Source organism: Glycine soja, chromosome 4, assembly GCF_004193775.1.
Source record: "Glycine soja cultivar W05 chromosome 4, ASM419377v2, whole genome shotgun sequence".
NCBI lineage: Eukaryota > Viridiplantae > Streptophyta > Magnoliopsida > Fabales > Fabaceae > Glycine > Glycine soja.
In genome coordinates this window covers 9,388,254-9,460,342 of record NC_041005.1, presented here as the reverse complement: position 1 = coordinate 9,460,342, position 72,089 = coordinate 9,388,254, and the positions used below count along the sequence as shown (strand labels likewise).

The window sequence follows — 72,089 nt, the reverse complement described above, 5'->3', positions numbered from 1 at the left end:
CCGCTAGAATTAAAGTTTAGTTTATCAGTACACAAATATTTAATAAAATTTGACCGTTTTGTTATATTATCTCATTCATTAATATATTGAAGATATTTTACTTTTAGTATATTTGTTTAGTTTATCAGTACACAAATATTTCTACGACAAATTAAATGCTTTTGGGACTGTAAAATAGTTTTTAGAATTTGTTTAAACTTTAAAAAATAATTTTAAAATAATCATTTTTTATGTAAGTATTTTTCTAAAAAATAAATAGGATTTGTTTCTTAAAATAAGTAAAAATTTATTTCTTAAGTAAAATTAATTTAGACAAATTTACTTAAAAAATTACTTATTTTATTAAAATAAACATTTATTTTAATAAATAAGTTTAAACAAACTCTTTCAACCTAAAAAGCAAGAAGAAGAAGGATAAAAAGAAAATAAAAAAGATAAAAGAGTATTAAATAGATGCAATTAATTGATGTGATGTAAGAAAATCAGAGAGAAAGAAAAGATGTTAAAGTGAAAATGAGATTAAAAAAAAAAGATCATGCTAATATTAAAGAATTTTAAAAAAAATATTTATTGTAAAAATTATAAAAAAAATGATGAAAACATAATTTTTTATCTTTTAAAAAAATTACTATTACTTAACTAATACCTTCAAAGCATTTCTTAGCATTTGCAAGAAAAAAAAAAAAAGTAAGCGGATGATTAAAAGTTTTTTTCTTTCATTTTTTTTACATCACGCCCAAGACGTTAAGTACAAGCCTGAAGCTGTGCATTTATTGAGAAGCCAGTAAGCACGTTTACATAAGCAACGTCCTTCTATTTCGATCTTCAAATTTAGATTTTCCTTTGCGGTTATAACTCAGAAGTCCAAGGGAAGCTCATCCTATATAAAGACCTCAGTCTCGTATTAGATTCGATCACAAAGAAACAGCAAAAGGTTTTGAGGGTGAAACCACTCTTAATTTGAAGCCATGGTCTCGTTTCACAAGGCGCTGGCCGAGAGTACTCCAAAGCCAGAAATTCATGCAGAATTCGAAGCATCATCAAAGAAAAGAAAGTGGGAAGAGCCATTAACCGAAGGTTTCTTCAAGGATCAAATAGAGAAAAGGAAATCCGTCTTTGATATAGAGCTTCACCCTGAGACCCCTTTTTCTTCAGATAAATGGCGTCAATACCTCACTATTCAGGTATCTTTGTATTGGAAATTAAAGCCACAACCATGGCATGATCTTCATGTTAATTAATCTTTGATCCTTTTTTTTTCTGTGTAGTCAGGGCAGATACAGTTGTGTAACACAAGAACAACAACAGAGAACCCCAAAAAAAGCTCCGAAGAACCACCTTCTTCTCATCACATGAGTTTAAACCTTGAGCTAAATTTGACGTGTGAATCACCGAGGAAAAAAGAAGAAGGTTATGGTTATGAAATGAATGAGAAAAAGAGTTCTGGTTCTTCCCCTGGGGGTTTGAGTGAACGTGAGGATCTGTGTAAAAAAGATTCAGATGGTAAAATTCTTTCTCCCTCGTGGTTGTCATCATCTGAAGATGATTACAAAGAGATGGTTGCAACAGTTTGCATGCGCTGCCACATGTTGGTCATGCTATGCAAGTCATCTCCTTCATGTCCTAACTGCAAATTCATGCACCCACCAGATCAGAACCCTTCAAAATTCTTAAAGAGAAGATGCAGTCTCTTCTGCTAGTTTAATTTAATTATTGGGAACGTCGATCAAATACTACATAAGTTTTCACCTTTCACCATCTTTCTACTTTTCCCTCTGAATAGCCTAAGTTCTTCAAATATAGCTCAAGTGTATGTTCAAAACGGTGGGGTGATGATTAATCTTGCTCTAAGTAATATGGTACTTAATTTCATTGTTAGAACAAATGCGAATAAGTGAGTACCGTAGAAGCTAACCTGGAATATATCATCATCATATATTTATGTGTATATAGTATTCTCGATCATCCAAAATCTATCCATGTTGCCAGAGCAGAATTTCGGCACATACTTTCAGGATTTGAAAACAAGCCATCCATCCCATTGTTTTGGATGGTGATGGCTCTTAATATTTAACGGTTTTCTTCTCATTGCAACAAATGTTCAATTTGATCGCTGTTGTTATTTTCATTTTCAATTAATAACGATCACTGGGTATCCCTTAAGAGGGATAACTTTCGACATGTAACCAGTCTTCAAACAAGACTAATCTCGGTTGTGTGTAACATAGTTTGTTAATCTCATCTCATGGTATAGTCTTCATGCGTCTTATAGAACAGTTAGTTAATGGGGGGTTTTTCAAAATAAATAAATAAGATGTGATCTCATTCTTTTTGCTCCCTCCAAAAGCCAAAAATCTACGATATGTGAGTAATAACAAATAAGTGAAATTAATAATCACATTCACGAAATGAGAGCTTCTGCAAGAAAATTTCTCAAGAAAATACATAACGCAAAATTGAGTTCCCTAAAATTAATCTATATGAATCTACAGACTACAAAGAAAACGGATGAAGATCTGTCAATTCTACAATGATGGCTAATAGTAGGTTTGAAAAAGAAATATAACATACAGCCAGAAGTCGGTGGTATCATTATTAACTTCTAGATATATAAGTAGTCCCCGGCCGGAGCTATAGCTTATCTAACATTCACATTTCATTCAATCCGTAATTTAGTCAAATTATCTAGTATAGCGTGGCTGTGTTCTTTTTAAACTACCCGAAACCTGAATTACCTAGTATCCAAAGTAAATAGATTATGTCCATAGTGCATTCTATATATCCGCTTTGCATGGGATTTGCATTCTCTAAGGTGAGAAAATGTATAAAGTAAATAAAGATGCATCAATATCTATCTCTAATTTAAAGTGAGCCAAGCTTCTTTAATTCAAATCAAGGGTAGATGCACTCTTAGGTTGAGGAACCAAATCCCATTGAATGCACATTAACGTTCCAGTGTAGCCTCATGCTCATTTACGTTCTATGCTCCATAAATGCAAAGGAAAAGGGACGGAGAGATAGGTACATACATAATTAATCCTTACATAATCCACATGAAGAAAACATATTTCTATGATATACAATTCACAAACTCCTGGATGCTGGAACTACCATGTCAGCTGCATTTATGAAATGTTTCATCGTAAGAGGCGATCTGCGAAGAGTAGAGATAAGTTTTTTTGGATGTGAAGTTAGGATATTCCTTTGACATAAGGTAATTCGACACAAAAGTGGCTTGGAACGAATGGTGGGATACGTGGCTGCAGCTAATGCTATTCCTACTAGTACTTGGATATTTATGTGTCAGTTATAACATATCTCTTACTTTAGGGACAGTTCTTATAATATCAATTTATTAGGTCTGTGCATGTTTTCAAACGATGTTATCCATTAGAATGGGTTTGATGACATAACTATGGTGCGGAACTGGTTATTTTTCTTTTTCAAATGTTGTCTATGTAGTTTTCTTTCTCATTTAATCTCTCTTTTATAAATTTTCTGTTTGATTCCTATGAATATTACAAGAACGCATTTGATCTTCCTAAATAGTATTACGAATGTCTCATTTAATGTTTTTTTTTAAAAGAAATCAAAATATCAAATTATAAACTCATAATATTTGGTGGAATTAAATAAAAAATGAAAAATAAACTAGAAAGAATAATTTGATGACAAAATATTTTATGGAAGACTTTTTTTAAAAAGCTATATATTAAAGTATCAAACAACAAAATTACAAATTTATAAGAGATAAAAAAAACTTAGTCATACCTTTTTTTGGGGTTCATAATATGTTGCAAATTAAATCATACGATGACTGACGTTTATAGGAATTTCTTCATGTACGTATTGACCATAATACTAGGTTACAAACTCTATTAACTTTATAATTCTACTTTTACCAATAAATCGTTGAAGATAGTCGTTGGAAGACGATATTATATTGAAATGTCTTCCTCTGATCTGAAACTCAGAAAGTTTGATTCTGTGTCCTTTTTAAGTTTTAACTGGTAGGTGCGCATTACAATCAAAAAGAGACATTTCAATTCTGAACAATTCGACATGACCAAAACAAGATTAAAAACAAGCCATGCTTCCCAGATACTCGAAAAGGAATATTAATCTAAAAAAGCAATATCCAACCAAGACTTTAAAAAATCTGAAGTTTTCTTATCCTAATAACTTGTTGCGCAGAACACATGATAATGCCTGTACTTGTTAAAAAAAATGTACATACAAATACCCATTGTTCCTATTTTCATGTCGTCAAGCACAGATCTCCCATATCAGCATCTCTTATAATTATAAAAATATTTCCAAAATACTCTAAAAAGCAATCATAATCATCAAGAGTTTGTTTCCTCAAAACAAAATCACTGCTTAGCTCATACTATTATCTCCTTGAGCATACTATTTGGAGTCTCCCCGGGGAAGGATTGCATTGAAGAATATGAGAGCCAAAAGCAATTCTAGCCAAAAAATTAGGTAGAACAATAGTTTTCTTGCTGGGGCTGAGAATGCTATAAAAGGAGACCGCAACAATGATTTTCACTCAATAAAACAAACAAGAAGAGTCCTAGCAACACACACTAACACACTTTTTTAACACATACTCTTCTATTAATTAAAATTTATGAAAAACTATGAAATTTAAGAGAGAGATTCATTATATATATAGGACATGAAATTACAAAAGTTTATTTTCGATAAATTTTGACAAATAGGAAGAAGTATCTATGATCAAAAGAATTTGTTAAATAACATGTGTTCCTAACATTTTTCTACACACAATTAGTTGTCCAATAAATTCCCAATATCATAGATGGAGGATAAATGGCAATGGCCTAACACCACATGCTCTATTTTTTAGTACTTATATACAAACCAAGATAAAAATTAAAGAAAACAGACACAATTTGTTTAACGTGAAAAATCTCTCAATGTAAGAGTAAAAATTACAAGTCGTACAGATTAAAGAAATAATTTCACTATAATCAATTAAGATACAAGAAAACTTCCAACAAATGTACTAAAACGTGCTACAAACAGTCAAATCAAAACAAAATCTCAATTGGTACAAGAGAGACAAGAAGATAAAACCTCAAAATATAGAACAGATAATACAAAACACTTATCTCTTTCTTCAGATATCTTTTTTCCGATCCAACCAAACAATTTGAAGTATCACGCGCGTAGAACCTGCTGTCAAAAAATTAACCCGATCCAATGGTGAACGAATTCGGAATTGCAATATGAAAAACGCTCTTTAGTGAGTATGCAAAAATCACAATGATTTTCTCTCTCATTCTTTCTCTCTCAATGATTTGTAACTATTTTTTCCCTCTCAAATGAATCTCTCTCACTGTATCTCACTCTCTAATCTAATCTCTCTCCACTTAAATAAGTGAGATTTACGAGCATTCTCATTTGGGTCTTTACTCCACATAGGAAGGGAGTCCAAAAAATCCAACAAAAACCTCCTTCACCGAAGAAACTTGTTTATCGTTCAAATCCATACTCATTTGCCTTCAACAGAAACACTCTCAATCTGAGAGTGTGACACTTGGGTTTGTGGTGGAGCGATGCGATATCAAGGTGGAGAATTACTTTGACAACAAAACAATGGTGCGACAACCACGAAGGAAATGCCAACAATCTGCGACTGTCATGCTTGGGTTTGACAGAGAGGGGCGAGGTCACATAGAACATATGTTGTGGAGGGAAGGGACCGATTCATACACCAATTGCTAGAGGGGGTGGGGTTTTGGGTGTGCAATGATGGAAAAAAAATGTCGCCATCGAAAATCACCTTTGGTGCCAATAAATAGTGATTGCTAGGAAGGGGTGGGGGATTTGGTGTGAGATGGTTGGCAATAAAAAGATTAATTTAATGGTTAGAATCATGGTCCATAATAGACCACCTATCAAGGTGGTCCACCTTAGAATTGGCCGTCAATCTATATTTATTTAGCAATTCATGAAATAGCCCTTTGAGTTGGAGCTAGGGTTATGAAATAGAGTATTGCAAACAAGAAGCAAAAGTAAAATGCAAAAGAACCAATAATGTTAATTTGATAGGTTCCTACTCCTAAGCTAATTAGCTCAAATTCCTTTCTCAAACTAAAATGAACATGACATACACACCGACATGTCTCAAGGAAGACAAAGAAGTATACGAACTTACGGGTTAGGCATGAACATGATAAAGCATCGAGTGTGGTAAAGTTGCCAATAGAAAAATTGTGAAGTGATTGGCTAACAAGTTTTAAAATAAACTTATAAGTAAATAATCAATTTAATCTTTAAAAGTGTCTTCAATTTCACTTTAAAATTTTAAATTTAATGAAATTAAAAAAAATCTTCAAAATTGATTTTAATTTTGTCACTTAATGTAGGTCAACCATTAAGTGACATTTGTTTTTTGAAGTGCTTACATGGATATTAAGTGTCATGTGACACACCTATATGACATATGACACACACATGGATAACACTCGGTGACACATGCTATATGAATCTCTGAAATTATAATGTAATGTTACTTTAGTTCCTGAAATTATAACAAGATGTTACTTTTGTCTTTGAAATTATAAAATGATATCACTATAGTCCCTGAAATTGCTACTCAATGTCATGTGGTCTCTAAATTTAACAAAATTAAAGAAAAAAATCACTAATAACTTTCACTCTCTTCTCTTCAAACTAAAATTGAGTCTCATGGGCATGTAAACATTGACCTAGCTTCCTTTTACTGCCAATAATTACCCAATTTCTCACATTCCTTCTCAATTTCGATTATGCTCTTATTTCAACCAAAGAAGCATACAAAATTTATGAGCTTACTAGATCATGAGATATCGGGTTTGGAGAAGAAAAATAAATTTATCCATTTCAAGATCTTATATAGAATTAGCACATGTGATTTTGGACATAGTGAACAAGTTGTTTTCAATATGCATATACATGACCTAATAATGGGTGTAGCTCAGTTGAAAACACAGAGTTTATAGGAAAGAATCTGAGTTTGACTTCTACAAAATACATCCTTAAGGAAGGTTGATGATGAACTTTAAGTATAATTAAGTTTCAAACTAAAAATTAGTCTCATAGTTAATCTAAAGGATTGAAGCTTTCTTTCCAATGACATCACATCTCCTCTCAAATTACAAAAGAGAAGGCTTAAGAAGTAAAAATATAGGTTAAAGATTATTACATTGATTAAAAAATAAAAAATAAACTCTTTTATACAAAAATATACTCCCTTCGTCCTGTATAAATAAAAGAATCTTCTAAAAATAAGAAAGAATCATTAAATGATAAACATGACCCATCAAATTTTTTAGATAAATTTTGATGAATTATAAATAAAGTGTTAAAAAAGAAAGAGTATAACTTACAATTTTTTTTAAGATGCTCCCAAATTCCCTTTTTTTTTTCCTAGTTTGCCGCATCTGGCAGCTGCTACTGCATACAAAGACCACAAGAATGGTACAACAACGATAAGCTCTCAGTGAAAAACTCTTGAATGGTGCAAACAAATTTTGCGCGGGACGACAACGTGTAGAGCCACGCATTTGGAGCTTGATGAAGTAAAAGAGGCAGGATGGAGTGCATTCTAATTAAATTCAATTCTTTAAATCTGTTTTAAGTTGTGAAACATTTTCACAAAGTATCTATATGTATTAGTCCACTTCATGTACTCTTATGTATTTCGTACAAGGAACATTATAAAGAATGATTACAAAATATTCTTAGATAATTGTAAGATTATGAAACTTTTTATAACACAATCGTTTACAAATTATCTTTAAGAAATTTAAATAATAATTAAATATATTTATAATAATATAAGAGTCTTATTGTTAATAATTTAATCAAGATTCTTTTGTATATTAAACACTTCCTCAACCGTTTCATTATTTCGATATTTTCATCATCCCTTGTCAAAACTAATGGAACAAAGAGTGATTGATATATTTTTCTTAAGCAAGATTTTTAATCTTTGTCTGCAGGAAAAAAAATTACCGAAAGAACTAATATCACCATATTATGGATTTTTTTTATATTTTAAATAAAATTCCTTTAATAAAAACCACTTGTATTTGAAGAAACAAAAACAATAGAAGAAGTCGAGTGTGGAAGAAGGAGGAGATAAAGGGATAACGTAAATATTCTTTTATTTGTTTGTCCTAAAAAACAAAGAAAGAACTAAACAAATAAAGGATTAATTGTGCCACAGAAAGAATCAATTGTGGATGCAAGTGATTCGATAATTGATATTTGTTAATTCAATTTTCAGCTGAAATATGAAGTGATTATTAAAAATATTGTTTAATCTAAAAAATAGGTGGATCTGATGGAAAATTAAACTTGAAAAAAAAATCAGATTATTTGAAACTTAAACGAAAGAAAGGTCCGATTAATTGTTATTTGCTGGCGAAATAGAATTGATAAATTATTTTCTCTCTCTTTTATATTTAATTTTTGGCAAGAAAGTGGCAACATCGTAAGCTGTCATTAATTTAGGATTCCTGGGAAAATAATAATGTAAGAGTGTAAAGTGTAAAACGTTGGTTTTCTCTGAGAATGGCAATGCAGGCAGGGGAACTCTGTCAGCACCAAAGTCCACATTGCCCTCTCATTTTCTTCAACCCGATTCCCGATTTTGGTTCCTTCAGCGGAGGGTTGTTTCTCGAGCCCAAAATCCCCGATTCCTTCGTTCGTTCCATTTCGCTGAAGATCCACTCCACTCCCTTTTCAGAATCCAATCCTCGCCGCCACCGGAGAAGGGTTCCGGCAGCGTGCTTTCTATCGGTGAGCTTGCCGAGTGCAAATCTCGTTACCGAACCCAAACTGCAAAATGGCGAACACGTGTCAGACCAGGAGACAACCTCAAACGGTGTCGTTCTGCAAAGAAAGGTTAGGGTACGAGGAGGCAATGCCGTCAACACCACCAAACATCTCTGGGCCGGTGCTGTAGCCGCTATGGTCTCTAGGTATATTTAATTTCACCAATTCAGTTAATTTATTTGTGTGACATTTATTTATTTTGTTTTGTTTTGTTTTATCAGAACTTGTGTGGCTCCACTTGAAAGGCTTAAGTTGGAGTACATAGTCCGTGGTGAGAAGAGGAGCATATTCGAGCTTATTAGCAAAATTGCTTCTTCTCAAGGGTTGAGAGGATTTTGGAAAGGCAACCTTGTGAATATTCTGCGGACAGCTCCATTCAAAGCGGTTAATTTTTGTGCTTACGATACTTATAGAAAGCAGCTGCTTAGGTTTTCTGGGAATGAGGAAACTACCAATTTTGAGAGGTTTATTGCTGGTGCTGCTGCTGGGATTACTGCTACCATTATCTGCCTCCCTCTTGACACTGTATGTGGGATTTTCAGTTATTATGATTTTCTCTGTTGCATCCCCAATTGAACAAACTTGCATGCATGTGAAAAGTAAAGCAGAGACACTAATTTATGCACTAATGTTGATTGAGAGGTCTTTGAATTCATAGTTTTGTATGGGCTCAACCTCTACCTGTTAGCTTTCAAGTTTCAACTACTCCAATTAATATTATAGTGTTTAACTGTTTGTCATTTTCAGCTTTAGGAACTAAATAGCAACCTTTCTGTTACCTGTGTTACAGTCTCCTGGCCACAGTGTGAACATCTGTGTGTTTATGTGTTCAACCGAACATTTTAAGTTCTTAACTTTCTTTTTTACTTTTTTTTAGTGAATGAAACATTGGGACTGGTCGACTAGATATGTCATGATTACAAATGAATAATATGAAAGGGAAAAAAAAAGCTAGTAATTTTATTGCTTTGGTGATGTAAATCTTAACCCCCACCTATATATATATAGTCCTTCAGTAAAGCATCGTTGTTTCTTTCTTCGTGTCTAGCCAGCTGTGCTCCATTGTACCTGAATATTTTTCTTTGTTATGTGTAAAGTTAAATGAAAAAGAAAACTTTAATTGGTATAATTTGTTTTCATTTGGACATGGATCCTACCAGATTAGCTCCTAAGTCCTAACATGGTCATATCATTTTAGTATAGATGGAATGATAGATACAACAATAGGTCCCTGTCTAGGAAATACAAGGTCATGTTAGAAGCTGAATTGATAGTATCGAAATTCATTTTGTGTGCCCTTTCAAGTAATTTCTTAATGGCATATTTGTTCTATTTCTAAATCTGACTTGTTGGAAAATGGTGCAATATGAGGTAAATTAGTCTGTTTATGTTTTCTTCAATCAGTTTGAACACCTGAATCATATATAAAAGAAACTTAGGCTTTGGAGTTAATAAAAAGAGAAGCATAAACTTTTAGCTATTTCACAGTGTAATCACTTGGAAAAATTTACTATGTGGTTCCTTACAGATCCGAACCAAGTTGGTGGCACCTGGTGGAGAAGCTTTGGGCGGTGTAATTGGTGCTTTCAGATACATGATTCGAACTGAAGGATTCTTTTCTCTTTACAAGGGTTTAGTACCATCAATTATAAGTATGGCACCTTCTGGGGCAGTTTTTTATGGTGTATATGATATACTGAAGTCAGCTTATCTGCATTCACCAGAAGGAATGAAGAGAATCCAGAATATGCATAAACAGGGTCAGGAACTGAGTGCCTTTGACCAACTTGAGTTGGGACCGGTAAGGACATTGTTGAATGGGGCTATTGCTGGTGCTTGTGCAGAAGCTGCTACATACCCATTTGAAGTGGTGAGAAGGCAACTTCAATTGCAAGTCCAGGCTACAAAATTAAGTTCTTTTGCAACATTTGCCAAAATAGTTGAACAGGGAGGCATTCCAGCTCTCTATGCAGGACTTATTCCCAGCTTATTACAGGTATTTGAATTCTAAACTTCTTGGCATGCCCTACTTGTATTTTTATTGGGCTTACTGGAGTCCCCTCCCTAGAAATCAGGAGTCTTGTGTTCTGGTTTGCAATCTATTCATATCAGTGATTCGCTAAATTAGAACTGCTTAAAGTTTCTAATGTACAGAATATTGATATAGATTAAGGGACATAGAGGGTGATATTTCTATTTTCTCACATAATCTAAATTCATTTTTCGTTGTACTATGTGGTGATCACAAGTTGGCTTTGCTTGTATATCATCCTTCTCTAATTCTTTCAACAATGCAATGTCTTGTTTATAAAATGTTTTTACAATTTTTATTAGGAATATTTACCACTGTAATACTCCATGTCCATGATGTAGGTTGTATATTCCAAAACAGAAACCATTTATCTGTTTATTGTGGATGTGTAGATTAGGGATTGAACCATAACGAAAAATCTATGCTGCTTTAAGATTGCCTTCCTCAGTGTTAAATTTAGATATTTAATAGATATTTGCTTTCATTATTTTCATATAGCTTATAAATTATGATGACTCATCTGCCATTTTTTTCCTTTTTGATTTCCATACTGCTTAAGGTTGCTTTTTATTGATCAAATTTCATATATTAATTTCCTATGTTCAGGTGCTTCCTTCAGCTTCCATAAGTTTCTTTGTCTATGAGTTCATGAAGATTGTTCTGAAAGTGGAGTAGGCAATGAACAAATTCCCAGGTATATACCGCTAAGAAGCTGCACCATGATTTACGGGCAAGCTGCTAAAATAGTTACAGAATAGTAACATTCAATTTTAATTGGCAATCATATTTGATGTCTGCCTTTGAGGGTGAAAGGATAATTCAGGTCTGCTATCCCGTACAACTGATCACAGTATCAACAGAATTTTTGGATTGACTCTACACTCAATATACCCAGGCTTCAAGTCTGCAAAGTGAAAATAAATTTATTTTGTTACTCCCAGATCTTGAATCCTATTCTCATTAGGTTTACACAATTTTGTTAGTTTTTTTTTTTCCATCTGGCAGTAAGTCTTGATCATTATCATGGGGCGTACAAGCAAAGTCCAATTACTTTATAAGTTATAACCTGAAATGTAGCTTATAAATTATTCTTGTGCATCAGTGCATTGCTTGCATTACACCTAACTAGATCATCTACTTGTGACTGCACGTTATCTTGGGGGTTTTAATCAAAAAGGTTTAGCCAAATCAGGAAAAAGAGATCTCCCACAGCTTTGTGTGGGACATTGAAAACTTCTTCATATGTGTGGTTGATTGCAGTGTATATGCTCCAATCAAGAGAGTTAAAAAGTGCCGCTGTGAGGTGGTTTTCAGCTGGTTAGCTGCCATCAAAATGCACTGTTATGTACAGGAGAAGAAAGTTTTTAGAATTTAGATGCAAATATTTGACTTTCTCAATTATTGTTTTTAAGTGCCTCTTCCATGAGAAAGTGAAAACCACGGAGGATATAATGAATTTATTTGAGAAGAAAATTTCCCCTTGAGGTAGTGCATAAATGACACTAGAGAAAGGAGCATGCTGTTATACTGCCTGAAGAATTTGGAAACCACAGTGATTACAGATTTGAAGGCGTTTTTCAGTTGAGTAACTCTGGATATTCTTTAGCGAGGAGTACTTAACTAACAGGTTTTCGAACTCTCAATTACGTCAGCCTCAAGTCTCTTTGGGGAAGGGGAAGAGGTTGTGAGTACCAATTTCTCCATATGACATTTTTAATAAAACTAACAATTTTCATAATCTTGTGGGTGGTTGAGGTACACGTAAATCTTAGATCTCATTCATTTGTGGTTTCATCAAAGATGGGCTAAAGAGCTTTTCATTAAAAGGATCAAGAGAGCTTTTAGTCTCAATACTTTTTCAGCCTAAAATAATCAAAATCTCAAATACTTTTTTCAGCCTAAAATAATCAAAATTAATCGTGCACTTCAAAGAAAAACAAGATGAATATCATCCTTAAGGATTTGTTTGGCAGTCAATGATATGATACTATAAGATTTAGAAGTGTCAAAATAAGTCAACTCAATTTATTCTAGGTTGGCTCACCATAGATTATTCAAAAAGTGAGTCAACTTAATTTGGTTCACTTTTTTTTGAGGAAAAAAATACATTAGTCAATTTAATTCATTATGGGTTAGTGGATTAAGTGGAAAGACTCAAGACATGACTTACATAATTTTAAAAAAAGGTACAAAATTAGAAGAAAAAAAAGCATAATAAGCTTAAATAAACTTAGTCTATAATTTATTTGATTTTTTTAGTCCTTTTAATTTCTTTTTTAAATTCATTCTTGAAATTCCTTTGTTTCGTTAATCTTTGGCATTAAAAACGGTTGTTGACATCAACAAGTGTCGTGTCAATAAAAATGTCATGCCACAAGTGCCATATCAATAAAAAAAAATATCGCGTAAGTAAAAATGTCAAGTCATAAGGGAAATTAAAAACAAAACAATAAATTACAAGAAATAAAAACAATTTTTTTTAAAAAGAATCATTCCTAAAATTCATTTTTTTGTGTCGCTAAACCTTGTTGTCTGATGAGGCTAACAATTGCCGACATCAACAAGTGTTATGTCGATTAAAATATCATGCGACATGTGCCATATCAACAAAAAAAAAATATCATGTCAATAAAAATGTCAAGTCATAAGGAAAATTAAAAACAAAACAATAAATTGCAGGAAATAAAAACAAACACGATATAATTTACATGAACTAAAAATAAAAATATAATTTGAAGGAACTAAAAAAAGTAAATATTAATATAAAATAAACACTTAAATATGATTCATAATTTTAAAGTTGAGTCTAATCTACTTACATGTTACAAGCCAACTTTTAAAGTTTGATCTAATTTATTTGAAGGTCAAGCTAACTTAAAAGTCTATTTAAACTAATAATAGGTTGTTTGAAGTTAGGCTTTGAAGATGATCAGGTCAAGCCTAAAAAATAACTTATGATAGGTACTAGTCTGTCTTAGATTTTATATTTTTTAACAATACAAACTTATTTAAGCCAAGTGTGACTCAATGAAATGCAACATGATCTAGGCACCACGGGCTTTTTAGGTGATAGTCATACATTACAATGGTTGAAGGATGACACTAAGGATTAGATTTATACTGGGAAGATGGAGAAACAAAATCATGGTATCACCATCAAAAGCCTTTTAAACTGGTCAAGTCATGTAAGTAGATTTTTAAGTCAAGTTAGACGTTCAAAAATAATTTTTCCTTGCAACTATAAGTATGTCCTAACAGGCTTGTTCTATAAAACCAACACCTATTTATGTAAACCTTTTAAAATAAATTAGACTTGCAAATAGGACAAATCAGACCTATTTATGTATTTATAATTTTAAGAAACATAACTACTTATATTAAATAAATTTAAAAAGTTTAGTAAAGTTTGGTTATTTTAAATTTATGAATAATTTTGTGAAAAATAAAAAATAAAATTAAAAGTTACTTTTTAGAAAAAGTTTAATTTATAATATAATAAGGAGAGAGATTATCCTATGTTATTTTCTAACTTAGTTTTTTCTCAGAATAAAAGATATGATACACCAACAAGATAAACTGTAGAATAAGCTAAATTATATCCTATTGTTATACTTTATTCATTTCAGATTATATCAATACCAGATTTTAGAGAGAAAAAATATCTAACAAATATATTATTTTACAAAATTAATGTTGCATCAAATATTTTTTTTTAAATTATCCTTATTAATGAGACTAATGTATAAGAAAACTAAACAAGTTATTAATTAGAAAAGTAAAAAATATATTAAGAAATTATCTAATATTTTTTATGAAATCAATAAATTAATTATGTTTTTTAATATTTGTGTAAAAATCTTAAACTTAGTATAATTTGGAATGGAGGAATTACCGTACACTTTTTTTAACCTTCTATTTTATTCTATTGTATCTAATCATGAATAAAAAGAAAAGAACTTAAATGAGTTATAAGAGAAAACTTATGAATAAAATATAAAGCAGCACTATAAGTATACTGTAAACTCGAGCATGTTATTCATTTCAATTAACTATCTGGCTCATGTTTTGTAGGTCGATGAATTGGAAAAGCATTGAATGTAACTGCCCCTACCCCAAATGTTGGCATTAAGATAATGATAACTTAGTTAGTACTGTATCTGAAATTCTATGGCACTCGTGCCTGCTATTTTCTTCAATATTTATTAAGTGTTTTTTCTTATTAAATGCTTTGAATTTGTAAAAGTATAACAAACATTTTGATAATCACTAATAACGCCCAGCACGGTTACATAAATGCATTATCTAAGTAGTTGTCATATTTATTATGTATGGAAAAGAATTTGTCATCAGAATTTAATTTTTAAATTGAATTTCGATACTTTAATTTAAGGTTAATTTGTTTTGTCAAAAAAGGAAGATCAATTTGTAACTTTTGATTAAAAGATATATATTTTTGGTTCACCCAAAAGATAAATGCATTCTGTAAATATGAATTGGAAGATTTTTGTTTTCTTTCCTTTAACTACTTCACCAATTTCTTATCATTAAAATTACAAAATGTTCAATGTACATATCAATTTTTTATCTTCTCATACTAACTTTTTTATTTCCCTAACTCTCATATCCATTATCTTCATATTCACACAAAATACTCACTTGGACAAAACCCAATATTCCAACACACTAAAAGTTTTTTTCATTTTCACACATTCTCACTATCCCAACATGATAAAAAAAATTAAAAAAAGAAACTCTCATTCTCTCATTCTTGTACCTATAATATGATGATAAAAAAAAAGAACTTAGCTTTGATGTTAATAGTCATTCTATTCAACCCAAACACAATTACTTCCAATAAAAAATACATGTGATCTTAGATTAAAAAAAAAAATGAACTTACTTTTTTTCTTTGGTTATTTCTATCATATTATTTGTTTTATATTTTTCTCTTTTGTTTTCTTATCTCTCTTATATAAAAATTATAGTAAAATTTGTGATATAAAGAACATTGCTCGTGTTTCTACGGATGTTTATAATCCGTTATATTCCTTTAAGTTGGCTCGTTACAAAATTTTGACGAATTTATATTTTAGTAATTAAATCTAGTTTATTTAGTCCCACTACTCTGACTTAATCTCCTATATTTTTTCTTAATAATCATTTATTAATAATAATTTTTAAATTAATCAATAATATTTTATATAATATATATGATTATATTTATATTATTTTAAAACATATCAATACCTAAAATATTCCTAAATTTTGATTTTATATTGTATATTTCAATAAGATAATTTTAATATTGATATATTATGGAAATAATTTAAATTGACTTGGATTTTATTTTATATACTATCAAGTGTTAATTTGATCGAATTTAAATTTAAATAAATGGCCTATTTAAAATTTCAAAACTAATTAAAAAAATAAGCTCCTCTATTAGCAACCGATGTTCACAAGAAAACAGCATGCGGTAAGGCAATATTATCTAATATCTATGCCTCAGCAAGGGGCACTTTTGGGCACTTTTACACTTGTCGCATCCTCAATTTATGCTAAATAACTAAAAATATATAATCATCAAAATTTAGGAAAATGTTTTGTGATTATATTTTGATGTCATGACTCATGACATTTAATCGATTTTAAAGCACGTATTCGATAAGAAAAGTCGTATGTCTATACTCTAGAATTTTCAGCTGGTTGACAAAAACATGCCCTGCCTGAAGAAGAAGGCTCCGTCTAATCACGTTGGCTCGAGCTGAGTAGAATGCATCTTCATCTTTTATCACATGAAAATGTTTTACAAACATCAAAATAAGACTACAGAATATTGAAGCCAAATAAGAGTACAAAAAATTATCCTTGATTTTACGGCATATTTTTAAAATGTAATTTTTTTTTTTTACAAAATGTTAACAAGTGCCCTTAAAAAATTAAAAATATATAAATTTTTTAATTATGAGAGACAAAATTAGTTTTTTATGATTTTTTTTCATCCTCTTATAATTTACACATTAATTTTTTAATCAATTAATGTTCTTAGAATACCGATTAATAAGATCCATTGGCGACCTATATATAATTTAGAATATGTAAATACCGCTGAATTGGATAAGTGACATCTAAACGTCTTAAATTTATGTATTTTACCCTCTTAGTTTATTATATTTGAACTCATTACTCTCTAATTTCTCAGTCAGCGAGAAATAAACTTTTTTGTCCTCAATAACTCAGGGTTCTCAAGATCCTTATTTTTTAATGTTGAAAATATAGCGCTAGCTAGTTATGGAGGAATCCTTAGCATTACTAATCAATCATAAGACGCAAAAGGGGATGAACTCATTTCCGTCATCCCTTTTGATTTCCTACTCCGCAGAAAAAACGAAGCACCTCTTCAGCAATCACTGATGAGGTTTGTGGATTCCTCCAAACTTAAACAAATTAAATCAACAAAAAAATTAAGCTTACAGCTAAAAATTGGGATTCAGAGGAACCAACAGTTGCTGCTGCTGCTGCTGCTGCTAAACAATTAAAACTCGTTAATCATTCATTAGGTTGATACATACTCCCACCATTTGTACATAGCATATCCATAAACCACGCTATAAGCAATCACCCTCAGAGGAGAATTCGCAAACCTGTACCAAATTATTCAAGTAATTAATACTCCTAGGTCACCTCAGGTTAGACAAGTCTTAATTAATTTAATCACCCTCTCTACACCTATCCTATGGGCTATGGCTAACTAATCTTATGACCAAAAATAATAATACACCCAACATGATAGAGTAGATCCTTTCAAAACTGAAATAAATAAATAAATTGAATTCCTTTGCTGTTAAGTGATAAATCAAAATCATACCTAGGGGCAAAGATATATATATAGGATATTATATTACATGTATTGGTGAAAGAGTAAAGAGGGGGCACCTTAAAAAACCAGATCCTTGGGCATGAATAGAAGAATTGGCCCTTTCCTCAGCAGTGACAGGGTAAGGCCAACGAGAGAAATCTCGGTTGAAGTAATCCCAATCAGGAAGAAGCAGAGCAGCAATCCCAAGAACACCCAAGACATAGGTGGCCATCATCTTCTTGAAAGAGTGGGTGCATATTCCAACCACCAATATAACTGCTGCAAGCCAGAGCAGAGAGGTTCTCAGAGCAGCGTCGTTTGCCATGCCCGAGTCAGTGAGTGGTGAATGCCACCGCCAAAGTTAGATATAGTGATAGAGAGAGAGTCTTAAGTCTCTAACTAAGACTTGGTTTTGGAGAGAGTTGGGATTAGATTTTCATTCAAGTTGGTGATGTGATGATGGTAAATGGTTAAATGAAGGGAGGGTCCATACTATGCAATTTACAGCAACACTAGTGAGTGAGCTAATAATACTTGGTTAGGCGTATCAGCTTTAAATGCCATCCCAACGCTCCCTCTACTCTAAATGTTCTCTTTAATGTCCTTTCGTCACACCACTTGGACTTTGGCGGGTGCTAATAGTATTATTATATTGCTTCTTGCCAAATGCTCATGTCTGCACTTTCTCTGACACTGTTAATACCTGAGGAAATTCACAATTTCTGTCTTTGGGATTGTTATCGTTTAACAATTTCTTTGTTTTCCTATGAAAACTAATGTAATCAAGGATTCAAGGCTAACAATGAAGTGGTATTTAAGTAGTAGATATAACTACTTTTTAATTCATCTATTGATTTTAACAATAAACGCACTAATATTGACAATGCAAATATAGAACAAATATGTTTTTGGTGTTGAAGAACTAATATGATCTTCATGTTTAAGGTTGTTAGATATCGTGATAAGATTCTTGCATTTTTTTTTTATTGTGGAATGTGAAGTTTGCATTTTTTTTTAAGTTTGTTTTTTTAATTAGTATAATAAGTTATTTATGAAATCAATTATTTTACGATGGCTTTTTATGATATGTATCACTTAGGCTCATCTCTTAATTAAATAATTATACATAAGTAATTAATATGCTGAAGTTAAAATTAAATCGTTTAAGTAGTATTCGAATTAGATTTTTACCAAAAATAATTCTTATTCATATTTTATTTATTTCATAATTAAACTCCAAATTACCCAAATTCCTTTCCCTTTATGAAATAATCTTCTATTTGCATTTTATATTTTGTTTACAATATTATAAAACCAATCTTTAAGATGTAGTTCTGGCAATTTGGCTTAAGAGTGTTTTGATGTTAAACAAAAATTTTCACTTTCAAATGCTAAAGATGGATTGAAATTATGTTGGATGGAAAGGCCATCTAAAGTCTAAACACACAGTATGTAGGAAGACGAGAAAACAAATTAACTTTCACACTATCCTATAGGCAGAAAATGAAAAAGGGGAAACTATCCTTTGGTTGGGTGAAAGTTTGTTGACCTTGAGTTCAACTTTTTTACAAACACATTCTAAGTCTTTTTCGTTTATGTACAATGGTAATACCTTTAGACTCTTGCGTTGAAGCACTCGAGTCCCAATACATTATTGACCTTGTCACTTTAAATCATTTGGGTTAGAACTTTGGATGATAACAAAATGGGGCGGGTAAAGACAATAATCCTTTAGTATATTTTGTTGGATAAATATTATATTTACATATTTTTGTCAATATTTACAAGTATATATGGTATCCATAAATATTTATTAAAATCACATAATTGTGCTATGTGAAAACTTAATTGACTGAATTAGAACTTGAAAGACTAAAATTATACATTTGAGATATCTAAAAGATCCATTGGAGGACAATATTTTATTGTCCTTTTAAATGATAAATACCTGTTGTTCCCAATTTATGCAACTGGTTATGGTAGAAAGTAGAACACATTCAACAAAAGAACCAACTTGTACACCAATCCAAAGTCCTTTTCCTCTTAGTTTTGCCAAAAATGACAATAAGACTGCCATTGGAATCCCGCATAGGTAAAATGCTCCTATATTGACATAAACCCCTATGTGTTGCCATCAACAACCTCTAGCAACCCCTAAGCCAAAGAATTGTAAATCAAATTGAGAGAATAATTCTCTTCAATATAAAATGTAAATAGACAAGAAGGAAGTTTACCTGCGAGAACACCTTGTATGTTGTCAAGTATAACCCATATGCAAACCAAAGGAGCCATGAGAGTGACAGAATCTACAACTTCCTTCTCATTGCTAAAAATATAGCCAAAAACATGGCGACAAGCAAAGAGGGTTCCGCTAACTATAGTTGTCTCAACGACCGCAAAAGACATTGCAGCCCTCACAGAAACACGGGCACCACGTGGATTCCCCACTCCTAATTCATTTGAAATTCTTGTGCTACAATCAGAGAGGAAATGAATAACTAGTTTAGGTATATGTGCAAATTAAGGTGGCTATCTACATAGCTTAGGACATGTAAAATATTTAGAAAGAACATGTTTATGATGTCAGCTTGCTGCAGCACCAATTCCAAAAGGTATTGCATAGAGAGTTGAAGTGGTGTTAAGACTGTAGAAAAATGATGAAGAATTAGCAGGCCCACATTAATTACAAAATCTCATAAAATTGTTAGGTCGTTAGTTGCAGTTCAAGGAGGGCCAGAAAAATCTTACATGCTGAAAAGAAAGATTAAAAAAAAAAGAATGTAGCAAACATACCAAACGGATAAAACAGAAGTTTCAAGTTGTGGATTTAGTAACAGCCCAGACAACAAGATAATCAGCTCAAATGGCCACCATTCAAGGCTGCAATCATCAACATGAAAAAAATACATTATAGAATTTTTTTAGAAAAGGAAGCAATTTATAATTTCATAAACTGAATATATACAACTTCAAGTGGACAGAAGGATAAATCACCAAATCATTACTGCAGAAGGGATAGCAAAACGAAAGAACTCCCAAAGTCTTTGGAACAATTCCATAAAAATGGGTGCACCAGTTTTTGCACATGTAGGAGAATATCTCATGTATAATCCATGAAAAAACACATTTGACCATATTGAAATGCTCATTGCTAATGCTCCACCAACATTATTCTGTCTAGTCTTGAACACCAAAACCCAACAAAGGGGTATGCGGACACATAGAGTGACACAAGATGTTATAAGCATCGGAAGAAGCAAACTTTACACTTTAAAATATCGAACTAATGGTTGTAGAATTGCATATGCAAAAAGTGCTGGAATAAGCCAAATTATGAATTTTCCTGCTTCTTTTGCAATTAGAGGGTCCTGACCTGTGAAAACTAGTATCTTTTCCCTGTTGATCCAAAGGAAAGTGAAAGGAAGACAAACGAATGTGAGAGCGAATATAGCAGTGTATGTTTGCACTCCAATTTTTTTTATATTGTTGAGCTCCATAAGCTTGTCAAAAAATAGTTTCCAGTCCACTAGCCATTCCCATCTATTAACATGTGCAAATTAAGAATGCACCAAAGTTATTGGAGAGTAAAATAATGATGATTTTGAGCAAGCTAACATGTGAGAAATAATTGATGAAAAAGACGGACTTAATCGTACTGAGCTAAATAAAGAAGATAAATTGGGTTGTTTGGCCCATCAGACATAAGTGTGAAATGGCTATTAATCAAATAAAACCCTTTGGGCTGCAAATTTGTTGACCTGGACCAGCCTTGTGTAAGGCTAGCGGGCCAACAAGTCAAATCATTCCTAATTAAGAATAACCATAAAACATAAAATTAATCATACTTAATATACAAAATGCTAAGAAATGTATATAAATTAACAAAAAAAAAAAAAAACTAAAATGGTTAATTGAGTTGGGTCATAAAAGCCAGGTTTTTCAGGCTTAAATTTTATGAGTCTAGATTGGCTTGACCCACAACCTTTTCTTAAGCTAAATTTTAATTGCGCAACTCAATCTTAATTATAGGTTGTTTAGTTTGTCCCATCGTGCCGAACTTATATTGTTAGCTCTAATATCCTAGCCCTATTCGCCTCTTAAGTCACATCGTTTATTCTCAATTTTAAATTCAAATTAAATTCTAAATCTTAATACTTCTCATCAAAATGAAGATATTTTTCTTGCAATAAAACTATAATAAGATGAAATTTGATTTAAAATATTATTAAAAATATCATTAATGTTAAAATACCTCATTGATAAAATAATATTATTACATTGAAATGTAAAATAAATATTCAAATAAAATATTAGAGAAACAAAATTAGAGAAAATAGGTGATGCTATGATAATGTATATGAATTTTATATCATCATTCAATTACAAATCATCATGATAAATCTATTGACTTTTATAATAACTACACAAAAAACTCAATATATTTTTATGTTATATCAATATATGACCATCAAACTCATAAAATTATGAATTGTGAAAATATAAAAAATGTATTATTAATAAATATACTTCAAACATATATTCTTATATTATAAATTATAATACACAATTTGGAGAGAATGCGAGAGTCCCGGCTTTCAATTAAACATTCACAATATTCTCTATCTGATCTCTTTTATATTTGCATTCAATATATTACTCCACAATTAGCCTGGGAAGCAGCCGTCACAACCACCATAGGCCATTCTATGTCAATGATCCTCTTCATTTCCTCACCCAAACCTTCCCATGCAACTCTCTGCTTCCCACTAATTCGTTTTAGCAATACTAAAAGATTCTCCTCCATGCAACTTAACGGTTGATAACAAGTATTAGAATTCAATTATTCAATAGAATGTTACTTTTTACAAAAATATCAATATATAAAACCTAGTCACTAGGATCCATTTCCTCTAGTTATAACTTCATATAACAAATATTTATCTATCTCGTCAAAGAAATCTAACTTAATTAATTAAGTGTGTAAGTTATTATAAATATTTTGATATATTTTTTTTTATTTTCATCAATAAAATTTAATCATCTCCATCCACGAGAAAATTTAACACACGTGTTCATAATAAAACTCACCCAATCATGTATATTATGTCATTTATGGTGCTGGCTAAGGTGAAGATCTAAAAACGTGTCTAACATGTGGAAGGTTAAAAAATAACCTGAAGAAAAAAAAATTAAAATCATTAAAAAAGATAAATTTTAAAATAATAAATAATTACTAAAAGTTTTAATTTTTTTTTAATCTGAATCCTCTTTCTCTTTCATTTTCTCTGAATTTTTTACGGATCCACTTCGTCATCTTCCTTTCTCCAAGATCAGTGCAAGGATAAAATAAACAAAAATTGCACTTTAGATTTATCAACATTTTTTTTATTAATTTTTTAAAGCAAAAAGGTCATACGTGTTGACCAAAACACTCCACTATCACTATTTTCTTTAAAATAAAAAAAAAAGACTTTAAATTTTTACTTTAAATCTCACTTTGGACTTTGCCTCAACCTACCACAACCTCTTCTCCCTCGAAACCGTCACTGATGGGAGAATCACTACGGTGCTTAGTGTTGCCCTTTGCCTTGCTTTGATTTCACAATCCATTGCTTCCTCCTCTGCATGACGTAAATTAACCTTCGTCGTCAACTACAGTGAGTGGTTAATGTTCTCGTTTCCTTTTTTATTTATTTGTTGTACGTTTTCTGATATGGCAAATTGAAGAAATCAGTAGCACGATTTGTTTCATTTTTGTTTTGTGTTATTTGTTGGATTCTGGTTAGTTTGTTTAGTTGATCACAATCATGAAGTTGCTTGATTTTTTTGTTGATCTTTCTTCGGTTGCTCTCAATTGAGTTGGAGGATTTGAAATTTGGAATGAATTGGTTGTTTATTTTTTGTTGAGAAATATGTTAATTTTAAGATAATGATTTTAATTCTTAAATTTGAGGTTTTGAAATTATGAATAGAGATTTTGATTTGGTACTTGGAAAGAATTGAAGAAACCACCAACAGAAAATTAACGTGGCACGGATGAAATTAGAAACAAAAAAAAGGTAAAAAAAATATTATACATAAAAAAATAATTCAAATATATTAAAAAATACCAATTAAGCAAGTGTTCCTTCTTCTGAATATTTTATTAATATATCTAACGGTTGTTATTTACCGTCCACCTGATTTCGGATTCGAAATACCGTTTTTTTCTTTTAAAATAAATGAATTTAGGGACCAGCAGGTATCGAGAAAGGCTGCATAGACAAAAAGTATGATAATGAGCAATGAGTTGGTAAATGCTTATCTGATAGTAATAAAATATAATTTTAATTTCTATAAAATTGATTTTTATGTCTTTAATTTATTTATTTTTTGACATTTTGATTTTTTTTTCTTTTTAAAATGAATCTTGTGACTAAGCGGTATATTCGGCACTAGGTTCTTGAAGGGGCTCTTGTTGCAGTCCTTGAGTGTTGGGGCATGGGATGGTATATATATATATATATATATATGATAACATGATGTATGATGCTTAACATGATGTTATTTATTTTCATGTGGTATTCTTTTTTTGGCAAAATATTTTATTTACCATATAGTCTTAAGGAAATTAATTTAGACAAATATTATATATTCTGGTTTACAATCTTTATTGTGGAAATAACATTGTTTCATTTTGTAAACAAATTAATATTCGTGTATCATTTTTTAATTTTATTAGCTATTTGTTTCTTCCTTATAAGTTCATTATTGCTATTTTAAAAGTAAAAGTTATTGCAATTGCTATAAAATGTTTTTATTAATTAAGATTTCCTTTATATTAAATTCATAATAGCAATAATTAATTTGAGAATTAAAGATTTTTATTAACTTTGTGAATGGAGCAATAACATATACTACCAATAACTATTCTCTCTTCTTAACATTATTATTTGTGTATATATTTTATTTTTCTCTTCTCCTCTTTGTCATTATGACCATTGCTTGTGAGGTTCTAGCAAATTTCTTACCTTGATTACATGAGTTCAGATACATCATTGATGAAACAAATTAATGGTAGATAATATGTGTTATTGCTATAAAAAAGATAATTATTTTTTCAAGTCAAAGATAGTTAATCTAGCGAACACACAATTTATTTAGTCGATTTTAGAAAATAATTAATAAGGCATTTTTGTAAAAATTATGTTTAATATAGAAACTAATTTTTTCAAAAGTTTATAAAGAGTCTTGACTTATGAAATTAATGATTGACATTTGTAATTTTAAAAAATGTTTAATTCGTCATATGTATAAATATAATTAATTTTTTTTATTAATCTTTTGATATATTATTAGTTAATTAATATTTTAGAATTTATAACTACAAGTATGTTGTATAACATTTAATGGTATATATTTATTGAATGATTTATTTAAATTTTTATAATTGCCCCCCTGGTGTTTGTGTTTGCTAGGAGGAGGAGGAGGTGTACCTAAGTTAAGAAAACTCCAACATTCAGATTAGAATTCAATTCAATAGAGTAATATTCAGATATTTGGACAATGCGTACCAGGTTGATATTGTAAGCTAGGGGGGTACTAAAAAATAGCAGGTTAAGGAGGTCAATGAACTTTTCATGATCCATTAGAGCGAGTTCAAGGTGCAACAAATGCATGTGAAGTGTGTGAGCTTGACTAGACAATAAAGAGTACTTACTGGTGTGACTTGTGAGTGATAATGATCGAATTTAGTTAGGTGCTGGGTCTTTTTATTCTTTCATAACTAATCTTATCAGTATTAATTAAGTGAAACTATTAGTTTTGAATTTATTAATTCCATCATATATATATATCATATACTAAATGATATTACAAAAAATTATAAGATTACAAATTTAATCTATAAATAAAATATAATTGATTCAAAATGAAAAATGGAAGTGTCAACAGTATTCCCGTGGAAGTTAAAAAATTAAGAGAATTGAATACGCTAAAAAGAAGAGGAAAAAAAAAAATTGATCTACACGTTTCTTGTCTTACAATTGGAAAAATTATTGCATGCTCATATGATATAAAAAAATTTATGACGGGACTACTCAGACGGACGATAATTTCTCCTTCCAATTCCACCAAGAGCTCATAATCAAGCACGTCGTCATATTTAAAAGAAAAAATTCGCGAAATCAAAATCATCTTCATCATCTTGGTTGTCAATGAACTTAATTACAATATTTTCATCACGCACTCTTCAAACAAGTTTTTTGTCAACTGTCGTTATTGGCACGTTGTAATAAATCATTTTTGTAATAGTTGTAGTTTTGATCCATAATGACTACAAATTGATTTTGAAATTATATGTTGGATGTTATGTTGTAATGGATGGTGTGGGAGGATAACTTCTAATAAATATGTTACAATAGAGGTATAAGCAAGGAAGTTTAGGTTGAGTTTAGTTAAATTCGTGATTCAATTTAATTAAATTTAAAAAAGTTAATTTAGATTGATTAAAGAAAAAAATGAAATTAAAATAAAACAATCTATTTATAAATGATTTAAATTAGATACGAGTCAAAATATTTGATTTTTTAAAATTTAATATTTTTTATAAGTTAAATTTTTTATTAAATAAATTAGACACATATTTTTTGTTAAATTTTTTATTAAAAAAAAAAAAACTTTATGATGTTGACACACAACTGTTTCTTCCATACCCCTCTTTTGATGGTGTCACTGTTGCACATGTGGATCCCCCTCCATATGCAAGCTTTGAGTGGTCTCCTTCGTTTCTAAAGTAAACAACACATCCGTTCTCTCACTGAATAATATTTTTCCTTCATAGCTGACTAATAAAAATTCTCACCACCCAACCGTACGCACGTGACTCCATTCAATTAACACATTACCAAGCACAAAACAAAATTTAATCTCCTTCCAGTTTCTCCCTTCTCTTATCCAAAATTCTGCAGTTTCTTTTTATACACAAAAAATTCAGAGTGGAGACAATCTCTCACTTACTTAAATTAGCATTTGATTTTCTTAAAATTTAAAAATATATAATAATAATAATAATAATTTAATACAAATTAATGGATCAACGAGTTAAGATATAAAAACTTGTGATCTAATCTAAAATTCAATAGATTTAATTGGTTCGGTTTGACTCTAACTCAAACATAAAAATTATCTAATCCAAATTATTTAGATTGATTTGAATTATTTTGGATTCATGGGTATCCCGCTTACACTCCTAGTTAGGGAAGTGATTAGTTAAGGTTTGTTGTATTTTGAAGAAATGTGCATGGGATACGGTACTGGCTCTTTCGGTGCATACTTGCATGTGGTTAAAGGGTTTATTTTCATATCTTTATGCAAAAGTTGATACAGGGGAAGTTGGATTTTGATTGTCCTAATATTAACTTGACATTTTTTATTATCGAGAAATTATCTTCGATAAAGTATCGAGAAATAATCTTTTAATATTGGTTAATTGTATGGTGATAGAAGAAATGAATATTTAGAAAGCATCAAGATACTAGAAGATATTAACGGTGGAGATTAAAGATACAAGTTATCAAGGGTGAAGATTGAAGACTAAAGTTATCGACGGTGAAAATTGAAAATACTTAATGGTAGATATCAAAGACCAAAATTATCAATGGTGAAGATTTAGGGAAAGTTTGTACCCATTACGGGTAGTTATAAATTGTATTCTATAAATATAGAACTTGTATATTGTAATAAAGGGGGTTGATACACAATCACTTAATTTCTAAAACACTAACACACCTACCATTGAAATTGACAACGGTTCAGCAGGTTATCATGTATGTATATAATTTCTCACTTATTATTATCGAAATTACTTACAAACTAATTATTAAATCAAAAACATTTTTATCAAAAGTAATTTTATTAACCTATGCATTACAACCTTATTATAACTAAAATGGATATATTTATCGAAATTATTATCATATTTTATATTAAATATTAAACAATTCTCTATTAAGTTAAAAACTAAGAACTTACTTGTTTGATTAAAAGGAACTCATAATCGAAAATAAATTTTATATCTCACTCTCAAATATTTATTTATTAATAGAATTATTCAGTAAAAATTCTTTTACTATCTTAAGACTATTTTTTTTTCGAGAAATAAATACAATTTTCACAATTAATACCTAAATCATAATTGGTACGTGATTATGGGTTATAATGGGACAATTCTTACGAATACAGATCCAAGTGTGAAGGAATAAGGGATAGTTTACAATTTTTCTCTTTGTATAGTTTTCGTTGGTTTTTGTTATACGATCTAGTTATGTTGAGAAAGTGAATGTGCATGTGTTGGTCTTTCTTTCTACAATTTTTCTCTTTTTTTCGTTGGTTTTTGTTAAAGGATCTAGTTATGTTGAGAAAGTGAATGCGTGTTGTCTTTCTTTCTCTCATGTAACTTGTATTCCTTTCATGTAAATAGGCTGGGTACCCTTGTCCAGTTGTCCCTGTTTATTATATATCCAATACCAACTACCTTCCCATATGAAAAAAATAAAACAATTACCTTCTCCTTGATCTTGCAAGTTAAAGTTTTTTCTGTTGGTCTACCGGCCAAGTTATCTATTGCATGACTTTCAAATCGTGACATTTTGGGCCTTATACTTTGAGTTGTCCTCACCAATTTCACGTTGCTATACGAATGATAGTTCATATTAATAATAGTAATAAATTTCTAGCAGCCTCTTTCCAATCCAAGATATATATAAATGGTGATTTTGATTTCTTGAAGAGTGACGTTTTATCAACAATCCAATAGATCAAATACCAAATTAACATTCATTATTTCCTTATATCTGTTTCTTCTTATTACATTGCAATTGCACCACTGATCATATACATCATCTCTTTTATTTCTTTCTCTTTAGAATGCCCGAATACCCCATTGGTTCACCAAATACCGAGACCATCTCGGCCCATACTGAAGGTCCTCTCATTATAGATTTTCTTCCTATACCCAACATCATTTCTTCTACACCCCGCATATATAATGAAAAACCAATTTTACCCCTCCTTCATTCACTCATGCTAACTTCATTTCTCCTCTCAAATACGGATTGAGAATCCGTCCATCACTGCACCATTCATTCACTCATGCTCACTTCATTTCTCCTCTCGAATTCACTCATCTTCATCTCTTCAATCCATGGCGGATCTTCATCAAACTGTGGTTCATCTTCATTAATCTGTGTGTGCTCGTCGTTGGTGTCTGCCATGGTCTCGCTATTACCATCGTGAGCTACTGTGAGTTCTGTTGTACCTCTGCGTTTATTTTTTTCTTTTCTGTGTATTGAATGTATACATATCGGTAACCTCTATAACCTATATGGATTGTCAATCCGCATGAACTATACAAATTCATATTTTTGTAAAATTTTTATTTAAAATTTAATGTTTAAATTTTTTTGTTATTTAATTATTTTATAAATAACTATTGTTGTTAATTTTATATAATTATTTAATTTAATAAATTATTTTTAAATAAAATTTAATAAATAAATTATTTATTTAATAAATTTAATTATTTAAAAATGAATTTATAAATTGTTTTGCTATTTAATTATTTTATAAATAAATATGTTAATAATTTTATATATTTAAAATAATTATTTTTGTAAATAGTTAAATAACAAAAATTGAAAATTTTTATAATGTATATATTTTAAATTTTAGTTAAAAAATAGGTAATATTGTATAAGAAAAATGTTTTTTTTATTAATATATTTGTATAAATGTAATTGTATAAATATTAAAAAATTTATAGTATTAAAGATTCATATAAATATTGTTTGGAAGTTAAAAAACTATTAAAAATTTAATATCTTCATTCATTTAAAAATATTTAAAATTATTAAAATAATTATTTATAAAATAATAAAGTAGTAATTTATTAGAAATAAAAAAAATGTACTTTGATTTTGATCATATATTTTAGTTTGCTAGAATTAATGATTTCAACTAAAAAAATTTAAAAAATGAATTTCTACATTGATTTATGAATATATAAAAGTATTAAAACAATTATTTATAAAATAATTAAATATTTATTAACGAATAATTAATTTATAATTTTTAAAATAAAATTGTAGTTTGTTTTTGATGATGTATTTTAGTTTGCTAGATTAATCATTTAATGTTAATTTAAGTTTTTTTATACATTAGTTAAAATATACTACATTTAATAATACATTATGGTTTTAGAATATTTTTTAGTTAATTTGTTAGTTAGTTTTTGAGTAATAAAATGAAAAAAATGTTTTGAAATATGAAAGTCAACTATTATTTTAACGATGACATTACCTGATATTTATGTGCAAATTTATAGATTATGATTAGAACCAGAGGATTGTGCTAAACTTTAGGTAGAGTTTTAGGAAGATCCTTAGGTATAGAGGTTGCTGGTGATGAGGAAGAAACCTTTCATCATTGAAGGCTGACAACATTTGCACGTAGATAACAAGTAGTTGCAGCTGTTGCCGTGGATGCTGACTATATGGATCATGCTGCTGAAGAGGTTCATGAGCAGCCTCAGGAGCCAATTACGGATCATGTTGATGTTGATACAAAGGGTTTCCAGGCGAGCCCCATGATACATTAGTGTTGACGTCATATGCTAATCATATGACAACCAAAGTTTGGGTAATAGAGGTAGTTATTTGTTTAAATATATCATATTTGAATAACTATTTATCATTTTATTTGAACTAATTAATTTTAATTATTTTGCAAGAACATACTGAGTTAAAGTTGGCCTTTCATGGGAGCAAGGTAGAAAATTTTGGAAGGCCTGCAGCTGAGATTGAAGGCATAGTGGTTGCTACAAGATTAAGTTCTCTGATTACATGTTCGTTTGAGACAGGTGACAGGGGACTTTTATTTGCTTTTGCGGAGTGGTGATACAAGGAAACTAGTAGTTTTCATCTACCAATAGGAGAGCTGACCATAACCCTTGATGATGTGACATCCTTATAACATCTGCCCATTACAAGTGCCTTCTATACCTTTGATGCTCTTGATGTAGACCAAGTCGTGGACTTGTTAGTTGAGTTGCTTGATGTCAGTACACAAAAAGCAAAGGATGACACATTTCAATGCAAAAGGGCATATGTTCGCCTAACCTAGTTGCGAGACATTTATTGTAGCAAATGTGACACAAGATAGTGGACCCTAGCAGCTCAAGCATATTTACTGCACCTAGTAGGTTGCACACTCTTTGCTAACAAGAGTGTCACACACATCAATATGGTATTCTTGGACACATTTCGTGACCTCAGCCAATTTGGAGGCTATTAGTGGGGAGTGGCTGCATTGGTCCATATGTATGACAATCTAAATGTTGCGTCAGAGTATACGATAAAACATCTTGTATGATATATCACTCTGTTATAGGTAATTATAATTATTTTTACCTCCAGTTATATGTTTTGAACTTTATATGTTGTCACAATGATTAGAATTTTTATTTGTATTTTTTATATGTGCCATCATGAATCTACGAGTATTTCCCTTCAATTGCATCCATTATTGTTGATGGATTACCATGAGAGGAAACCACGTGTTTGTCGCTGGAAGTCTGGGAAGGCATTACTAGTGGTGACGTATCGTAAGCGCTTGGATAGGTTGACGTCATATGTTGTGTGCTGGATACCTTATGGTGACCATTGTGCATTAAGAGAATTTAAGCTAATTTCATTATTTTCTAGACATCTGAGATGTGGTTCATCTATTGTCAGACACTAACCAGAGAGGGTCGTGTGACAGTTTAATTATGTTCAGACCATTCCTCTAGTACCTACTGATCCATCCTTGTCCATAAAGGATATTGACGATAAATGGCTTCGATTTTCATAATACCTTGCACTGGTTGGACAAATTTTGTAGTTCTTGTGGTCAGTGTGCAACAGACTACATGAACAAGTTCTATAGGATATCTCATTGATTCACGAGTCTGCTTCAACTTGTGGATCCTCCTAGACATCCACCCATGGTGCATGATGATACATTTATTGTACCAGATCCACCTGTGTTGCCCGTTCAGTCAGCAACTATGCCACAACCACTTGTACTTGTGGCTGCCAATGCAGACATGCCTCGGCATGCAATGGTATAATATATTTTCAATTCAATATTAGTAATATTTTTTGTCATGCTTTGTATGTGGTATTTTTTACTTTGTTATGAATGACATAGGCCACTTGCCAAAGGATACTAGAAAGTTTGGAACGCATGATCCACAAGAGGATGGTCACTGCTGAAACTGATGCATACACTCTAACTAAGCACTGTCTAAGATTAGCCAGAAGTGTCACTAACCAAAGAAATGTTTATGTTCAATACAGATAAAGGAGGGATACACAGGACAAAGATGATGCTAGACGATGATGAAGACATTTGCGATTGACTGAGTACTATAGGATATTTGTGTGCAATATGACTGAACAATGCTTAACAATTTTCTTATTTGACTCGCTATGTATATTATAACTATGGTTTTCAACTGTGTTTATGTGGTATTTCGCTATTATGTTGTTTAACTAAACATATTAACCCTAAACACTAAACCATGTAAACCCTAAACCCTTAAAAAGTTAGCCTAAACTTTACAACAAGTTATCCTAAAGACTAAAATAAGTAAACATTAAACCCTAAAACAAGTTACCTGCAACACTAACCTAACTAAACCCCTAACCCTAACATAATTAAATCCTATACACTAAACCCTATAAACCTTAAACGATACACCATAAACCCTAAACCATAAATCATAAATCCTAAAACATAACCCAAAATCTCTAAACCCAAAATCCTAATCATCTTGTAGTAGTTTTTGCTTGCAAACTTAGAGCACTTATTCTTCCTTTTATCTTTGGTAAACATGCCTTTTTTTCTAATATGAATAAGGCAATCATCGAACTCTTGCTCAGAAGGACAATCCACCACACTCCCCCATGCTTCGATGACATAATCTCATGCATTTTTTTGACCTACAAGGGTCTTACATTTTGTCTTCACATTTTTATCAATGTGAAACCAACACAACAAGTTGGTTGCCTTAAGGAAAACAGTTTTCACATCATTCATCAATGTTGAATCTCTATTGGTAATAACAACTTGAGGGATTGTGTCACGTCTCAAAAGAATACCTGAAAATCGTTCCAGAGCCCAAACAACATTGCTTATACATTTTCCCCCTAAATAGGCAAATGTAGCTGAAAATATCATCCCAGTTGGTGTCACACCAACAATGTCAAGTAAAAGCATCCTGTATTTGTTTTTTTTGTAGGAACTATCTATGAGAAATACCAAATTAAAGACATTGGTTAATTCCACTGCATCAGGATGACTCCAAAATATATCACGTACAACATCTTCATCCTTCAATCTATGCCAATGAATATATTGATCGCGTTCAAGAAGTTTCATTAGTTGTTGCATTTCACTATTACTACCTCTTATAGAAGAGTGGTAAACATATCTTGCATTGTATACTTGCTTCATTGTTGTACAATTGGTGGCATTGTGCTCCTTCAATGTCAGAAGAATATTCTTTGGTTTCACCATTGACTTTGTCGTATCACCAATAATAATCTTCTCATCCTTAGTTAGTCGACTAACATATGGATGTCCAACGAATGACTTAGCCAATGCATGATTATGACTCCCACATATTAACTTCACCATCCATCCTTCATCTCCTAACACTGGTTTCGCTCGCAGCTTAAAGGTACATCCACATTTTCTACTGCCAGTAACTGTTCGTACTAAATCTTTCTTGTATGTCATATATTTTCCACTTCTCTCACAACCAATTAAAATATATGAGGTCCTTCCTCTCTTTCCAGTATCTGTGTCTGACCTCATTATCACTGCCACAAAACCAATATCATACGCAATAGAGCGAGTCCAATGCAAAACGTCATCACGGGTAGAAAATACTTACAAAAGGGATAATACATGTTTAGTCTTCAAGGGACATTCATTTACTTACTTTAACAAAATACAAAATCATATCAATACTTGAGAAGTATTGAAGGCATCAGAACAATCAATATTTTCAAACACACCAGGTTCATCTCCATTGTCTTCATTCATATTAACTTCTTCAGACATTATGTTGTCATATATTTACTGATCTTCGTCCATCTTAACAAAATATTAAAACAAATTCAATGACAAACTAACGAATTCTAACGACACCATATATAATTCTAATTATTTATAAATAAATCTATTTATTTTAAATAACTTTCATGTTTAAATTTATTTTAAAATCTTTTACCTTACATAAGTATGTCAATATATCAATAAATGTTTTTAACATATACTATCACATAATTTTATTATTTTTTTTACTGCATATACTAATATATTGTATTGAAATTCAAAAGCATATATATGAAAATTAATATCTAAATTTTCATATTTTATACACTTGCATAAACTAGTTAATGTAATAATATTTACACAAATATTATAAAAAATATAACTAAATTTATAAAATAAACATTAAAAATTATTATTTTTTAATTTGTTTAAAAAATTTTAGGTTATACGGTTTGACATTCCGTATAACTTCATAGGCATATATATGAAAATTTAAATCTAAATTTTCATATTTTATACACCCGTATAAACTAGTTAATGTCATAATATTTACACAAATATTATAAAAAAACTATAACTAAATTTATAAAAAAAACATTAAAAATTATTTTTTAATTTTTTGAAAAAAATTAAGGTTATACAGATTGACAATTTGTATAACTTCATAAGCATATATATCAAAATTTATATCTAAATTTTCATACTTTATACACTTACATAAACTACTTAATGTAATAATATTTATACAAATATTATAAAATACTATAACTAATTTTTTTAAAAAAGTTTAAGTTATACGGATTGTCATACGAATTGACAGTCCGTAAGAATCATATGGATTGGTAGTCCATAAGATTCATACTGATTATAATCCATATGGTTCTTATAGATTGTCAATCCGTATGAATAATACGAATTATCAATCTGTATGTTTATTAGCACAGATCCGTTTCAAAGAAAAAAAAAACTAATGTTGACAATGAATGATGTATGAAGAAAACAATGAATGAACTAACCAGACCAGTCACAACAAGGAAGGAGGAGCTTAGCCACGACCCACGAAAATGAATGGTGTATGAAGAAAACAATGAATGAACAAAAGGAAGAAGTTAATTGGATTAATTTTGGAATTTTAAAAAAAGTGTTGGGTGCAAAAGAAATTCTTCCCGTGTAGGAAGAAAATCTTCTCTCATTTGGCTGATAACATCTTAGCCCATGCAGGCTTGGTCCATTTAAGAATCACACAATAATGCAAACTAATCTGAATTTTGCTAAATATACTTCCCTTGTTTACTTTCTACTCTATTCTTTTCCTTTTTTTATTTTAATGTTTCAAAAATACCCTTATCTTCTTCAATTCCTTTCTTATGAATCATGCATGCACACTCCTTCTACTCACAGCTGGCCTTCATATATTATACAATTCTACTTATTTTCACTTTTACTTTTACATGCACCATTTCTCTTCTCATCAAAGAGCCTAAATGAAAATCTCCAATTATCTTCTCTTCAATTTTGGCTTGGACAAATGACAAACTACGTGAGGGAAAGCTCGACAGTGGGAAGTTTATAGGCAACGGCTAAACCTATGCATGGAAAAAAGAATTTTATTTTGAAATTCAAGAAAAATTAAGGTGGGGAGGAACTGAGGAAGCTGATTTTTCTGTTTGTTGGTAATTTTTATTGGTTTTTCACTAAAGTTTTGAGTTTTAGTTGCTATATGATGATTCTTGCTTGAGTGTTGAAAAATAAATATTGGATACTTAAATTTATTGAAAATCATATTGATTGGGTTTTTATTGCCATGCTTGAATTTTCATTTTACAATAAAGAATATCCCCTTTGTATTTTTGGATTAAATACGTAAGTGCATTATGTATTCTCGAAATTTTAAAATATCGGAAATTTTTGGAACCAAAAGACGTGAATAATATTTCAGAAAATCTAAAGTCTGAAATGGAAATGCATTAGGAGAAACTAGTTCTTCATGGTTGTGTGCCAACCAGAAGACAATATTATAGAGCAAAGTGATGGAGTGTCCTAATGAGGGAGTGCACATGACTTGTGTCATTGTGTAAATAAAGGTAGGAGTGTTCATGACTCGTGTCATTGGTTTTTCACTAAAGTATATCTCTAGCCATGAAAGAAAGAACATGATATTTGGTTGCTTTCATTTCCCACCATGCCAAAATGTCAAATCCAAGACTGTCTTCTTCAAGCCCATCCTTTAAATACCTTTCAAACTCATTCCTTTTCTCCTCACCATGTTTTTTTCTTCATTTTCAATATAAATTGATCGTTCCAATCCTCGTCCTCATCACCATTGTTTGCATACGTTGTTGAGACAATTGTTTGAAGCTAGAGTACTAGAAGTACTACTACCAATGGAAATGGGATGTTGTATTGCATATTCTGCAAACAATTTTTTTGATGAGATCATCCAATTTTATCATCATATCTTTGCTTTTCTTAACACCATATATTTTCTTAAAACAAAATTCAATATACTCAATTTTTTTCGTTGATCAAGAAAAACAACAACAAAAGATGGTTGATCTCACTACTCTTCCAATACTTATTAAACTTCAATTGCATATTAGCTGTCATTTTTTGTATCATTAGATCATCATTGTGCCTCCATTGGTTCAAATATTTCTGAATTTTAATCAACATCTTAAAGAAATTGTTAGCTGTAAAATGCAATGAACCAGACAAAGAAAGAGTTGCATCATAGAAAACTTTCAGAAAAAAATCTCAAAAACATGAGCATGTTTCTAGTCAACATCTTTAGGAGATCCTCCTCCACTAGTAAAAAGGCTAAGCACATATGCAACCTCAACATATTCAAAGCGATGAAAAGCTTGTTCAAATTTTTCATCAACATCTAACATTAAATAAGTGGAGTTCCACCTAGTTGGCACATCAAGTGTTAACATTGCCTTAGAATTTACACTAACTTCCTCTGCACACTACTTAAAAGTTGTCAACCTACTTCGAGAAGACCTCATAAACTTACATGCAGCCCCTATTTTACTAATATTTGACTAATAGAGGAGTAAATTTTCTTCAATCCATCACTTACAATCAAATTCAAAATGTGAACGGAACATTACATGTGCACGAACTCTTTATTCAACAAAGTATGACCATTCCAAACACATAGATCTCTACTTAAATATGAAATGGCTACATTGTTAGCACTTGCATTATCCATTGTTACACAAATTTTTTTTAATCCCTCATTCTTTCAAGCAATTCTCTAGGGTTATCCCTATGGTTTCACCTTTGTGGTCAACAATCAAAAAAAATTTCAATAGTTTCTTATGCAATCTAAATGCCTCATCAATATAATGAGATGTCACACACATGTAATTCACATATTGGGTTGATGTCTATGTATAAATTGTATGTGAAACCATTTGTTTATTCGTAGAGCACAAGCATTTCAAATTCTTTTTTTCATCATTGAATGCGAAAATGCAATATCTAGCCAGAGTCACACGAGAAGGAATTTTAAAATAGGGTTGAGCTTCTTCCATAAACTTCCTAAAACCTTCATTTTCAAAAAATTTAAAAGGAAGTTCATCTATAATTATCATCTTTGCATGCTATAGGAGTCTGCTCTTGATTGAATTCAACAAATTTCATTCTAACAACACTAAGGTCACCCTCACATTCCTTTCTAAGAGTAATAGTCTTTTGTTTCATATCAACCTGCCTATTAGGGTTTTTCCGACCGTCTCTCGCATGCTTTATCAAATTAGTGGTTCCAAATTTAGAACTATTAACCTTATATGATTTGCAGCAATTAATACTTGCAAAAAAATTATCATTTACCCTATCAAAATGAACCCAAACACTAGAAGGAGTTCTGATGGGTTTTCTTTTTAGCACCTTTGCATTTGAAGATGGGGCTTCTAACCCTTGTTGTGTAGGAACCTTTGACACTTGTTCTGATAATGCTGGAGCTTCAACAGGTGCAGGTTTAGTAGGACATCAAGAAGGAGTAAGTGGTGGCAGAGGACTTGAGGCATTAATACTTCCGGTATAATTGCCATTTGTCCAAGACAACATGTGCAATATAAAGGAAAAATATGAATGATAAAATATCCCCAACTAAACACAACCGAGATATAATCCAAAATCTCATAGGATTATCACTGTTATACAACCAAAAAACTAGAATATAACCTTTATGAAATATATTTAGTCAAATTTTTTATTGGTATAGTAACAAATTGAAGGCTCAAGACCCATGGTAAGGCTCAGGACCCATGGTATAAAGAAAATCATTTAGTACTATATGTTCTTTCACAATTGTCTCAAAAAAGTAATTTCTATTGCCCCTTTGTTTCTTACTATCTTTTTTCACACATTTTTTATTACTAAAAACTAAAAAGTATTACTTTAGACTATAGATATAGACTTTATATACGATAGGGTCAAAAAAGATTGTAGCTATAAGTTATAGATATAATCTTTTATTATTATTATTATTAATTTACAATCTAAAAAAAAGCTTCCCAGCCTTTCAATTTAGAGCATATCAAATGCAAAACCAAGACAAATCATATATATCTATCTTACTATTTGACAATGTTTGCATTTTACTATTTACTTTGTTCCCCATTGATTTTTTTCCACATTTTTTTTGTTTTAACAAAACCTTTTACTTTGTGTTATAGATATATTAAACAGGATCATATTATATATTTGTCTACAAATAAATTTTTTTAAAAGACTAATTATAGTATTTATCACAGTAAAAAAAAGTATTTATCTTTAATTTATATGTATAATTATAGTTTTAACACTATTACAAAAAGATGTTTCTACATCGGTTCTAAGACACTTTTAAAAATGGTTTTGAATCATCTTTGTAGCCAACGTCGTAGAAAGTCAAAACTTTCTATGACGGTTCTTGAAAAACTATCTTAAAAAAGCTACACATTCTAAGACGGTTGTCTGAAGAACCGTCTTAGAATGTATTTCTTTTTTTTTTTTAAATAAAATATATTGAGGATTCTAAGACGGTTTTATAAGAGAATCATCTTAGAATCCTCAATATATTTAATAAATAAGAGTCATTTTTTTAATGTACTAGGACGGTACATACGTGAGCTTACTTTTTGCTTACTGCAACACTTAACTCCTTTTCTCCTTTTTTTTTTTTTCTCTTTACACCAAGATTTATGTTGAATTCCACATTCCCTGATCTCTCTAGAACAATAGTTTACTAAGCTTGGCCTAGTGCAGAAAATGTTAGGTGCAATGCAGTTGCACACAAAATGCTGACTTTTCGTACAAGAATGATGAGGTCCCACTTACACGCATATGTTGGATAGCATTCCAAGGTATTATAGAATTTGGGAATACATTTTTATATTTCATCAACATTTTGGTAACCCCAAATGTATTAAATAGGGTAAAAGCCATTTTCAATCTCAATAACTGATGTTCTTTTATTTAGAGATTTAGGAGTTCAAAATAAGATAAGAGGTTTTTCGTTGTTTACTACAAGTCTTAGCTAGAATCACATGAAATTCAAAATTAAATATATCTTACCAACATCAAACTCCAATGTTGCAACGTTGAAGTCCAACACAAGCTTTCTGGTGGAGTCTCTTTGGTCCAATTCTGGAGATAACAAATAAGTGATTGAGCAATAGTCTAGTTGTAGAATGAACTAGTTATAGACAATATGCTAGTTGTAGAATGAATTAGTTATAACAACATCAAAAGAACATGGTGAAACTATAACAATATAACTATTTGTGGAAAGATATTGAACTCCAGCAAATTATTGATGAACTAACCTATTGCATAGGTTTATCATGATCCTTTGGGTTCACAAACTCATTAATCCCAAACTTCTTAGTTGCCAACAAAAATAAAATCATAAGCCACCATCAACAAACCAAATGCAATTTAATTAGGCTACATTGAATCTTTAAACATCTGATCGAAGAAGAATGCATTAGACCTTCTTCAAATCGGGCAGAAAGTAAATCAACTCCAATGATTCTTGAAGCACCTAAAACTCTTGCACCTTCGTCAGCCTAAAATATTGGATGAAAAGTAAGAGTGGGAATTAGCTTTCCTCTATATTATCACTTATTAGTTGCTAAACAAATCACTAAAATGTGCAACGAATAGCATACCACAAGACCAACAGCTCCAAGTCCAAATTATTATTATTGGACGAAACTATATCCGGGCAAGTAAGAGTGCTTTTCAAAATCCCCCAAAGTGGGTCATGCATTGGCTCCTGAAAACTTTGAGGCCTTTGTATAACACTGATACCTTCATGTGAGAATATTGGCTGCTTTGTTTGATGAAAAGGGACTGCACCAATGCCACCAGTGAGCGGTGTAGATGAGCCAGATGCAGTGTGAGGACTAGATGGAGACAACCTTTCACTCACATGCAGTAACCTAGGAGGAAAAAGTGGGTTCCCAGTAGGAGACACAAGATATGAAATGTTCCTTGGTGTATGGGCTTCACTGGAAATATGGGATGGGAAAAAATGTTAGTTCATTTTCTTTGACAATAGAGACAATTCTTATGCCTTTGTATAAACAAAATTTAACCAATTTTCCTTATTGGCCATGACATCAGTACCATAATAGACATTTTTCCAAGTTATTACAATGTTGAAGTTTAATTATGAAAATACTTATCAGGCGAGTATTAAAAGCACTACAGGTACCTATGCTTACACTCAATTTTCCTTTAAGAAAAGAGAACAAGTGGGCAATTTTGTAACATGACTTTAATAATACAATTACAAGTTACAACAATCATCAAGGATGCATGAACTATAACACAAATATGCATATGCGTGTGTATATCCAATATATTAGTTTCATCTATACATGTGATTTTTCTCATGCTTAAGTGTGTGCTTGAGAGAGAGAGAGACCTTGATCCTGAGCCAATTCTCAAGCTTCTAGACAGATATGTACCAGCTGCTTTTGTAATTAATTAAGCCTAAATTATGTTTTGAAGGTCCAATAGCCTAAAAGAATGGTAGAACAATGATAGTATCGAACTCAAGAAATCTGTGAAAATCCAAATTGAATAAAAAGACAGGCAAAACGAGTATTCATGTGTTTGCCATGAATCAAACATAATGAGGTTCCAACAATTTTTAATCAAATTTTAATTTTAATTTTAATTATCCTTATGCTAGAAAGTTTAACTTTTTTTATTTATTTCATATACTTGCACAATATTTGGGAAAACAAGTGTAAGAAACTAAGAACTTAAGTGAAACAGTATCATGAACACTTCTAATTGCTTTTACCAGAGATCTCATAGCATTTACAAAATCAGGTTTTTCTTCTAAAGGATCAACAGACATAACAAGTCTTCCCAGTGTGGCTTTTTTTTAACAAATATAATAATTTTATTCAGATAGTCTGATTCATAATATAATAATTTGCACATCTTTCATATGAACTCAGATTTTTTTACCAGATAGTATATTTTCTTGCATTAACTATGAAGAATTGCATATTGACTGGAAAATTAAATTAATTACAATAAGTAGACCACACTTCTTAGTAAAAGGAAAATTTAGATGGTAACTTTTTATGCAAATTGACAACAAATGGCAAGCTTTAGGACTGTGCCCCCCCCCCCCCCCACTCCTTATATTCAGAAATAATATACAATTCAAGAATTTCTCTTTGTCCCTTAATCATTTCTAATTTCTCAAATGGGCAATGCCAAAAATGCTTATTTCAAACATATCCAACATCCATCTCCTCGAACAACCTCCAAATGTTCTTAATCTCCAAAAATTTTGGTAACTAAAACAAAGGATATTTTTTAATATGAAGATATGAAGAAAAATTGAGATTCCTATCATCTGGTATAAAATCGAAAATAGGGTGAGCGAGCATGTTTGCACGGGTGGACAGACATTACAAATATCTCACGGCTTAACTTCCAATCTGTTAAAAGATTATAAGTCCCATCATAATTCACATGATAGTCTTTTGATAAAAGAATCTAATCTTTAAATGCTTCTATTTGATGAGAATAATAATAAGTACATATAGATAAGGCTTACGGTTCATGTTTAACACAGACAAAGGAAAAATTAAAAAATAGAAAGAAAAAATTTTGTGCTTAGCAGGATACAAGGAAAAAAATGTTTCAATGAGTCACTCCCCAACCCCTATATTATTAAAAGAAAAATTTTAGAAGACTTGGAAATGGCTTTAAACTCCAATCCCATCACTAGACTTTCAACTTTTATAAGATCCAAAATGTGTCAGCTAACCTTGAAAAAAACCAAGTAAAATTCCATACTTCAGAAATGTGCAATAGGATTTACACACATAATTGCATCCACTTTTGCTTGCGGAAGTGTGTACGCTACTTTCTGACATGACATTGTGGTTCAAAGTTGATGCTTGTATTGCTAATGAGTGATTGGATTTTGCAGGGTGATCCAGTGCGTTGTGAGCGTTGTGCTGGAAATCCCAGGTGGAGCTGGAAGGAAATCCCAATTGGAGCTGGAAAGAGGCGGCGGAGACGATGACTTCGAGCTAGAATAGTCACACGACGGAGAAAATACAGGGTAACGAGCCGAGTGTGCGTAATCATAACACGCATGAGTCTGAACTAAGTGAAGAAGGGGAGCAACAGGGTAGAGATTTCATCGCGACAGGGGTTTGGGTTTTTTTGGGAGTTAGGGTTTTTTGCGGTTCCACTGGAGGAAAAGGTTTTTTGTGGTTCCAGGGAGAAGGTGGAGAAAGGGTAATGGGAAAAGGAGAGAGGAGGAGGAGGAGAAGACAGCAAGCGAGTGGAGAGATGAGCAGACCCGAGATTTATGGAGAGATGAACGAGCATGACATTTGTGGAAAGAAGAGAAATGGACGCGAGGGGTTAAAAATTAAAATGGCCCGCATTCAAAGACGGTTTTTTGCACAACCGCCTTAGAAATGTTCACAATATTTACGAAATTGCCATCGTTATACATACTAAAACGGTTTTTTTACGACCGTCGTAAATATTGTGTCGTAAAAAAGTGTTTTTTTAGTAGTGTAAGTTATAGATATAGCAATTGTATTATTATTAAACTATAATCCAATAATGACATCAGTATTGAAATTTTGTCTTCAATATAGATCAATGTTTTAAAAAATGAATCAAACTGTCTTGTTTGATTGAGATTTGGGAATCGATCAATTTATTAATTGTAAAAATATAATCTCATTTCGAAACCAATAAAATCCATAGGAAAAAAAAACTAAAGTTGGTGAAAACTAGTGCATGAAATCAATTTGAACTGCTCACATTGAATGAAAATCACACAATTGCATTACATATAGTTGGTGTGAACTAGGCTTAAATTTCTTAAGAAATTGACTTAAATTCGAGTATTATGGATGAAAAAAAATGTTATTAAAAAATTTCACTAAAAATAGTCAACTAGGGGTATACATGGGTTAGGTTGGACCGAGTTTGACTAAATTAAAAACAACCAAGGTATACTCCAAAATCTCAATCAAACAAAGATATAATCCAAAATCTCATAGGGTTATTATTATTATACAACCAAAACAAATGTGAATATAGCCAAAACACTAGAATATAACCTTTATGAAGTATATTTAATCAATTTTTTTTATTAGTACAGTAACAAATTGAAGACTTAAGACCCATAGTATAACGAAAATCATTTAGTACTATATGTCCTTTAACAATTTTCTTGAAAATATTTAACGCTACCTAAGTAGTAAGCACTACCTAAGCAATAAGCACAAAAATTTGAAATCAACACTGGGCTCAGGATCCACTTTGCCCTTTAATTTGAAATTAACACTACCTAAGCACAAAAATTATGTTCTTTAACAATAGGCTTAGGATCCACTTTGCCATTTAATTTGAAATTAACACTACCTAAGCAATAAACACAAAAAATCTATTGGGACAACAAACATGAGAAATACCAATACAATAACAATAACAACACAATTTCCATTGAGAAAGAAGGCATCATAATTGATAATGATACCTTGTAGAAGGAAAAGAAAGAGACAACAGAGATAGAGTAAGCCTAAAAAATCTTAAGTTCCTCTTCAACTTCAACCTGCAAAAATCAAAATACGATAAACATGTAATAACAAAAGAAGAATGGAATAAAGAAGAGAAGAGAAGGGAACTCGTGCGAACCTGTGAAGAACTAAAGAAGGGAACTCCTCGTGTGAACTCATGAAGAACAGAAGGGAACTCGTGCGTTTATGCAAAAATCATAATACAATAAACATGTACGAACAGAAGAAGAAGAAGAAGAAGAAGAAGAAGAAGAAGAAGAAGAAGAAGAAGAAAAAGAAGAAGAATAAGAAGAAGAAGAAGAAGAAGGGGAAAAGGGGAGAAGAGGAGAAGAAAAAGGAACTCGTGCGAACCTCTGAAGAACAAAAGGGAACTCGTGAAGGCACGACGAAGGCTACGATTTTGCGAAGGCATGACGAAGGGACAAAGTCGTGACGTCCAACAACTCCTACGACAGCAGTGATGGTGACTTGGGGGCATTGAGGTTGTTGCGGCATGAGTGAGAGAGATGGCTCAGACGAGGTTCAAGATTTGTTGAGACAGTGAAAGAGCAAAGGCTTTGTGTTTTCTCATTTCTAACCTAAACCTATAGCTAATTGCTATTTTAGTATTTTTTGAATTTTGATTTTGTGTCTATTATTATTATTATTAAAATAATATATATATCCACGTTGGGTTGAGTCACGAGTATGAAATACAAAACCTATTATCCAATCTGTTCAATATCGAATTTAATTGGGTTGGACCAAATTTGATCCAAACACTTAAAAAATTTAACTCAATCTGTTTGGGTTGAGTCAAGTCTGGTTGAGTTCGTGAATCACTTAGATCCATAAACACCCCTAATTATAAGTATTGAAAAAATCCAAAGAAATAAAGATGTTAATCACATGTAAAGCCCATAACTACCAAATAAACCCAGATTAACAAAGATGGTAATCTTAAGAAAGATCCTACATGCATCCCCTAGCCCATTAAGATGTGTAAAAAAAAAAGTTAAATTAATTTGAGGTAAAAATAATTGTTCATTCTCTTTCATTGTGCATGCTTATCTTCTTGGTATGATATCTCACTTGAATTCAGCATATCTTTTATTTTTTTTATAGTTATATCACCCACCAAATACTTACTGGATCAAGAGGGAGGGAAGCCTATATCTCAACATACAGGATCAGCGTTCAGTAGGAGGAAAATTATCAAAGAACCCCTGTGAAGGTACAACTAACATTGTGGTTATCAAACATTTTATTTTCTTGAAAAGGGTTTTTTAGTCAGTTTAGAAAGGGGTTAGCTTGACTGTATTTGGTAAGACCTTGGTGAGTTTCCCTAGGGACAAAGCATGATCAGATAAATATTTCTCTTGGTGATGAGTAGGTTATCAATGAAGCGTTACACAAGTTACTAATATATCTTAATTTGTCAAAGTCCCCCTTCTGTTTTCTTCATCGCTTGTCCTAACTTAACTATACAATTAATTACTCAAACATGTCAATGCCAATCACGCGTATAGTTAATTTTGTGGATCGTTCTCAATTTAGGGAATCTCTTTATCTACATTTTCATGATCAAGTTTTTTTTTTCTCTTTCAACTAAATCTTGTTAGAAATTATATTTTTAGAGTCCGTACTTAAATTTAAGATTTACATATATATTCCCCCCCCCCCCCCCCCCCCCCCAAAAAAAGGTTTTAGTAACTTTCCATATATATTAGGTTTCTGGTACTATCTAACGTATTAATTTTTGTAATAATTAACGGTGAGTCTTTTTCAGCGTAGTTGCATTAATTAGTAACTTTCCATGGCGTCTCTGACCAAATTAACCAACCGTAGCCTTTGCAAGGCATTAGAAGGAACGAGATACAGATCATTCAGTTGGAAGAGTGTCCTTCAAGCCAGTTGAGAATGCCCTTTATAGGGGACAAAGACACACAAGTTCGTGGCAATTGTGGTCTTATAAGCCAAGTAGGTGCCCTCGAAGTTGTTTTTAACGTTTTATGGAAGAATTGGTTGGAAACCCATAACAGCAAGCAAATCAGTTGTTTAGCTGACACTGAAATAAAAGATGACATTATATTGAAACTATAAAGTTGATCTTACATCACTGGTCCCTTCTATTCTCAGAAATGGTCCCCGACAGGATCCTTTGGCTGAAAGATCAATGTCTTTGAGTGTATGAATCGTTTACTATAACAAATGCATTTACAAGGGGTTAAAGACAACGAGGTTTGTGACACATAACAAGAAATTGGGAAGGAAATGTGTTAAAGAAGAAAAAATAGTCTCTCTAGTGAGCTCCCTTTATTGCTCCATATAGATGTCGACACTTTATATTTAAACTGAATAGATTTTAGGTTTGAAAATGTATGGCTTATGTGTGAAGCAACATGGGGTCACCAGCTGACATATTTAAAGTTTGATTCTTGACAACCTATAATTTCCCTAATTATTAATGGTTCGGATACAAATAAGGAACCAATTATATTAAGCCAACTACGTACAGAGCTGCTGATCTAAAATATATACAAGGTAAATGCGTGTCATTATAGAAGCATCGTGAGACTTGGTTGATACAAATACCATGTATATATATTTCATATTTGCACATTTTAGCCAACTTTTGAAACACTAAGTTTGTACTAATTAAGCGATAACCTTTTACTTTGTATTGGCTTTAAAATGTAAGATCCTATACCATGACCAAGAAAATTTGCAACAGAACAAGGTGCATGAAGACAAATCTCCAACAAACGCCATTGGAGGTTTCTCAACCGTGCAAAGAATGTCTTAAGGGTTAAAAATAAATTGGGCGTTTGCTGCACCAAATTCTCCTTCACGTCTCCAACTGCACCACCCTCCGAGTCAAAGGAGTCACATCCTTTATGTCCTTTTCAGGCATTCAGCTATCTGTATTCTGTACTAGTACATTTGATTCCTGACTTTTAACCTTGAGGCTCTTTCACTCATATGGTTTATTTATCCATATAGCTATAACTATTTTCAACAACTTGTGTAGATTTTTTCGTTTACCTGTTTAGATATTCAGATAAAGTCGTGTATCATGTGCCTATAATATTTTACGTGCCAATTTGACCTTGACACATGCATACGTGGATTGGTGTGCGTTTGAGTGTCTTCTGAATGGTGATGATTACATTATAAATGTATCATAACCAGAAGATTAAATTAATCAAGAAATGCCGGTCTTATGTTTCATATATAAAAAATGGAATAATTTGTTTTCTTTAATTAATTCAATTAGTTAAAATACAAGACATGATCATAAAGCGTGCAGTTTTAATTTTTGTAATGCTTAATTCTCACATCTCAAGAAGAATAAATATTTGAAATTCAGAAAGAAAAAAAAAAGGCTTAGTTTTTCTTTGATATATACCGCGCGCATCACAAGTGCTTATTGTTTATGCACGTATAGATACACTCATGTAGAAATATACCTACAGATGCATAATTAATGCTTTAGAATGAGGATGTTATGAAAAAGTCTATAACATATTATATGCTTTTTTTTTTTAGTTTTATTAGGTTAGTACCAAATATACAAAAGAGGATTAAGTCTGATAAAAGAATTAGTTTCTTACAAAATAACAAACCACACTTTAAAGAAAATAGTTTCTTCTCGTATGAAATATATCGATCTGTAGAAAAAGAAAAAGAAATTAATAGTACTAAATAACAACTAAAGAGTATTTTACTGTACTATTTATGTCTGTGTATAGAACTTGTTGTAAGCAGATTAGTACAGTATATAGTTGGATTTACAACAATTATTATATAATTCCGAGATTGTTTTTCATGTTATTGTTGAGTGAGAAATGATTCTTTAAGGGGCAAAGGGGGCATGAAATCCAAGAAGAGAGGACGTGAGTCTTTTGATGCCATGCAAACAATGACGAAAGAGGGAAACAGCCTCCTCTTTGCGTGCATGGGAGGGGTTCCTCCGACAAGCATTCATTCGCCACGTGTTACGTAATCTAATTTGGCAGTTCGTCCTTTTAACGATACTTTAGTCCGCAATTACCAAATTGTCCTGATTGCTTGGATGAATATCATATTTTATTCATTTTCGAAATTTTCAGAGAGGGAAACCTACTGAAGAAAACATTTAATTTATAGCTCTGAATAGCTGCATGTACTCCAAATTAACTGAAGAAATTGAGTTCTTAAGCAGATCTAAAATAACAATCATTTGCCATGCACGTATAAGTAAAAACTAAAATGATTGCTGCTATTTGCAAATAATATATTTTTACTAATAAATCGGAGAATATAATTAAATTTATTAGTAGTTAATTTAATTAATTAATCAAATATAAAAAAAAATGTCCGCATTTGGAAGAAGTGATTAAATATAAAGTCTCTCCCAGCATTTTTAATATTGGATTTTAAATTTCGTCTCTCCAGGATTAAAAAAAAAAGTTAAAACATTTACCAGAAGTTCTCAAATTCTGGCAACCACATATATATGATCGTATCTACATTTTTTTCACTTTTATTTCTCTCGATGTACCGTGTACATCAAGCACTTCGTGTGTCCAAAAATCATTTTTGTGTCATTTATACATGACTTAATTATATAATTAGTAAAATGGTACGGTTGTTTTTGAATTCATTGCTTTGAAGGGCATAATTGTCAAGGTATATACGAGACATTTTGTTGTTTACACACTAACTAGATGGAAGTGTCAAATCTTTTATCGGCCTAATAAAGATTGCGAAATGTTATTTTAATCCAGATAATTAAGAACCAGAAGAAAGCAATTGGAATAATGCATATATAAATACTATGCTCCAGCCCCCAGTTTAATTTGGTGGTAAGTGGTAAACAGAGGAAAGGATAATAGCTTTTGATCTAGCTAGTAGCACACAATATGGGAAGATCCCCATGCTGCGATGAGAATGGCCTTAAGAAAGGTCCCTGGACTCCCGAAGAAGATCAAAAGCTAGTCCAACATATTCAGAAACATGGCCATGGTAGTTGGAGAGCCCTCCCTAAGCAAGCTGGTTTGTGTATTAATCTCTAGTATAATTTATAGTAATATGTTGCAGCAACTATATATATAGTTCTCTCTTTCCAGCGTTTCCTCATTCATCTATTTCTCTTGCAACTTTTGCAGGTCTCAACAGATGTGGAAAAAGTTGTAGGCTAAGGTGGACTAACTATTTAAGGCCTGATATCAAGAGGGGGAAGTTTTCTCAAGAAGAGGAGCAAACAATTCTGCATCTCCATTCCATCCTTGGAAACAAGTACTTTCCTTGCCACAACTCCTTTTTCTACATTTAGTTTTTTCCTTGAAAATTTAACCAATTCAAATCTTATCTCCATATGATTATTTGCACTGTTTTTAATTTTTAGGTTCCAGTTATGTTTTTGTATTGTTTATTTTTTTTATAATAATTATTACTTAGTTTTAATATGCACACATAACTTCTTTAATAGATGGTCATCAATTGCAACCCACCTTCCAGGCAGGACAGACAATGAGATCAAGAATTTCTGGAACACTCACTTAAAGAAAAAGCTGATTCAGATGGGTTTTGATCCAATGACTCACCAGCCTAGAACTGACCTTGTTTCCACCTTGCCATATCTGCTAGCTTTGGCTAATATGACAGACCTTATGGATCATCATCAGACATTGGATGAACATGCTATGAGGTTGCAAGCAGAGGCAGTCCAGTTGGCAAAGCTTCAATACCTTCATTATCTAATCCAATCCTCAAACTCCTTGAGCACCACCAACTCCTATGACCAAAATGCCACCACCACAACCAACATGGAACCTACTGCTGCTTTCAGTTTGTTGAACTCAATCTCCAATGTGAAAGAGGATCCAGTCATGTTGCAACAAGATGATACTCCTGGTGCCTCATTTTCTCATGGCATTGCTAGCTCTCAACCACTCCACCACCCAAACGTGCTACCTCACCCTTTAGACCCACAAGTCTCTTTCAGTTCTCAATCATGTTTGAATAGCGAGATGGGTCAAGGTACTAACTTTGCAATCATAAGTCAAGGGGATCACACGGTTGATCATGACTACTCTTCCTGGATTATTCCATCTATTACTCCTCCAAATTCAATAGGGACCTCAGCTAACAATCCAGGAGACGCCAGCAGCAGCACTTCTAGCTATGCAGGAGGACCCTCTTCTTATTGGTCTGAACTACTTTTTGAGGACCCCATCTTGCATGAGCTATCTTAGTATTTTATTTCAAAGAGGTTGAATTATGGTGTGTGTTATGCCTTGTTTGCTTCTTCCCACTTAATTAATTAGCCCATATATATATATATATATATATGCTCTAGTATAGGTACATATAGATATGTATGCCCTTTTACATCCATAAATTCACATGATCAATACATGTTTTGTACATAACTCCCGGACAGTTACATCAAGCTAGTTTGAATGTCACTTTGACAGTATCGTTTTCAGCAGTTATATATATCTAAATTCTCTTTGCTCAAATAAAACTTGGCTTCTACGTTTTTTCTTTTATTTTTTGTTTCATTTGTTAGTTTAATGTATGTCCAAGTGCTTGGTTTATGTTATGCATAATTTTTGCTTCGAAGTAAATTATTTATGGAAAAGAAAGGGAAAACTTAAACAATCCAAAAATATGGTGTAGGAAGAGTATGAGACCCGAAGATCTAGACTATAAGCTTACTTGCAGAAAAGAACCATGAACATGTTTCATGATTTGCCCATAGACTCTACTTTAATAACTATATCCGGCATGAATAACCAAGCATGCTTACTGAATTACCAAGAATGAATTACCATATATATATATATATATATATATATATATCATGGACTAGAACACTGTCCACGTTCAATATTACTAGTCCAGGCTCCAGGTGCGGAGCAAAAGTTAAATTTTTTTCTGCCAAATTAAAAACAAATTTTACGAATTGTTTCTCCAACTTACGGGGCCATAATTCAAGCAAGTTTTTAAACCAGATCGAATACGTAAAACGGGTCTGAGGGCTCAATCTCTCGTAAATCAACAAAGAAATCCATACTAGGACCAGTCAACAATTCATAGCATAAAAAGAGTTTGGCCCGTAATGCTGCTAGATAATAAGGAAATATTCTTATCTGGAGTGTAAATATGTTGTGTTCTGGGATAATTCAAGAAGAAAGTCTCAATCTAATTAACTGGTTCATTTTATTTATTTTTTATTATGTCTGTTCTCCTTATATAGAAAGTATATAGAAAGGTACAGTAGCATTAGGAATATATAGGATATTACAGCAATACAATACATCTTAGTCTAATCTACAAAAGAAGCTTTTGTAAAATGCTTTATCTGCTTATTGTCATCTCCAGAGAAAATTGCATCCCCATTGCTTTGAAAAATGTGTTAACCTAGTACCAGAAAGTAAAACACCTTGAGCAGATCGACAACACTGATCTAAGCACCCCAAATATTATTTCGTAAGCACCCTAACTTTCCACAGAGAAAGTGGGAGGTTTTATTTAATTTAGACATTAATTAATCTGTCATTTAATGATGGCTTGTCTAAGTCACGTTGGGAAATCTTTGAAATATGCTGCAAAACCCGAAACCATCATAAAGGGAAATGGCTGCTTAAAAGGTAAAACAAGTCCTTTATTAATTTTCATCGTGAGCAGTTAGATTTGATTCCTTTTCCATTAAGAAGTTGACTGCTAAGCCTTGAGGAAGAGAAATAAAAAAATGTAGCTTAGATTACAAAGTCTTCGCAATGAAGCTGATGTCTGACAGATGTCAATGCACCACCAGTGGACTTGTAATTAAACTAATCGTACCTTTTTGGAGTGTGCCTTGTCAAAGGCACTTGAATAATTTGATTGGTTGAGGTCAAGTTTGGCATGGGTTGTCAAAGTAGCAAAGAAAATCACAATGTGGTTAGGTTTGTTCGCCTCCACACTCTCCTAATTTTTAAGTGTAGGGAAAATTTTCACCACCTAATCCTACCCCATGCGTTGTGTACCACTTAAAGATTCTTATGTCATTGCAATTATGTTAATTTAAATAAAAAATTTAACGTCTACAAGCTGGACCGCTGTTTGATTGATGGGGATTATGGCATATACAAACATAGGCAATTATTGTATAATAAAATAGTGGTAACGCCTTGGAAGCGATGTCTGTCCTGCGAGTGGCAACATCAATGAAGAAAGTGATGTAAAGAAGGTAGTTAGAACAATCATATTCATAATAAAAACAGTCATTCTCGTAGTTATATATGTAGTATTATACCAAACTTATAGATCCATCTGTTATAGAATAATTGGTTTTTTTTTATCGGATTTGTCATGAACATTTCTGAAACAATCTTACTTGGAAGAGAACAAATAAGAATACTCTCTCGAATACACTTCTTCTGTTATAGAGTAATTGGTTTTTTTATTGGATGGCAGTGAATCAGATGAATAAATACAAAGTATGTCCTTTTGTTGTCTACCTGCTGGTAGATTTGTTGATTTCATTGTTTAATGTAAATGTAATGTTAGAGTACTCCACATGGACAACTATTGCTAAAAATATGAAGAGAAGAAATTGTGTTTTTATATATTTAAAAAATAAAATAATATAATGGTTTAAGGTTTAGGTTATGCATGTTCTATCAAATGATTTAAGAATTTATGTCTGGTTAAATTATTTTTTCAATTAATTAAAGATAGATCAAAATAGAAAGATGTAATTAAAGTAGAATGCTTGCGAAGTGAGTTTTTAGACTTGTAGTGATTCACTTGATAATGATATGTTCTTGAGTAGATTTATTCAATTATAATTTTTATTTTTTCTTATTATCTTTGATTTACTTGTATAAATTTTTTATTATATAAATAAAATAAAGCAACACAAAATTACTATTGACATATTACATTGTGTTTTTCTTTTACATTTATTTTCAATTTAACTTAATGATTTATTTTACTTTATTTTGCATTTATGAATTTGAGTATTTCATTAATTACATGTATGTGTTAATTCAAATTTTGGCGTTAAATAATATAAATACAAAAAATAATTCTTAAATTATTGATGATAAATAATAAAAATGAAAAACAAATGAAATAAACAATTTTTTTATAAAAAAAACATTTATGATGGATTTTTTACGGATATTATACGTTGAAAATTTGTATTTATTCATCTGATTCACTGTCATCACTATTGCAAAAACTACATTCCACAACGGTTGTAATGTATATTCAAAGATGATGTTGAACCGTCTTTGAAGCTAACATCATTGAATGTTTAAACTTTTGACGACGGTTTCATAAATAACTGTCTTAGAAAAATGTATCCTCGCTAAGAACTATCTTAGAAAAATATTTTTCTAAGAGGATTCTACTAACAAACGTCTTAGAATGTTATATGTAGATTTTATTTTTTTATTTTTGGCCACATGAAATGACCAACCTCAAAAGTGTTTTAGCAAGATCAAACATTATGGATACAATATGAATATTTTATAACACACATAAATGCACAAAAATGAAAATATGCTCATAATAATTATAATTCACAAATATATAAAATATGCATATCATTGGACTCAATATGCATATCCAATATTCTGAAAGGAAATATATACAGGATTCTAGATGTGAAATTTCAATAAATCAGCATGAAAACAACAAAAAAGGTAGTTATATATATATATATATATATATATATATATATATATATATATATATATATATATATATATATATATATATATATATATATATATATATATATATATATATGCATCCTAGTAGTAATATATTAAATCAACATGGAAACAACAAAAAAGGTAGTAATATATTAAAAGAGCTAAACTCTGATTTTAACTTATATATAAATTAATTTTAATTTAGAAAAGAAACTTATTTTATTTTTTTCTTATTTTTTCTTCTCTTATAGGTGTTTGTGTAAAAGTTTATTACATAGAGTCTATGTAGAAAATCATATTACTCACATCATAAAAAAAAATATTTGAAAGGCCTCACCTGCTGGTATGTATGGGAGCAGAAAGAAGCAAAAATTGATCTGACACATAGCTCTCTAACATTCAACCCTTGGCTTGCCTGTATAGGAATGAAAAGCATAATACATGTTAGGAGGATTTTTCTCTTCATAAATTACCTAAGGAAAAATTGTGGCAAAGAGCATATAACTTTAAAAATAAAAATAAAAGTGTATACATACAGTCGATTGCAAGTATAAAAGAGAAAACTTGACACCCTCAACAAGAATAGCACATGGGACCAACAACAGAAAGGAAATGATAGTTATAACTAAGTAGAGATTGATATTGTCCAAAGTTTCCTGTCAAGAACATGCTTCAAATGACGATCCTTATTTACTGAATATTGTAAAAGAGTTCCAATAAGTAGGGTACTAATTAGTTTCACATATGGTGGTCCAAAATATCTAATTTTACCTTATTTGATGAAAATTATTTCCAAAATATTTTTTATTTGATTAATATTTTAAATTTTCAATGATTTCTTTGATTCTCCTGATATCAACTACGTGAATTAGTTTTTTTTACTTATATTTCACCACTAATAGCCGCATAACTATAAATAGTGAAACAATAGATGCTGTAAAACTAATCTTAAAATTCCTTGAAGAAAAAATATCATGGAAAGGAGTACTACCACAATCAATGCATCCTCAATAGTACCTGCTTGTATTCCAACCATCCCAACATTCCAATTTAGGGGAAGAACTCTGAATGTAGCAAAAGATCATTCTCCCAAGTCATTAAACCCTCAAATATTTAAACATGATAAAACAAAAAATGAATACATACCCTTCATGAGGTATACGTTCAAAAGTTGGTTTTAGACCAACAACACCACAAAGAGCAGCTGGCATCCTTACAGATCCTGAACATATGAGCAAACATCATAGTAACTCACTAATTTTTCTATTATATGCATTCTTAATATTCATGCACTACTGAAATAGATTTACCTAGAAAATTCTTATATATGTTCAATGCTACAAAGCAATAATGAATGCTGATTTCTCTGGTCTTTCATGTACATATATAAATCAAATACCTCCTCTATCAATGCCAAAGGCAATAGGACACAGTCTGACAGACACGAGAGAAGCAAATCCACTAGAAGAACCTCATACAATCTTATAGGTATCATATGGGTTTCTAGCAGGCCTATAAAGTAAATAAACAGACATACTCTTGTCACCAAATAGTTTAATGTACATTCCTTGATACTTAATTTAGAAGACAAGTCCAACGCCAAAGTTCATATAACAAAATGTGAATATGAGTTTGACACAAGTTGCTCTTACCCATAATGTGGATTTATCCCACTGGTTCCCACATCCTAGTTCATGCATATTGGTTTTCCCAACAAGTATAGCGCCACATAGTCTTAGACGCTTAACGCAGTAGGCATCATCGCTGCAAGGTCTTTCTTTGTGCAGCCATGTTGTACCTTCTTGAGGACACCATTTTTAGAGGCTTAAGTGAATCATGAAATCAACAACATAATCATTTGAGCAAAAGATACCCTAAAGAAAACAATAACACATTACACTACCTTTTGTTGGATCAAACAATCTATCTCATCCTTGATAGCAACAGGAACTCCGTCTAGCACAGAGATAGGTTTCCCTGCACAAATAGTATTGCATCAAATGAGTATCTCTTTTTCAGAAGATTTAGGCAAGCAATCTAGAGCAAGTTGAACTTTCTCTAGTGGAGATAAAGAAGAATCTAAGCATTTGGCTTCTTTTTCTTTTAAGTCTAAAAGAATAAACAAAAACTGTGATCATCTCTTGAGGCAACCTAAGGTCAAAATTTCACAATCAAATCAAATATGCTCATGACCATAATCTCACAAACCTTCAAAATCATGTAGGGGATCAAAGAGAGTCAATTCTTTGAACTCTGCATTTGTGATAAGCTATGGAAATAAAATAAAAATACTTGTTTTCAGATTTTCTATAGAATATACATACATACATACATACATACATACATACATATATATATATATATATATATATATATATATATATATATATATATATATATATATATATATATATATATATATATCAGACTCAAGTTTAACAAGATGGTATGGAATTCAATCTTTAGTGGAACAGAACTTCATGGAGACATGGAACAAGAGCATACCCAATGAATAAGATTGTTTCCCTTCAATATGAACAATAGTAAGGTTCCAAGTATTGGACACTCCAATTTTGATTGCACAAAAAAAAAAACCTAAATTAGCAATTAAAATTCCAAATAGTACTACAAGCAACAACAACGCAATCCATACAACAACAAACACAATCAACTGAAGCAAAATTTCCAGAAAACACTAACTAACCCATAGGTGCCGACAACGAAGACTTGCCACCAGTGTAGCCGTAGCCATCATACCCATCCCTTCGCATCTTCCTTCCACCAACATCATCTTCATCGTCAAACTCCTCCTCATAATACTCCATCTATGGCGCCTTCTTCACGGGGCTAGGGCATAAATGGTAATTATTATAGTGAGAAACAACCCGGCCGGAGTAGCGTGGTTACGGTAATTCCTTGGGCCCACGGGCCTACCCAAGATGCTGCAAACGGGCATGAGAAAATAGAACTTCTTGTCCCCAATCTGGAGGAAATCTTGGGAATCAAGCTTGACAGGGGGTTGCCGAGGAGGTGGTGGACGCCCTCAATGAGGCAGCCATTCTTGTCGAGGACCTCGAGGGCAAAATCATTGGTGGTTGTGGCGATAGAATCAAGCGAAATGATTGTTGCGGCAATCTTCAGAGGTCACAATAGACTGAAGGGGATGACTGTGAGGGCATAAGAGTAAGGACGCGAGACTTAGGGTTCGTGTAGAGAGATAAAAAATTTAAAGTAACTGTGAAATTAAAGACGGTTTTTTAAAAAAAAACCGTCTTTGTTAGCGTAAAATTAAGGGAGCTTTTATAAAAAGTTAGACTTAATTTAAAAAATACCACTGTTTTTTTTTACATCGGTTATTTGAAAACCGTCCTAGATTGAATGAGGTAAAAACACACTTTTCTAGTATCCAATAAAAGTATAAAACTTTAAGTCCTTAATATTAATATCCTTAAAATATATTAATCTTGGTTAATCCCTAACCAAATGAGTGCATGTAATGCTCAAAATCACAATGAATTCACAAATTAACTTGAAAAAACTGTGTTCAAGCAAGATATATGTTTTGACACTTAATTTTCAAGATTGAATGAAGAGAGTTACGTTGATATTCAACTGAAAATGATTGTTGGTATGATGGTGAAAGTCGGTATAAGGTTGTTAAGCATAGAAGCAAGAGTTTATATCCACAAAGAAGCGTTGTAAGTCTGCCTCCCTCATTCAATGCAAATTATTTCAAAGAAACAACGTTCATGAAGATAGCAGATTATTCATAAAAGGAGTGGAAAATTGAACAAAGATGAAACCAAACAAAACAAAGATAGCTAATAAAAGGATGATTCAGATTATTCATCCAAATATTCAGATTATTCATCACCAAACACAAAAAGATAGGACGAAGGTGAACGAAGAGTGTGGGTAGCGATTATCTTACAATTTGGAAGCAAAGAAAAATTCCATGCGGATTCAAAGATGAACAGAGTGAAGATGAACAACAATTGGATGAAGGTGAAGCCAATAATGGCTACAGGTTGAACGACCAGAGTGAGGACGACGGTATGCTCAACGGCGTGGGTTGGGATCAATGGCAATGGTAGTGTGAAAGCTCAACGGCAGTGTGAAAGCACAATGCAAGGTGACTAAGGGCTTAATGGCAGCGACGCTAGGTAACTAAGGAGGGCTAGGGTTGGGTCATTTCTGTTAGGGAAAATTTCAATTTTTGGCAAACAGATATTTTGTCGAAAAAGTCCATCGATGTTATTAAAATTTCTGAAAGAATTAAATCGGTTGGAAAATTATGATTTCCTCTAGAAAAATTGTCCGTCAGTAAATTCCATCAGTATTTCAAAATTTTCCAACAGAATATAATCCTTTGGTAATTTTGAAATTTCCGACGAATTATTTTCCATGGGAAATTTTCCATCGGTAATAATTTTTTTTCTTGTAGTATATATATATATATATATATATATATATATACATATATATATATATTGTAAAAATCTAAATTTTCACTCTTAAATAAAAGCATTTTAATTTTAAACGGTGTAAAAAAGTGATTTGATGATTGAGAAAAAGATATAAAAATTGGAGTGATGAAAAAGTCATGAATTCAAATCCTTCCATTAACATAACATAATTTGCTAACATATTTATCAATAAAAAAATAAAAATATTTTTAAGAATTATTTTTTTATTAATTCACGTGACTTCTTTTACATTAAGCAATTGATTTTGTTTTATAGTTTATAATTTTGCATTCGTTTCACATATTATTACTTAAATTTGATTTCAATTTCAAATTGATTTTCAATGTAAATTTTAAATTTTAATTTATTGATACACTACAGCAAATGATCAAATCGAAGATATTTGTTTGGATACTATAAATTTAATAATATTATTATAATCATAAAAAATGTTAATTTAAATTTAATGTAAATTTTATTCACTTTTTTAATTCTTTTTGTCATTGTTCGACTTTCATAAAATCAGATGGGAAGTACATGTAATATTTCTACCATGGCAACTTGGTAAGGACAAACACTTGATTATAAATTGACATGTATAGGACCTGGGAAGCAATGCTTAATCAGGAATTACTTCCTGCACCTCCTAAAATACTTTTTGCACCTCCATAATTTTGAATTTTTCCAAATTGTCCTTGCTTTTTATAGTTTCCTTGCTTTGTTATTTCTCCTTAGTTGAGTGCTCTTGAGGTGCAGAAGGCATGGTTCACATATATTTCTGACGAAGTGGGTATGATATTTTTTTATTTGCATATATTTATGGATCGATGAATTCGTAAGATACAAAAGAAACGTTTCCGGGAATGCCTTTCTAGAATTATGTTAGAGTGTGTTTGGATGAGGAAATTTAAAATTCTAAAGAATTTAAAATTCTGAGAATTTCAAATGCTTCAATTTAAATTCCTTCATTTCTAAAATTTTGTGTTTGGATAAAAAATTAGATTTCTTCATTTTTAAAATTCCTTCATTTTATTAATGACCTCAGTCACCCTTTGGATGTAATTCAAACAAGGGACGGAGGCTACTTGGCTTCCATGAACCCTTTGGATGTTGCTATGGCTAGAAAAGAAGCTCCAAAGCTAGCTATGCATATGTCAAGGCCTTTTGTGTTGGCATCATACCAATCCTTAACAGGGTTCAAGTTGTATTTATAAAGTTTTTCCCCATAAAATTTATTATTTATGATAAGTTGTAGTTGAAAGATATTTTTTTTAATGAATAATTTTTTCCTACACAGTAATCATATTATTATTATTATTTAATTTACAGGAAAAGAAAAGAAAAGACCTAAAAAGAAAAGAGTGTTTGTTGTGATACACCAGCATACCATATCCAATCATTCTAACGGATAGGATAGAAAAGAACAAAACTCTTTGAGTTTGAGAGAACTTGAAACAACAATGGCTTCACTTTCCCTCTCTCTCTCCACACCAACAACACCAACCTCTCTTTCCTTCACATCATCCTCCATCTTCTTCTCTTCACACCAATTCCACACACACAATAATTCTTTCAAGTCCAACAACTTTCCCATTTTACCCTCCAAAAACCCCCTCTCCATTTCCTGCAAGGCCTCCCCTCCTCTTCCCGTCCTCAACTTCTCTGGCGAGAAGGTCGGCGAGTCCTTCCTCGACCTCCGCTTCGCCCCTCCCGACACCGCTCGTGTCGTCGTCCACCATGCCGTCGTCACCGACCTCCAGAACAAGCGCCGCGGCACCGCCTCCACCCTCACCCGCGGCGAGGTCCGAGGCGGCGGCCGGAAGCCCTTCCCGCAGAAAAAAACCAGTCGCGCCTACCGGCCCTGCGGAGGCGTCATCTTCGGCCCGAAGGCCCACGACTGGTGCATCAAGATCAACTGCAAGGAGAAGCGCCTCGCCATCTCCACCGCTGTTGCCAACGTCGTCGCCAGTGCCGTTGTGGTGGAGGACTTCGCAGCGGAGTTCGCCGAGAAGCTAAAGACAAAGGAGTTCATCGCAGCGATGAAGCTGTTACAAGAGAGAGAATAGTGATAGAATGAAGGAGGTTTTCAGGAGAAGCTGTGGTATCCTACAGCACAAAAGAATTTCAAATTCTTTCATAAAATGAAAGAATTTGAAATGCTAATATTTAAGTTAACTAAAATCCCTGATCAAAATACTCAAATTTCAATTGCTTTTCAAATTTTTATCCAAACATCTTATTTAATTAAAAAGTAATTAAAATCCTTTAAAAAATTGAATTACCCTATTAAATTTCTCCATCCAAACATACTCTTAGTTAATTTTGAAAATGCATTTCCGAAAGTATTGGAGACTGTTTCGGATTACGTATTTCAAAGCATGTTTAAATCAACTACCTTACAGATTGGTTCGTCTGCCCATAAGTGCCACAAAGCCTTTGCCGATTATTAAAGTCATTCGTTGTCAGAGCCGTCAAAATGAATCTAAACTTGTCCATTAATTTGACTTATCACAGATTTAGATTAGGTCAATAAAAAAAATCAAATACACAGTTAGTTTCAAAATTCAACCTCATTTGTTGACTCATCAATCCACCTAAAAAAACATACACATTACATAAGTCTATTTTATTATTTTGATATTTTGTAATGTTGTTTTAAGACTTCAAATTCTAAACTTTTATTTTAAAAAATTATTTTTAAGAACTCAAAGTTCTAGACTTCAATTATATTTATTTGGTGTCTTGTTTAAGACTATTTTATTCTAGATTAAGTTTGTCATTTTTCTAAATTTTTGTTATTATATTTTTAGTTTATGATAATATGTCTTGTTGTAGGTGTGGTGTGAAGTGCAAGATTTAATTTAATTAACATTTTTAATTTATTCAAATTTATATTTCTAAAAAAAATTATTTTTGTTGATTTTTGTAATGATTTTTTAAATTTTAGGTGAGCGGTGGGTCGAGTCGTTTAACTCGCCAACCTATGCTCTGCCGAACTAGATCAATTTTTTTCAAGACTCAATCTTAAATGAGTTAAATTGAGTTAATCCATTTATAGGATAGGTAAAGGTGAATCATACTAATCCAATTTTTACAACTCTATTTGTTGTTGCCTTCATATTTTGAAAGAAGAAAAAAAAGAAGGGGTGAGAAAGGTCTCGAGACATAAAGGAAAAGGAAGGAGGTGGAGGTATAAGAGACAGTCGAGGGAACTTTTTGCCCATTCAATTTGTTTTTAATTTTCATGGGATGCTAAGTAATTGCTTGTTTAATCCCAAGACAATGTTCAAGTCCACCGTGACAACTTAAAAGCAATTTGTAACAGCTCAAATTATTTTAAAAAAAAGACTAAAAAATCACGTTTTAAAACACGATTTTTTTTATATGAAGTTGGTTTTAAGACAAGAATACAATTTATTCATTCTCCTAAATTTTTTAAATTTATCCATTTCAATAATTAATTAAAAAATTACACCATTTTGGTGAAAAAGCTGTCACATGCTCTCACCAGTCATCACTCTATCTTTATCTCCAATAATTCATCTTTAACTTCATAACTTGCGTGTCTGGAAGAGTGCACGTGGGAAAGGGATTAAGGTCTTTATTCTTCCTTGTTGTATTGCCATTGACAAAATACATGCATGTTGTATATATAGCTTCGTAGAAATTGTTGTTGGGACATTGCCCCTGAGAGGACCAACATTTCATTCATCATTCATTAGAATATCTTTAATAATGAATTTAATTTTAAGATCTTAAATCACATTTTGGTAGATTCATAATATCACATATGCATTAACATCTTCTTTTTTCTCTAATGGTAAATTTCAATTTGAGATCTTCACCTACTTTTTGTGGATCTTACAATGGACACCACTTAAATAGATTTTATTAATTTTTTTAAAATTAAATTTAAGTAATTAATTATAAATATTTAATTACTAAATAATTAATGTTAAAAAATAAATATTTTGATAATCAAAATTTTTATTTGACTTAAAGTTAAAACGACAAAAAATAACAAAATACAAAACATTGACAATGTTTAAAATATGCCTAAATATGCCCCATCAAGTCTAGTTGAAGTTATTGATGAACTCTTCTTGTATGCATATAATATCTTATTTGTAGGTATGCAGCAAAGTCACAAGGAGCACCACCAGATACTCCAATGTTTGAAATCTCTTCGTCTACATGATCATAGTCAACATTAACATTACCATTGTATGTATCTCGTTCGTCTTCAATAATCATGTTATACAATATAATGCATGCCAATATAATATTCTTTATCGTATCGATGTACCAATTACGCAATAGACCACATAATTACAAATTAAGATTTTAACACACCAAATGCTCTCTCTGTATCCTTTCTTGCCTATTCTTGACATTTTGTAAATAACTTTTTTTTCTCTCCTTGTGACATAGGGATGGTTTTCAAAAAAGTAGCCCAATCAGGATAAATGTCATCTACAAGATAGTATCCCATATTATATAGGGTTTCATTAATTGTAAATTGCATTGGAAGAGTTCGATCTTGCAAAACGTAATTAAATACGGATGGTTGGTTTAACATATTAATGTCATTGTTTGAACCTGCAACTCCATAATATGCATGCCAAATCCATAAGTCCTATGAAGCAACTAGGAAATTTTTTTCATTCCTAATGCATGCAATCAATAGAACCCAACATACCTGGAAACCCCATGCCTTTCCAATTTGTAGCAGGCGATTGATGTCGTTGTTTTTCGGGCTTCTCAAGTACTCATTCCTAAATATCTCGTTCACACATTTTACAAAAGTTTCTAAGCATTCAATTACAGTGCATTCAGAAATTCTACGTACTCATTGACACTATCGGCAGGTGATCTGTATGCCAGTATACGAATTATTGCAATGCACTTCTACAATGGTCAAAGACCCCTTCTACCTGTTGCATCGAATCTCATTTGGAAATGGATCATGATTACTAAGAGTACAATTCAAAGGAATAACAGCTTCCACATTCGAAACCTTCATAAAAAAAAGCCTCTATGTGTATACAGAATTTTTAAAGAAGTAGTCATTCAACAAGTGACTATGTCCATCTTCACGATGGCGATTTATATGGCATCTTCTTTGTCTCGATCGATTGTTATTCTCTGCTTGTTGTTTCACCTTGCATAAGTACCTCATGATTTCTTCTTCAATGTTCTCTTTGAATGTTTCATTAACAATTTCTTTCCAAATTCTATTGAAGTCAGAGTTTGGATCTATTTTATGTGTGAGTAGAGCTAGAAAAAAAGAAGAAGAATATTGCAGAGTTTGTACAAAATGAGCATGTCTGAAAGAAAATTTACCAATTAAATAGCATCATTTCCACTACCAGCTAGTTTTTAACATCTAGTTCCACAACACCTATTTTTTAACAACGGTTATTTTCTAACAACTATTTTTATAACGTTTACTTTCTAACAATTACTTTTATAACGGATACTTTTATAATGACTACTTTCTAACAACTACTTTTATAACTGATACTTTTATAATGACTACTTTCTAACAGCTACTTTATAACAACAACCAACATAATGAAAAGTTAATAATTGGTGGTGGATCATAATTAATTAGAGAAATTAAAACTAAATTCAACATTCAACATAGTTAAAAGACTCTTACAACATAATGACAAATTGAAAAAATCCTACAAGATAGTGACTAATTAAAACTAACTTACAACATAATAACTAAATTGTACACTTATGCAAAATATAATTACAAGTGATTTCGTGTTTCTTGTGTTGTTCTTCAAACATGGTAGATGTGTTTTTCATTAGAATTTCGTATAACACCGCTACACTCTCCTTATCCTTTGCCTCTACTACCTGTTTGGCGACTTCACTTTTTTTCCCTTATTGCTGCTTCCATGCCCATCAAGTCCACAATCGATGAAGACGTTGTAGCTCATTTCCCCTTCATCTTCCTCTTCGTTGACTTTTGCCCTATTGGGCGGGGGATTCATGATGGTGTGTCACTATCTGTAGCCTTAATCGATTTCTCCATATTAGACGATGATGTGTTAATCCCCTTTAGTAGAAATCTTTGTTCTTTTGGAACTAGTTTCTTTGATTTGATCTAACTATTTAGGTTGATTTTTCAGTAGTCGCCATGCATGTTCTAAAGTAAAATCGCTTCCCTCATCTTCCTTCCAAATGACATATGCATGAACCATTACATTGTTCTCTACATACCTATTTTTTCTTCAAATCAACAGCTTGTTTGTAGTGGCCCTTGAACTTTTGAATGCCCGCATTAATTTTTTGCCATCAAGATTTCACTTTATTCAATGTTATCTCTAGTAGATTGCTACGAAAGTTGTTGTAATTTTCTATTATTCTCATCCAAAAATGGTCTCTTTCTTGACCATCACCAACAATTAGATTAATTGAGACATTAAGCCACAGACCAATAAGATGTGTATCCTCTTCAATAGAAAAGAAAACTCACGACTTCATTTTTGTAGAATTCTCTCCTCGTTCCACGAGGGTGATGTTTTCTAACCCAATTTGAGTAGAAAATTATGAAAATTATGTTTCAACGTCATCATTGGAAGGAGTTTGTGGACCACTAGAACAATTGGGAGGCTTACAAAATATGGGAGAATTGTTTTGTGGCATTGAAGGAAAAGTTTGAGAACTTTGAGAATTTTTAGTGAAAAATATTGATTATTTTGCATAAAATTCATTGATGGTGGTGGTGGCAAGTAGGGAAAAAGTTGAGGAGGATTTTGAGAATTTTTTATAGAAAGAGATTGATTATTTTTCATAAAATTCATTGATGGGGGTGGTGGTAAATAGGGAAAAAATGGAGGAGGATTTTGAAAATTTTTGTTCGAATGAGGAATTTGATAATTTTGCAAAAAAAAATTATAATAAACTTGTCAATTATACTAATTTGGATCCATACTAAAGGAAGAGATTAAGATTGCAAATAAGAGATTGAGAAATAAAGAATGGTAAGGAGAATTGGTATGCAAAATATGATCATCTATGTGCTCAATTTATAGGATTCAATTGGAGTGCAAACTTTATTTTAAAATATTTGAATTTTAAAAATAATAAATACACAATCTATTGTAGATAGACTGAAAAATTAACAACAATACTGGTTGCCTACTGATTGAAAGGCAATGGTAATTTTTGTTGTGATTGAAAGACAACGTTTAAATTTGAGTTACTTGCCATGTTCATTTTTTTTTTCATTTTTTTATGTTTTTAATTATTTTTTCTCTCAACTCAACAACCAACACTTACTTTCACCCTCTCCTCACTTTTCTCTTCACTCTCAACCACACAATCCTCTTCCCTTTCCCCTCCACCCCTCCCTCACCCTCCACCTTTGCGCAGTGCACCAACCTCTACCTTGGCGAGGCGTACGACACCACCAACCTCCCCTTCCACGACGGGCGGCACCACCCCCACCCCCCTCTGCGGTGCGCGATGCCACCACACTCCCCCTCTGCAGCGCACAACCATGCCCCTCCACAAACCTCAACGTCCACAAGATTTCATTTTTATTTTTTATTTGTTCTTGTATTTATTAATTTGTCATTGGATTTGTTTATTTTCTTATTTTTCAACTGCAATTTGTTGTTGGTGTTGTTTATTGTTTGATCTGGATTTTTGAGTTCATTCTCCTCTTCATCTTCTTCCCCTCTTCCTTTTTCATTTCTGTTACTTCCCTCCACAATCTGATAGGAAGAGAAATGGTGAGAACCTTAAGAGGTCTTCTGGAAGACCACATCCTTCATGTTGGAGATCTCAAGTCTCTCTTTAGTGAAAAATCTTGACAAAACTAAATCTTGAGTTCAAGATCTTTCACGAAAGATACTCATCTCTCTCTAGGTTTATAGACCACTTTTTTTTATCAATCATCCTCCTCTCACTATGTTTGTGAGTGTTATCTTATAGTACACTGACACATGCACTTACTATATATTTATTTTTATTTAGATATATTGCTAATGTAATATTTTTTATATTTTATTTATTTGAATTATGTTATTCATACAATAAATTTGTATCAAATATTATTTATAACTTTTTTTTTATCTATCTCTCACGTTACTTATTTTATCTTATATTTCCTTTTTTTTTCATTTTCTATTGTCATGTTTACAAAAAAGTTTGTACAAACTTATTATAAAAAATAATTTCTCTATCTTTCCATTTCCTCTGAGTAAAATCGAGTATGAAAACTGGTTAAGATAGTTGATATGATTAGAATATGCATATAATTTTTGGGGGTGTACAATATATAATACGCATTTCATAGTAAATAATACAAATAAGAAATGAAATAAACTATCATTATCACAATTTTTAAAGAAAAAATTACTAATTTATTATACTGAAACTAGTCATTTAATTAAATTTTTAATTAATAAAATTTATCATAGCCTTATCTTGATATTCTTCATCGTAGTCGTGAAATTATTAAATTAGTTAAACTTATGCAAATTTAAACGTGTCTAATGAATAAAATGTATCATTTACTTTACTTCAATTTAAAACTGAACCCAAAAATATGATTTTTATTTTCTTCCTTAAAGGTTTGTGTCCCAACTTTTTTTTTTATAAAATAAAGCAATTTTAAAATTTTCAAATTAATAGGTTAATGGCTTCATTTTTTTATGTTAGGATGCATGAAAAAGACGAGATCATATTTTGAGTTATACTTTTCTCATCAAGGTGATCTTGATATCATTAGGAAGTTGCTTGGGAAAAAAATGTACTAATAATTTTAATTTGTAAGGCAAAATCAACTTTTATCTTAATAAAAAACAATCCAAAAATAGGCTATCTAACCATGGTAGAAACTTCAATCTCACAAATGGGCAAGTTGTTCTCATATATAAATCATTTCCTTCCCCTGTTTAAAGAGAAAACAACCAAATAATGACCTACATCCAGAAAACACAAGTCTACTACGGAGCATGGATTGTGATCGTTTTTATTTTCTAAAGGCGCATGAAATGTTTTACACACTTATCAAGAATTATGGCTTTGAGGTAGCTCAGTTTATCTCTTTTATATTCTATATTTTATTCATGGCCATAACTTTCATGTGGGTATTCGTTAATATCTATACAAACTTCTGTTGTCATGTTTTTATTAAGATTAATAGATCTTGTGTTAAAAACTGTATTATTAGAATTGGTTTTTCCCCCTCTTAAAGGTTCGTTACCCTTGAGTATGCGTCAAGTAGCAAATCAACCGAGATGTTCATCCGCCATGGCACTATTAATTATAAAGGATTGCGCGCTGTCTGCAATGTTGCAGGATATTTAATTTATTATGGTTACACTTTCACACTTGAAACCTATGTTGCTCATGGGATCGAATTAAAGAAAACTCTAAGCGCGCGATCGTTATTATATCAATAATTTTGAGTAAAGCCTCGACATAGCTTTCTATACATCTTAATTACTATCTTAGAGTTATTAGCTAGGAAAATTTAATGGTTCATTATTGGTCCTTTCTTTAATTGTACTAGTTGATTAATTAATCTAAAAGTGTGCATCTCCGAATTGCCTAAGAACGAATATGGACTATGGAGCAACTGTTACAGTGGCCTAAACTTTTCCATTAACCCCACCTGATAGGCTTCAAAGCAGGAATAAAACTTGATTAATTAAAATACACAAGGAAAGCTAATATGCTAAGGTTAATTAGTCATGGTTATAGATAGCTAGGAACTATCTTTCTAACTAGCTAAAGCTACGCATATACTAGCTAGGAGCCTAGGGCGAGCATTTTGCTAGACTAATAAAACATGTCGTCTTGTTGAAATTTCATAGCATTTGATATAGGCAGGCCTACATATGGGAGAGGGGGTTAATCCCCACTGAACTACTAACAATGTGTTTGTTTTATCATTCCGTGGGCATGAATTAATTCCGATGCATCCTTTTTTGAAAAGCAACCAATTATTATTTCTCCATAAACATTCGTTGACAGGTCTTCAATGAAAAAACAAACACACTTAAGTACATCTTTGTTGGACTTTTTTTTAAATAAATAAAAAAAAAACACGCTAAATAAGCTAGCTAGGTGATTTATATTTGAGGGATTTGGACTTGACTTCTCATAGTGTGTAATATTAGTAGTATATCATATTGGATAGAGTAAAGGAACAACTTCAAGCTAAATGTTAATATTGTTGAAACTATGGTTTCCTTCCTAGATAACAAATACTTCGCCTGCCGCGTCGTTGTCGCTCTCTCTGGTCTTGAATCAAATCACATATACAAAACCAGTCAGCAGTCATCATCTCATTATTGATTGCAATACTTATAGATATTCATTTCTTCTCTGAGTGAATAGGTAATTTAGTCCCTGAGATTGTACCTATTTTGCATATTAGTCTCTAACTTAATATTAAATTCAAAATAGTCTCTATCTTTGCATAAATGTTGCAAAATAGTCATTTCGTTAAATTTTAAAGTAACGCCGTTAATGAGGTCAATTTTAGTGTCACGTGGACTATCCACGTGGCACTAAAGGATGACGTGGCATGACACGTGGACGTGCCTGATGCCATGTCATTTGATGATAACAAAACGAGTAAATAGGCAATTTAGTCCCTGACTTTGTACCCCTGTTGCATATTAGTCCCTAACTTAATGAAAAATTCAAAATAGTCCCTATCTTTTACATAAGTATTGTAAAATAGTCCTTCCGTTAAATTTTAAAGTAATGTTGTTAGTGAGGTCAATTTCAATGTCACGTCATTTAACGGAAGGACTATTTTGCAATACTTATGTAAAAGATAGGGACTATTTTGAATTTTTCATTAAGTTAGGAACTAATATGCAACAGGGGTACAAAGTCAGGGACTAAATTGCCTATTTAGTCGTTTTGTTATCATCAAATGACATGGCATCAGGCACGTCCACGTGTCATGCCACGTCATCCTTTAGTGCCACGTGAATAGTCCACGTGACACTAAATTGACCTCACTAACGGCGTTACTTTAAAATTTAACGGAATGACTATTTTGCAACACTTATGCAAAGATAGGGACTATTTTGAATTTAATATTAAGTTAGGAACTAATATGCAAAATAGGTACAATCTCAGGGACTAAATTGCCTATTCAATCATAGAAGAAATGAATATCTATAATTATTGCAATCAATAATGAGATGATGACTGCTGACTGATTTTGTATATGTGTTTTGATTCAAGACCAGAGAGAGCGACAACGACGCGGCAGTCTTTCTTCTCTGCATGTCATGTGTTACGAAGAGGAAGATGTCGTCTCACATTTGTACGTACTTCCCTACGTCTTCAATCAACCGTATATATTTTACAATGGTTATTTGTTAATCTACTTTAACTTCATTTTTTTTATTTCTCCGTATTTCTTATCACATTATTTATAATAGATATTATTTTTGAAAATTATTTATTTTAGATATTATATCTATATATAACTATATTTTTTTTCTTTTCTTCTATCTTTTATTTCCATCTTTCTTATGTCTATTTACTTACTCCAACAAGATGTGAATTCAAAATTTCCTTTTATAACATTAATGTAGTAGTATTTTACTATTCGTTTCTTTCGAAATGAATTTTCCGTGTATAATTTTATACAAAAAAAAAAATCCTTTTACAACCACGCTAGAGGGCAAGAGGCCCCCTCCATCATGGCTTTTTCTTACAGACACGTTGCATAATATGGAGGATCAGCTTATTTGTAGACAAATCATATATGCATGATAGCTTCTATATTAATGGCCATACACAGCACTCGTAGCAGTAGTATCTAGTACATAATATACGTCGATGGATTTGACAAATTTGAAAATAATAGATTCGCTTTTAGGGGGGCAAAAAAAAAAAAAAAAACCTTAACCTCAATTGTAGTCACTTAAATGCGTTATGAGTATATGAAATGATGTTTATGCAATTAGTATTCATATTGGTCTATCTACTGTTATCATTCACGCGTCCTCAATTACTATTAAAATCCGTGTAAAATGAGCCGCAAAAATGATAAAAGGGAGAAGTAGGTCTCACTAGCGCTTCTTATTCTGACACCACACCGGTGTCACACTACAAAATAGGGCATCTTCGATAAGGACAAACATTGATAAGGAGGTATCACTTTGACTAACGCCTCTTTGATCCTACGTGACAAAAATCATGATAGATAAATAATTTGTTTATCAACTCATTTTTTATAATTGTTTGTCAAAAATATCCAAAATGATAAAAAAAAATGGAAATCAGCTTGTGTTTTTTAGGCTAGTTTTCATTAATCAAGCTTTCTTTGCCTATTTAAAAAATAAAATCTTTTTAATACTATTACTTAATTTCAACTTCAATTTAGATTTAATTTTAAATTTGTTTTCCATGTTTGATTAAATCTTCATGTTATATCAAATTGAAGTATCTTTCACGTTGAAGAAATATTGTTTTTAAAAAAATCGACAAATTGAACTAATCAATTATATTTTTAATTTGTATATGGTTTGATTCAATCACTACTGCACCACAAATTTAACCAGTATTTTTTTATAATAATGATAATAAGGATAAAATCTACAATCTTAATAATGGAGCACATGTATAATTTGATATAAAATTATTTTAATTTAAATTATTATTTAGTTCGAATAAGATTGTCTTTCATAAAAAAAAACTTACATTTTATTAAAAAAAAGAAAAGAAAAACAACTATAATCTCGTACATACTAGTGTAATCCCACCATTAAGACAACTTTCCTGGATGAAATTAAGCCATAGTTTGACAGTCCAGCGCGTTGATTCATGTTTCCGGTTAGATATCATTAAATATATGTTTTGATCATTATCAATCATTAGTCGTATCTGATTCTAAGGTCATTTTCCATTTTTCTAGTTGAGGTCTTTTTCTTATTTTTCACTTCCATTTTAATGAATGGTGGAGTTTTTCATTTATAGTTGAATATAAAGCTAGCTAGCTAGGGCCAAGGGTGTTTGGAAGGAACAACAGAACAAGTCGACAAGCCTCAGAGATATCACTTATCAGATGTGGATAAGCGCCGACTACTCGGTTTAGGCTTTTACTCCTTTCTGGTGGCCCTTTATTCCTCTTAACTCAGATTCCATTCACACGCACACACACAAAAATATGTCACTACCAAACTCTGTATTTGGTGTCTTTCAAATTTCACAAATCCTCTTCAATTTTTTGCTGACAATTCTAAATTGAAAACTACCTTTTAATAAAAATAAACATGGAAATTATTTAGCTTACATAACAGAAAAGTGTGAGAATTACTATCCTAAAAATATTACATTTACTATATCCTAAAATATGTTACTTAATTAGGTTTCATGTTTATCTTATTAAGTGTGAATTTAGTATGATAGATCCACTTTTTTTTTTTTTTTAAAAAAAGAATACATTAGCGAGATATAGCTATAATTATTTTAAAATGCATCCAATGAGTAATTGTAGCTTACTTACTTATTTCTTCTAAAAACAAGTGAGTATATATCAACAAATGTTTGTATAATTTGTTGACATACACCACTTTAAAATAAGTACTTTAAAAAATTATAACTTTGATTTTATTAAAATACTAAGATATTGACTACTAACGTATTTCTTCTAAAAAAATAAATTAATTAACAAATCTTATATATATATATATATATATATATATATATATATATATATATATTATAAATTAAAATGAACAACTTGAAAAGTAAGATTCTTATTATTTTCACTCTTTCAATATTCTCACTCTTCTCTTCTTTGATACACACTACAACCATAAAAAATATCCCAATCATATCAATTTATATTGTTTTATTTTATTTTTGTTTATATACTTAATCTTATTATTTTTCTTATCACTTTCAATCTATCCTCTTTTATCTTTATTTATAACTTAAATCTAAATATTTTTTTTAAAAATCAATAGTTAAAAGTAAACTTATATTATAATTTAAGTT

At 31.4% G+C, this 72,089-nt stretch overlaps 6 protein-coding genes and 2 long non-coding RNA genes across 9 annotated transcripts; 5 read left to right on the top strand and 3 right to left on the bottom strand.

Moving 5' to 3' along the window:
• Window positions 1-840: 840 nt before the first annotated feature.
• On the top strand, window positions 841-2,128 carry LOC114409289. The gene is made up of 2 exons (XM_028372694.1): window positions 841-1,184; window positions 1,269-2,128. Exons 1-2 carry the CDS (start codon window positions 969-971, stop codon window positions 1,698-1,700), a joined length of 648 nt encoding a protein of 215 aa, XP_028228495.1. The 5' UTR covers window positions 841-968; the 3' UTR covers window positions 1,701-2,128.
• A 6,300-nt stretch (window positions 2,129-8,428) lies between these two features.
• LOC114409288 (probable mitochondrial adenine nucleotide transporter BTL3) lies at window positions 8,429-12,272 on the top strand. Its single transcript, XM_028372693.1, has 4 exons — window positions 8,429-8,996; window positions 9,072-9,375; window positions 10,379-10,846; window positions 11,489-12,272. Exons 1-4 carry the CDS (start codon window positions 8,587-8,589, stop codon window positions 11,555-11,557), a joined length of 1,251 nt encoding a protein of 416 aa, XP_028228494.1. The 5' UTR covers window positions 8,429-8,586; the 3' UTR covers window positions 11,558-12,272.
• Window positions 12,273-16,419: 4,147 nt separating this feature from the next.
• On the bottom strand, window positions 16,420-18,451 carry LOC114409286 (signal peptidase complex-like protein DTM1). 2 transcript variants are annotated; one of them, XR_003666017.1, is made up of 3 exons: window positions 17,819-18,451; window positions 17,357-17,526; window positions 16,420-16,667 (listed from the first exon to the last, which is right to left on the bottom strand). XR_003666017.1 is itself a non-coding variant. In XM_028372692.1 (2 exons), exons 1-2 carry the CDS (start codon window positions 18,064-18,066, stop codon window positions 17,439-17,441), a joined length of 336 nt encoding a protein of 111 aa, XP_028228493.1. In that variant the 5' UTR covers window positions 18,067-18,451; the 3' UTR covers window positions 17,101-17,438. The 2 variants fall into 2 exon arrangements, 1 of the variants encoding a protein (XP_028228493.1); XM_028372692.1 differs by lacking the exon at window positions 16,420-16,667 and having other exon boundaries at window positions 17,101-17,526.
• A 1,184-nt stretch (window positions 18,452-19,635) lies between these two features.
• On the bottom strand, window positions 19,636-21,304 carry LOC114409285 (protein DETOXIFICATION 10-like). The gene is made up of 4 exons (XM_028372691.1): window positions 20,736-21,304; window positions 20,535-20,621; window positions 19,976-20,214; window positions 19,636-19,895 (listed from the first exon to the last, which is right to left on the bottom strand). The coding sequence occupies exons 1-4, from the start codon at window positions 20,987-20,989 to the stop codon at window positions 19,876-19,878; spliced, it is 600 nt and encodes a 199-aa protein (XP_028228492.1). The 5' UTR covers window positions 20,990-21,304; the 3' UTR covers window positions 19,636-19,875.
• Window positions 21,305-23,250: 1,946 nt separating this feature from the next.
• LOC114408100 lies at window positions 23,251-25,553 on the top strand. Its single transcript, XR_003665810.1, has 2 exons — window positions 23,251-23,398; window positions 25,199-25,553. It is a non-coding gene; the product is annotated as an uncharacterized LOC114408100 (long non-coding RNA).
• Window positions 25,554-48,758: 23,205 nt separating this feature from the next.
• Window positions 48,759-50,441, top strand: LOC114409284 (transcription factor MYB93-like). Its single transcript, XM_028372690.1, has 3 exons — window positions 48,759-48,967; window positions 49,081-49,210; window positions 49,404-50,441. The coding sequence occupies exons 1-3, from the start codon at window positions 48,835-48,837 to the stop codon at window positions 50,167-50,169; spliced, it is 1,029 nt and encodes a 342-aa protein (XP_028228491.1). The 5' UTR covers window positions 48,759-48,834; the 3' UTR covers window positions 50,170-50,441.
• Window positions 50,442-54,668: 4,227 nt separating this feature from the next.
• LOC114408260 lies at window positions 54,669-55,008 on the bottom strand. The gene is made up of 3 exons (XR_003665874.1): window positions 54,936-55,008; window positions 54,772-54,847; window positions 54,669-54,689 (listed from the first exon to the last, which is right to left on the bottom strand). It is a non-coding gene; the product is annotated as an uncharacterized LOC114408260 (long non-coding RNA).
• A 4,513-nt stretch (window positions 55,009-59,521) lies between these two features.
• On the top strand, window positions 59,522-60,157 carry LOC114410524 (50S ribosomal protein L4, chloroplastic-like). The gene has a single exon (XM_028374508.1). The coding sequence runs from the start codon at window positions 59,552-59,554 to the stop codon at window positions 60,155-60,157; it is 606 nt and encodes a 201-aa protein (XP_028230309.1). The 5' UTR covers window positions 59,522-59,551.
• Window positions 60,158-72,089: the final 11,932 nt, after the last annotated feature.

Bases quoted from the DNA above. Each gene is read 5' to 3' on its own strand.
- LOC114409289 (XM_028372694.1), top strand. From the start codon at position 969: ATGGTCTCGTTTCACAAGGCGCTGGCCGAGAGTACTCCAAAGCCAGAA. The intron at 1,185-1,268 runs GTATCTTTGTAT...TTTTCTGTGTAG, and splicing joins GTCAATACCTCACTATTCAG to TCAGGGCAGATACAGTTGTG.
- LOC114409288 (XM_028372693.1), top strand. From the start codon at position 8,587: ATGGCAATGCAGGCAGGGGAACTCTGTCAGCACCAAAGTCCACATTGC. The intron at 9,376-10,378 runs GTATGTGGGATT...GGTTCCTTACAG, and splicing joins TCTGCCTCCCTCTTGACACT to ATCCGAACCAAGTTGGTGGC. The intron at 10,847-11,488 runs GTATTTGAATTC...TCCTATGTTCAG, and splicing joins TTATTCCCAGCTTATTACAG to GTGCTTCCTTCAGCTTCCAT.
- LOC114409286 (XM_028372692.1), bottom strand. From the start codon at position 18,066: ATGGCAAACGACGCTGCTCTGAGAACCTCTCTGCTCTGGCTTGCAGCA. The intron at 17,527-17,818 runs GTGCCCCCTCTT...AATTTGGTACAG, and splicing joins CAAGGATCTGGTTTTTTAAG to GTTTGCGAATTCTCCTCTGA.
- LOC114409285 (XM_028372691.1), bottom strand. From the start codon at position 20,989: ATGCTTATAACATCTTGTGTCACTCTATGTGTCCGCATACCCCTTTGT. The intron at 20,622-20,735 runs GTGATTTATCCT...TGATGATTGCAG, and splicing joins CCTTCTGCAGTAATGATTTG to CCTTGAATGGTGGCCATTTG. The intron at 19,896-19,975 runs GTAAACTTCCTT...TCTTTGGCTTAG, and splicing joins CATACAAGGTGTTCTCGCAG to GGGTTGCTAGAGGTTGTTGA.
- LOC114409284 (XM_028372690.1), top strand. From the start codon at position 48,835: ATGGGAAGATCCCCATGCTGCGATGAGAATGGCCTTAAGAAAGGTCCC. The intron at 48,968-49,080 runs GTTTGTGTATTA...CAACTTTTGCAG, and splicing joins AGCCCTCCCTAAGCAAGCTG to GTCTCAACAGATGTGGAAAA. The intron at 49,211-49,403 runs GTACTTTCCTTG...CTTCTTTAATAG, and splicing joins CATTCCATCCTTGGAAACAA to ATGGTCATCAATTGCAACCC.
- LOC114410524 (XM_028374508.1), top strand. From the start codon at position 59,552: ATGGCTTCACTTTCCCTCTCTCTCTCCACACCAACAACACCAACCTCT.